This window comes from Colletes latitarsis, chromosome 1 (genome assembly GCF_051014445.1).
Source record: "Colletes latitarsis isolate SP2378_abdomen chromosome 1, iyColLati1, whole genome shotgun sequence".
Taxonomy (NCBI): Eukaryota; Metazoa; Arthropoda; class Insecta; order Hymenoptera; family Colletidae; genus Colletes; species Colletes latitarsis.
The window spans coordinates 30980246-31052334 of record NC_135134.1 but is presented as its reverse complement, the minus strand read 5'-3'; positions in this window follow the sequence as shown (position 1 = coordinate 31052334).

The following is a 72089-nucleotide window of genomic DNA, read 5'->3' as shown; positions in this document are numbered from 1 at the left end:
CCATGGATGGCCGAACACCCTGTATGTAGGGAACCGTGCAGTTGAAAATTATTAAATCGCGCACGAATTTTTGGCCGAACAGCGAATCGTTCGCTGTCCACGAGCTTGCACGAGCGAAGACGGTTACCGCCGAAAAAGCCGTCAACACGCGGCGAGCGTACGGCCGAACAGCTGATGGGTGAATAACCCAGAAAGCGAGAAAAGACAGCACGGAAGAGAGAAAGATTGAAGAAAAGTACGTAGTAGGTGTGACTGTGTTTAACGAAATAAATACGAGTGTGCCGATTAACGAACAAACACGGTTCCTGATAATCCCATACATACATACGTACAGTGTTGTTCCAAGTGGAGTTTGAAAAAGATGCTAATAAAAATGTTGCATAGTCATAACCACCTGGTTCAGTTACTACATTCACCCTGTAAAAACAACACAATAATATTATTTATTATTTTCTTTTCACGTTCTTAACTTTATTTTTATTTTTAGTTTGAGTTTTACATTTCTCCTTCTCTTCGTCTTGCTTTTCTTTCTCCTTTTCCTTTTCATTTTTCTGTTTTTCTTTCTTTTTTCAATAGCTTTTCTTCTTTTAATTTCTCGGCTTGTTTTTTTCTTTTCTAATCGTTCTTCTTTCATTCTTTGTTTTTCTTTTTCCTGGTTATCAATTGCTTCTATTTTTTCAAGCTGAGTCTATTTCCATGTCTTTGATGTAACTTTGATTGCACACACCTTTCTATATTTCTTTTCTTTTCTTTTCTTTTCTTTGTTGTTTTTTCAATTTTTTGATAATGTTGATAATGTTTATCCAGAATAGATTCTGAAGAATCTTTGTCTTTACGAGAAAATAAGTAAAGTAACGTTGTAGAATTAATGTAGTTTGATTTCAGTACCATCGGAAACAAAACAATTCCCATTAGAAAAAAGTAAAAGCATCATTGTCATGAAATATTAAAGTTAATTAATGATCAGTATATCATATATTAGTTTCTTCTAGCGAAACGTTGTTAAATTAGTCTTCTACACTGGTATTGGTTTTACTGTTACTATGAACTGCACTGCGTTGAACATCAGCAGTGCTTTCTCTCTGCGAGTTGTGTCTTGTGTTGTGTCTTAGTTGTGTCCCGATTGTATTTTAATATTTTCTATATAGAAAAGAAAATTGTTCCCCTCTCAGATCATCTGGAATATGCTCTTGAATGCTATGTAAAACTACCTATATTGCTGTCATTGATGTCAGTTTCATCTGGCGACATGAATTCTAATTTATTTTCTTCTTTCTGAAATACGTTTTGTCTAGTAAATTGTATTTGAGTTAAACGGTCATAGGCCACCACAAGCTTTAAAAGCATTTCCTTCTTCATGGAATTTATATATGGTATGATATATTGGTGCGAAATTCACCTTCGTAATGGGTTTAGTCTACCTACGTACTTTGTCTATGTTCCTGCACTACCCTTCGCCATGCAACTTTTAATCGTCTAAATATTCCTACATCGCATGGCTGGAAAATATGAGTTGCATTAGGTAATAATATACAAAAAAGTAAAATGAGTTTACTCAAAACAAAAATTATGTAAATTGAAATTTATGCAGGACCTGCGACCATCTAATAATACCAGTATAGGAAAGGTGACTCCATTCTCGACCATTTATGGTACATACACACAATATATGTATTAGTGTGGGGATTGAAATGAATTCGGTCAAGGTGTAATTTCATTAATATTGATTTAATATATACAGGGTGTTTGGCCACACCTGGGAAAAATTTTAATGGGAGATTCTAGAAGCCAAAATAAGACGAAAATTAAGAATATCAATTTTTCGACTGAGGTTTCGTTAAAAAGTAGTTATTAATAACATTAAATAAAAAAATTTCAAATCGTTCTGAAAAAATTATTGTTGGTCGCGGAGGTCAGTTAGAATCGTACCCCCGAAATCCTACTCAGTTTCGACAAAAAAAATTCAAGTAAAAAAGAATTTCGAATCGTCTTGGAAGAATTAGTTTTCGTTGCAGGGGTCAGTTACAAGCATTTTTTTTTTTTGGTCGACAGCCGGATTGAACGATTTTAATGTTTCAAACAGCAACACAACGCATATTTTAATGGAGAATATGTAGAGATGTTGGAAAAGTTGTTCCTTGACCCCGTAAAGTGAGAAAAATCCCATATAACTGGTCAAATTTTCAAACAGCCCCCGCAACTCCTACTGATATAGTGAATAGTGAATATATTCCAATGAAACGTTTTTTTTCGCGAGTAGAGCTCATGGGTACCTACACAAAGAGTATTATTAAACAACTATTTTACAAACTGAATAAAAATCAGAAAGGAATTTTTAAGAAAAATCGACAGACAGTGCCTAAATTTTTCGACGAAAGAAAAAGAAAATTTCAAATCGTTCTGAAAAAATTACTTTCGGTTTCGGGGGTCAATTACAATTATTTTCGGTGAATAGACATACCACATACGAAATCCTGCGCATTTTCGAGAAAAAAATTCGAAAGTAAGAGCGGAACTTTAAACGTCAATAACTTGTTTAGTATCGTATTACTCCATCAACAAATTGGTATTCTTGATTTTCGTTCTACTTTAACCTCTAGAATCTCCCATTACAATTTCTCCCAGGGGATTCTAGAGACCAAAGTAAGACGAAAATCAAGAATACCAATTTGTTAATGGAGGCTTTATTAAAAAGTTATTAACGTTTAAAGTTCCGCCCGTACTGAATTTCTTTCTCGAAAATGCGCATGATTAGGGGGGTATGACGATTCACCCAAAATGGTTGTAAGTAACCCCCGCAACCGATAACAATTTTTCCAAAACGATTTGAAATTTTTCTTTTCCATCGAAAAAATTTCACACATTCTCGAATTTTTATCTCGAAAGTGGGTAAGATTTCGGAGGTATGTGTATTCACCAAAAATGATTGCAATTGACCCCCGCAACCGATAACAATTTTTCCAGAACGATTTGAAATTTTTGAGTTTAATTGTTAATAACTTTTCAACGTAGCCTCTATCAACAAATTGGTATTCTTGATTTTCGTCTGTATTTTCGTATTTTGGCATCTAGAATCCCCCATTAAAATTTTTCCCAGGGGTGGCCGAACACCCTGTACATATGTGTTCCCCGAGCAGGAAAACGACTTTTCGCTAAAATCATGAAAGTAAAAATTCTGTCCAAATGAGGAGTAGGAGTGATTTTCTAAGTAATTTTTATGTAAAAGTATAGATTGAGAAAGTGGCACGTGAGGAACGTACGTAACCTAGATCGATGCACATGTTTTACTGCACCGGGCACGAACGTACGACGATTTACACACACACAGTCAATATCGCCGGTTTTTACAAAAGGTAAAGTCTTAAGTAAACATTTTGTTTTATAATTTTCTATTAAAGCCTCTGTAAGTTTTATCGCTTTTGCATTCTTGCAACTTAATTTAATTGGTTGTTTTTTGGAAAACAGATAAAACTATAAAAAGAATAAAAAACGGTTTTTACGAGTCCTGTACCTATGTTTAGTTCAGAATTTCGAATTCAGCGGTAAAAGTATGTAAATCTATATTATCCAATACACAGGACATAAAGGTAAGAGGAATGGATATTTTTACCAATATATTCATATTCTTAAATATCTGAATATTCTTCCTACTTGACCGACTTACTTTATAAATATATTTTTTAGGGACACATGTCGTTCGGTTGAAGGAAACAGGATATCTATACAGTGTATAGGTATTCAAAAACCCTTGGGAAAAATTTTAGACTTTGTTGAAAAGTTATGGAACATTATATTCCTAGCAAACGCTAGGCCCGTTCACGGATCGGGGTGAGTTATACATTATTCGATTCGCCTAATTCAGTACATTATTGATATGCATTTCTATGCATCTGTGGAAATTCGTTATTTTTTTATAAACTGTTACTGTTATTGTTAGAAATATGACTTAAAATTCGTTAGTTTCTTTAGTGTTTAGGAGTGTGTGTGTGTGTTTGTGAGAGAAGCACACGTCGAGGAATGTTCTTTTAGTTTTTAAGTTTTCTTTTCACAATGGAAAATAAGTGTGTTTGTTTTGTAACAAGATTCATTATAATAAATAATATAAACAGTATTTTAACATGGTAGCAGAGGTCCGTGGTTTGTTCGTTAACAGTAAAGAAAAGAAATTTAGTTGTGAAAGGAAGATAACCTAAGTTTGAAGCATGGCAAGTGAAAAAAAGGACGATTTCATGTTACAAATATTTTATGGAACTGGAAATTCAGGCTAAATTTATTTTTAGAAATGAAAGACTGTAACGAGGTTATTCTACATGATGAAAGACCGGCTGAAATAAGAGTCGAAGATTGGAATAAAAAAGGAAATTAAAGCAAAAAGTTACATCGTAAACAGTATTTCAAACACTCAGTTAGAATTAATAATATCAGAAACGACTGCGAAAAATATGATTGCAAAGCTTGACGAAATTTATCTAGTTAAAAACAGTGCAGTAAAGCTATTGTGTAAAAGAAGATTGTTAGAATTAAAAATGAAAGAAGGTGAAAATCCAAGTGACTTCTTTAACGAATTTGAAACGCATATAAATAGGCTCAAAAATACTGGTGAGACTGTGAATGAAGAGGATAAATTGAATTATCTGTTATTAACGTTAACTTCTCACGTATTGTTGATATTATTGATGCACTGCCAACGAAGGAGAAAACAGTTGAGTATGTAAAATCTAAATTACTGTTAGAGTATCAAAAGAGAAACGGTAAAAGTTACTACTTTGAGTACAGCAGAAATTACACTCGCACGTTTAGTTCAAATTTAACTAAAAATCCTAGAGGTCATAGGTTTCGACACGTACAACGCAATCAGAACAAGTATCTCAATTCAAAGGATAATCAGCATAGCAGTGCAACGACTACTGAAGCGGTATGTTAAGTCAGTGTAATAAGTCAGGGCACATCCAACGTTACTGCCCAGAAAACTTTAATAATTATTACAAAAGGCAACCTTTTCAAACATATACAAAATAGACACGATAGAAAAGTGGCTGGAAATTCGAGTCTAGATGACAGTAGAAATTACAATTCATTCAAGGTTGAAGTAATGAAAAGTAGCAAAATAGAAGAAGTAGAAATATTAAATGGCTACTAGATAGTGGTTGCTCAGATCACATAATAAACACAGATGAGTACTTTTATGAATCCAAAAATCTACAAAACCCGGTTGATATTAAAGTTGGTGATGGTTTTAAACTAATATCTGGAAAGATTGGTAATGTAATGATTAACATTAAATCGTTGCTATGTTCATTTTAAAAATTATAAATAATTTATCTAATTGGATCTATTCTACATTGTCAAATGGGAATTTGTAGAAGAATTTGTATGATGCATAAAAATCATTTTTTTAGGCATAGAACTTCCACGAGTCGGTCAGGTGGACAGTATTAAAACCAGGTATGTAGACAGTACATGCAGCAACAGTAAAAAATGTCTCCCCGCCGCTGACAGTGTTTACAATATATAGTAAATTACTATTGCACGCAGTACGTTGGCTTAACTTGTTTTTATTATTAAATTTCATTATCATCTAAGTCTGGTATATTTTGATTTTTTACAGAATCAATCATCATCAAATGAAATTTCTGAAATTTCTTTTAAGAACTGATTAAATAAATCATCCTTTCCTTGCTTGGAAGGTTTATAAAACACGTAATGGCTTAAGTACCCAATGAAATTATCTTTTTTGCTGAAAATAGAAAATATAATATTTATTATTTTGTATTATATGTTAGAAAAACATATTAAAAAACGTGTGGAACTGCAAATACTAACCGACAATATTCAGGCAAAAAGTGTTTACTATGCTTCCACGTAGTTTCTGTTTTATTCGTATGAGCGCCTGTTTCTGGATCTTTAAAATGTAAACTATTTACGGTTTACGGTGAGATGTTTATACCCTTAGTTTTTAAAAGCCATTGCATTATATAAAGATATTTGAAAAGCAAAGAACGTGGTTTTCTAAAAACAAACTCAGTTACAGATATTGTTTTAAAATTACCATATATGCTAACGTATAATTATGAGCAATGTCGTGATATATTATATAACTAACATTAAATAAAAATACTGCGCAGCAATTGTGGAAGGGTAGAGTAGATAGAGACTGATGAATCAACATTTTGTTGTAGAAATAATGGCACAGAGGCCATTTGAAAATTAATCACAGCGTCAATTTTCAAGATCTCATTACTGATGCTTACATGAATTAAATTGAAGACACCACTTTTTTCTAACATATAATACTATCAATATTTTATATTTCCAATAAGAGTAACTTCATTGGATACCTGAGCCATTATGTATTTAGTAAATGTATATATAATAGAAAGATGGTGATTTATTCAATGAGATATTTGCAGAAATAGCAGAAATTTCATTCAACAAATGTTATTGTTAACAAATTAGCATTTTACTAGCTGGCATTTTGAACACAGGTAACGACAGTCACTTGTTTCCACCTGTGAACCTATCAGAATATATTTAAAATACTTAGTTACTTTGTAAAAATACCGAATTTCCGCAGATAATGAAATGCATATACTAATGAAATAATATACTGAATTAGACGAATCGAATTACGTATAACTCATCCCGATCGTTGAACGGGTCGTTTGCTAGGAATATACCAAAAAACGTTCTTGACAAGTCTATAAAATACTTCAGTTCACTTTCATTATTAGATGCGTTGACTTTAATTCTATAAATTATAATGATAAGTTCAAGATTTTACAGAAAGAGTTTATTTGTAATATTAAAGATTTCCTATATAAGGACAAGAAGTATACTTTTACCAATATCTATCCATCTATCTTAATATTCTTCCCACTTGGCCCACTTACTTTAACGAGTCTGAGTAAATCATCAGTACTATCTCTATTTTTATTAATAAAATGAATCTGTGATTCCATATCCAAAGATATAGTAAAAGCTACAAAATTCAGATTATTCAAGTTACTTCTATCACTCATCAAATTTTTTATGAAATTCTATGCTAATTCATGCTCTTTAAAATATTTATAATCTACTGGGACTTCATTAACTTTATGTTTTAATAAATCAATAATCAAAGTATCTATAATTAATATTAAAATCAAATAACAGTGTCAAAATAGTATTAATATTATATTTTATTAATACTATCAATATCTGGTATTTAAATTTTATTAAATATTTCAAATCTGTTATCACCTTGTTCAAATAATTTATTACTAGTTTTGATAATATATTTTGGGATGGATTTTTTTAGAATGATAGCAATTCAGTTGTGAATTTTTATGAGGAACAAAGGGTTATTATTATACAATTAACATGTATATAATTCATTAACTTGCCCATTTAGGGGTAACATGTTATGCATAAATAGAGATTTACATACTTGTATAAATACCCACACTAAAATCATGTAAATATCTAAATCATTTTTAAATCTATGATTTGGAAAATTTTAGGGACTTGGAACTTAATTCATCCTTTATCTTACAGTTTTATCGTCAACACGTGGCCAACACGTATGCGAAGAAGGCAAAATCATGAGCCAGATGCTGGTATAACCCAGACCTAACCAAGACCTAACCGGTGTTATCCTCTAAAATATTGATCGAAACCAGGTTTAATTGACTGCTTCAGTGTGTTACCACATTACTACGTGATTCAAACACGGAAAAAACCCAGGATCTGGCCAACAAGTATGCGATGAAGGCAAAATCATGAGCCAGATGCGGGCATAACCCAGACCTAACCCAGACCTAACCGGTGTTATCCTCTAAAATATTGATCGAAACCAGGTTTTATTGACTGCTTCAGTTTGTTACCACATTACTACGTGATTCAAACACGAAAAAAACCCAGGATCTGGCCAACAAGTATGCGAAGAAGGCGAAAGTATAAGCCAGATGCGCGCATATCCCAGACCGAACCCAGACCTAACCGGTGTTATCCTCAAAAATATTGATCGAAACCAGGTTTAATTTACTGCTTCAGTGTGTTACCACATTCCTACGTGATTCAAACACGAAAAAACCCCAGGATCTGGCCAACAAGTATGCGAAGACGGCAAAATCATGAGCCAGATGCGGGCATAACCCAGACCTAACCCAGACCTAACCGGTGTTATCCTCTAAAATATTGATCGAAACCAGGTTTAATTTACTGCTTCAGTTTGTTACCACATTCCTACGTGATTCAAACACGAAAAAAAACCCAGGATCTGGCCAACAAGTATGCGAAGAATGCGAAAGAATAAGCCAGATGCGCGCATTTCCCAGACCTAACCCAGACCTAACCGGTGTTATCCTCTGAAATATTGATCGAAACCAGGTTTAATTGACTGCTTCAGTGTGTTACCACATTACTACGTGATTCAAACACGGAAAATACCTAGGATCTGGCCAACAAGTATGCGAAGAAGGCAAAATCATGAGCCAGATGCGCGCATAACCCAGACCTAACCCAGACCTAACCGGTGTTATCCTCTGAAATATTGATCGAAACCAGGTTTAATTGACTGCTTCAGTGTGTTACCACATTCCTACGTGATTCAAACCCGAAAAAAAACCCAGGATCTGGCCAACAAGTATGCGAAGAAGGCAAAATCATGAGCCAGATGCGGGCATAACCCAGACCTAACCCAGACCTAACCGGTGTTATCCTCTGAAATATTGATCGAAACCAGGTTTAATTGACTGCTTCAGTGAGTTACCACATTACTACGTGTTTCAAACACTGAAAAAACCCAGGATCTGGCCAACAAGTATGCGATGAAGGCAAAATCATGAGCCAGATGCGGGCATAACCCAGACCTAACCCAGACCTAACCGGTGTTATCCTCTAAAATATTGATCGAAACCAGGTTTAATTGACTACTTCAGTGTGTTACCACATTCCTACGTGATTCAAACACGAAAAAAACCCAGGATCTGGCCAACAAGTATGCGAAGAAGGCGAAAGTATAAGCCAGATGCGCGCATTTCCCAGACCTAACCCAGACCTAACCGGTGTTATCCTCTGAAATATTGATCGAAACCAGGTTTAATTGACTGCTTCAGTGTGTTACCACATTACTACGTGATTCAAACACGGAAAAAACCCAGCATCTGGCCAACAAGTTTGCGAAAAAGGCGAAAGTATAAGCCATATGCGCGCATATCCCGGACCTAACCCAGACCTAACCGGTGTTATCCTCCTAAATACTGTCCGAATCCAGGTTTAGTGGACTGTTTCTGTGTGTTACCACATTACTACGTGATTCAAACCCGAAAAAAGCCCAGGATCTGGCCAACAAGTATGCGATGAAGGCAAAATCATGAGCCAGATGCGGGCATAACCCAGACCTAACCCAGACCTAACCGGTGTTATCCTCTGAAATATTGATCGAAACCAGGTTTAATAGACTGCTTCAGTGTGTTACCACATTACTACGTGATTCAAACACGGAAAATACCCAGGATCTGGCCAACAAGTATGCGAGGAAGGCGATAGTATAAGCCAGATGCGCGCATTTCCCAGACCTAACCCAGACCTAACCGGTGTTATCCTCTGAAATATTGATCGAAACCAGGTTTAATAGACTGCTTCAGTGTGTTACCACATTACTACGTGATTCAAACACGGAAAATACCCAGGATCTGGCCAACAAGTATGCGAAGAATGCGAAAGAATAAGCCAGATGCGCGCATTTCCCAGACCTAACCTAGACCTAACCGGTGTTATCCTCTGAAATATTGATCGAAACCAGGTTTAGTTGACTGCTTCAGTGTGTTACCACATTACTACGTGTTTCAAACACGGAAAATACCCAGGATCTGGCCAACAAGTATGCGAAGAATGCGAAAGAATAAGCCAGATGCGCGCATTTCCCAGACCTAACCCAGACCTAACCGGTGTTATCCTCTGAAATATTGATCGAAACCAGGTTTAATTGACTGCTTCAGTGTGTTACCACATTACTACGTGATTCAAACACGGAAAATACCTAGGATCTGGCCAACAAGTATGCGAAGAAGGCAAAATCATGAGCCAGATGCGCGCATTTCCCAGACCTAACCCAGACCTAACCGGTGTTATCCTCTGAAATATTGATCGAAACCAGGTTTAATTGACTGCTTCAGTGTGTTACCACATTCCTACGTGATTCAAACCCGAAAAAAACCCAGGATCTGGCCAACAAGTATGCGAAGAAGGCAAAATCATGAGCCAGATGCGGGCATAACCCAGACCTAACCCAGACCTAACCGGTGTTATCCTCTGAAATATTGATCGAAACCAGGTTTAATTGACTGCTTCAGTGAGTTACCACATTACTACGTGATTCAAACACTGAAAAAACCCAGGATCTGGCCAACAAGTATGCGATGAAGGCAAAATCATGAGCCAGATGCGGGCATAACCCAGACCTAACCCAGACCTAACCGGTGTTATCCTCTAAAATATTGATCGAAACCAGGTTTAATTGACTGCTTCAGTGTGTTACCACATTACTACGTGATTCAAACACGAAAAAAACCCAGGATCTGGCCAACAAGTATGCGAAGAAGGCAAAATCATGAGCCAGATGCGGGCATAACCCAGACCTAACCCAGACCTAACCGGTGTTATCCTCTAAAATATTGATCGAAACCGGGTTTAATTGACTGCTTCAGTGTGTTACCACATTCCTACGTGATTCAAACACGAAAAAAACCCAGGATCTGGCCAACAAGTATGCGAAGAAGGCGAAAGTATAAGCCAGTTGCGCGCATTTCCCAGACCTAACCCAGACCTAACCGGTGTTATCCTCTGAAATATTGATCGAAACCAGGTTTAATTGACTGCTTCAGTGTGTTACCACATTACTACGTGATTCAAACACGGAAAAAACCCAGCATCTGGCCAACAAGTTTGCGAAAAAGGCGAAAGTATAAGCCATATGCGCGCATATCCCGGACCTAACCCAGACCTAACCGGTGTTATCCTCCTAAATACTGACCGAATCCAGGTTTAGTGGACTGTTTCTGTGTGGCACCACATTACTACGTGATTCAAACCCGAAAAAAACCCAGGATCTGGCCAACAAGTATGCGATGAAGGCAAAATCATGAGCCAGATGCGGGCATAACCCAGACCTAACCCAGACCTAACCGGTGTTATCCTCTAAAATATTGATCGAAACCAGGTTTAATTGACTGCTTCAGTGTGTTACCACATTACTACGTGATTCAAACACGAAAAAAACGCAGGATCTGGCCAACAAGTATGCGAAGAAGGCAAAATCATGAGCCAGATGCGGGCATAACCCAGACCTAACCCAGACCTAACCGGTGTTATCCTCTAAAATATTGATCGAAACCAGGTTTAATTGACTGCTTCAGTGTGTTACCACATTCCTACGTGATTCAAACACGAAAAAAACCCAGGATCTGGCCAACAAGTATGCGAAGAATGCGAAAGAATAAGCCAGATGCGCGCATTTCCCAGACCTAACCCAGACCTAACCGGTGTTATCCTCTGAAATATTGATCGAAACCAGGTTTAATTGACTGCTTCAGTGTGTTACCACATTACTACGTCATTCAAACACGGAAAATACCTAGGATCTGGCCAACAAGTATGCGAAGAAGGCAAAATCATGAGCCAGATGCGCGCATTTCCCAGACCTAACCCAGACCTAACCGGTGTTATCCTCTGAAATATTGATCGAAACCAGGTTTAATTGACTGCTTCAGTGTGTTACCACATTCCTACGTGATTCAAACCCGAAAAAAACCCAGGATCTGGCCAACAAGTATGCGAAGAAGGCAAAATCATGAGCCAGATGCGGGCATAACCCAGACCTAACCCAGACCTAACCGGTGTTATCCTCTGAAATATTGATCGAAACCAGGATTAATTGACTGCTTCAGTGAGTTACCACATTACTACGTGATTCAAACACTGAAAAAACCCAGGATCTGGCCAACAAGTATGCGATGAAGGCAAAATCATGAGCCAGATGCGGGCATAACCCAGACCTAACCCAGACCTAACCGGTGTTATCCTCTAAAATATTGATCGAAACCAGGTTTAATTGACTGCTTCAGTGTGTTACCACATTACTACGTGATTCAAACACGAAAAAAACCCAGGATCTGGCCAACAAGTATGCGAAGAAGGCAAAATCATGAGCCAGATGCGGGCATAACCCAGACCTAACCCAGACCTAACCGGTGTTATCCTCTAAAATATTGATCGAAACCAGGTTTAATTGACTGCTTCAGTGTGTTACCACATTCCTACGTGATTCAAACACGAAAAAAACCCAGGATCTGGCCAACAAGTATGCGAAGAAGGCGAAAGTATAAGCCAGTTGCGCGCATTTCCCAGACCTAACCCAGACCTAACCGGTGTTATCCTCTGAAATATTGATCGAAACCAGGTTTAATTGACTGCTTCAGTGTGTTACCACATTACTACGTGATTCAAACACGGAAAAAACCCAGCATCTGGCCAACAAGTTTGCGAAAAAGGCGAAAGTATAAGCCATATGCGCGCATATCCCGGACCTAACCCAGACCTAACCGGTGTTATCCTCCTAAATACTGTCCGAATCCAGGTTTAGTGGACTGTTTCTGTGTGTTACCACATTACTACGTGATTCAAACCCGAAAAAAGCCCAGGATCTGGCCAACAAGTATGCGATGAAGGCAAAATCATGAGCCAGATGCGGGCATAACCCAGACCTAACCCAGACCTAACCGGTGTTATCCTCTAAAATATTGATCGAAACCAGGTTTAATTGACTGCTTCAGTGTGTTACCACATTACTACGTGATTCAAACACGAAAAAAACGCAGGATCTGGCCAACAAGTATGCGAAGAAGGCAAAATCATGAGCCAGATGCGGGCATAACCCAGACCTAACCCAGACCTAACCGGTGTTATCCTCTAAAATATTGATCGAAACCAGGTTTAATTGACTGCTTCAGTGTGTTACCACATTCCTACGTGATTCAAACACGAAAAAAACCCAGGATCTGGCCAACAAGTATGCGAAGAAGGCGAAAGTATAAGCCAGATGCGCGCTTATCCCAGACCAAACCCAGACCTAACCGGTGTTATCCTCTAAAATATTGATCGAAACCAGGTTTAATTGACTGCTTCAGTGTGTTACCACATTCCTACGTGATGCAAACACGAAAAAAACCCAGGATCTGGCCAACAAGTATGCGAAGAAGGCAAAATCATGAGCCAGATGCGGGCATAACCCAGACCTAACCCAGACCTAACCGGTGTTATCCTCTGAAATATTGATCGAAACCAGGTTTAATTGACTGCTTCAGTGTGTTACCACATTCCTACGTGATTCAAACACGAAAAAAACCCAGGATCTGGCCAACAAGTATGCGAAGAAGGCGAAAGTATAAGCCAGATGCGCGCATTTCCCAGACCTAACCCAGACCTAACCGGTGTTATCCTCTGAAATATTGATCGAAACCAGGTTTAATAGACTGCTTCAGTGTGTTACCACATTACTACGTGATTCAAACTCGGAAAAAACCCAGGATCTGGCCAACAAGTATGCGATGAAGGCAAAATCATGAGCCAGATGCGCGCATTTCCCAGACCTAACCCAGACCTAACCGGCGTTATCCTCTAAAATATTGATCGAAACCAGGTTTAATTGACTGCTTCAGTGTGTTACCACATTCCTACGTGATTCAAACACGAAAAAAACCCAGGATCTGGCCAACAAGTATGCGAAGAAGGCGAAAGTATAAGCCAGATGCGCGCGTATCCCAGACCAAACCCAGACCTAACCGGTGTTATCCTCTAAAATATTGATCGAAACCAGGTTTAATTGACTGCTTCAGTGTGTTACCACATTCCTACGTGATTCAAACACGAAAAAAACCCAGGATCTAGCCAACAAGTATGCGAAGAAGGCAAAATCATGAGCCAGATGCGGGCATAACCCAGACCTAACCCAGACCTAACCGGTGTTATCCTCTGAAATATTGATCGAAACCAGGTTTAATTGACTGCTTCAGTGAGTTACCACATTACTACGTGATTCAAACACTGAAAAAACCCAGGATCTGGCCAACAAGTATGCGATGAAGGCAAAATCATGAGCCAGATGCGGGCATAACCCAGACCTAACCCAGACCTAACCGGTGTTATCCTTTAAAATATTGATCGAAACCAGGTTTAATTGACTGCTTCAGTGTGTTACCACATTACTACGTGATTCAAACACGAAAAAAACCCAGGATCTGGCCAACAAGTATGCGAAGAAGGCAAAATCATGAGCCAGATGCGGGCATAACCCAGACCTAACCCAGACCTAACCGGTGTTATCCTCTAAAATATTGATCGAAACCAGGTTTAATTGACTGCTTCAGTGTGTTACCACATTCCTACGTGATTCAAACACGAAAAAAACCCAGGATCTGGCCAACAAGTATGCGAAGAAGGCGAAAGTATAAGCCAGATGCGCGCATTTCCCAGACCTAACCCAGACCTAACCGGTGTTATCCTCTGAAATATTGATCGAAACCAGGTTTAATTGACTGCTTCAGTGTGTTACCACATTACTACGTGATTCAAACACGGAAAAAACCCAGCATCTGGCCAACAAGTTTGCGAAAAAGGCGAAAGTATAAGCCATATGCGCGCATATCCCGGACCTAACCCAGACCTAACCGGTGTTATCCTCCTAAATACTGTCCGAATCCAGGTTTAGTGGACTGTTTCTGTGTGGTACCACATTACTACGTGATTCAAACCCGAAAAAAACCCAGGATCTGGCCAACAAGTATGGGATGAAGGCAAAATCATGAGCCAGATGCGGGCATAACCCAGACCTAACCCAGACCTAACCGGTGTTATCCTCTAAAATATTGATCGAAACCAGGTTTAATTGACTGCTTCAGTGTGTTACCACATTACTACGTGATTCAAACACGAAAAAAACCCAGGATCTGGCCAACACGTATGCGAAGAAGGCAAAATCATGAGCCAGATGCGGGCATAACCCAGACCTAACCCAGACCTAACCGGTGTTATCCTCTAAAATATTGATCGAAACCAGGTTTAATTGACTGCTTCAGTGTGTTACCACATTCCTACGTGATTCAAACACGAAAAAAACCCAGGATCTGGCCAACAAGTATGCGAAGAAGGCGAAAGTATAAGCCAGATGCGCGCTTATCCCAGACCAAACCCAGACCTAACCGGTGTTATCCTCTAAAATATTGATCGAAACCAGGTTTAATTGACTGCTTCAGTGTGTTACCACATTCCTACGTGATTCAAACACGAAAAAAACCCAGGATCTGGCCAACAAGTATGCGAAGAAGGCAAAATCATGAGCCAGATGCGGGCATAACCCAGACCTAACCCAGACCTAACCGGTGTTATCCTCTAAAATATTGATCGAAACCAGGTTTAATTGACTGCTTCAGTGTGTTACCACATTCCTACGTGATTCAAACACGAAAATACCCAGGATCTGGCCAAAAAGTATGCGAAGAATGCGAAAGAATAAGCCAGATGCGCGCATTTCCCAGACCTAACCCAGACCTAACCGGTGTTATCCTCTGAAATATTGATCGAAACCAGGTTTAATTGACTGCTTCAGTGTGTTACCACATTCCTACGTGATTCAAACCCGAAAAAAACCCAGGATCTGGCCAACAAGTATGCGATGAAGGCAAAATCATGAGCCAGATGCGGGCATAACCCAGACCTAACCCAGACCTAACCGGTGTTACCCTCTAAAATATTGATCGAAACCAGGTTTAATTGACTGCTTCAGTGTGTTACCACATTACTACGTGATTCAAACACGAAAAAAACCCAGGATCTGGCCAACAAGTATGCGAAGAAGGCAAAATCATGAGCCAGATGCGGGCATAACCCAGACCTAACCCAGACCTAACCGGTGTTATCCTCTAAAATATTGATCGAAACCAGGTTTAATTGACTGCTTCAGTGTGTTACCACATTCCTACGTGATTCAAACACGAAAAAAACCCAGGATCTGGCCAACAAGTATGCGAAGAAGGCGAAAGTATAAGCCAGATGCGCGCATTTCCCAGACCTAACCCAGACCTAACCGGTGTTATCCTCTGAAATATTGATCGAAACCAGGTTTAATTGACTGCTTCAGTGTGTTACCACATTACTACGTGATTCAAACACGGAAAAAACCCAGCATCTGGCCAACAAGTTTGCGAAAAAGGCGAAAGTATAAGCCATATGCGCGCATATCCCGGACCTAACCCAGACCTAACCGGTGTTATCCTCCTAAATACTGTCCGAATCCAGGTTTAGTGGACTGTTTCTGTGTGGTACCACATTACTACGTGATTCAAACCCGAAAAAAACCCAGGATCTGGCCAACAAGTATGCGATGAAGGCAAAATCATGAGCCAGATGCGGGCATAACCCAGACCTAACCCAGACCTAACCGGTGTTATCCTCTAAAATATTGATCGAAACCAGGTTTAATTGACTGCTTCAGTGTGTTACCACATTACTACGTGATTCAAACCCGAAAAAAACCCAGGATCTGGCCAACAAGTATGCGATGAAGGCAAAAGCATGAGCCAGATGCGGGCATAACCCAGACCTAACCCAGACCTAACCGGTGTTATCCTCTAAAATATTGATCGAAACCAGGTTTAATTGACTGCTTCAGTGTGTTACCACATTCCTACGTGATTCAAACACGAAAAAAACCCAGGATCTGGCCAACAAGTATGCGAAGAAGGCGAAAGTATAAGCCATATGCGCGCATATCCCGGACCTAACCCAGACCTAACCGGTGTTATCCTCCTAAATACTGTCCGAATCCAGGTTTAGTGGACTGTTTCTGTGTGGTACCACATTACTACGTGATTCAAACACGAAAAAAACCCAAGATCTGGCCAACAAGTATGCGAAGAAGGCGAAAGTATAAGCCAGATGCGCGCATTTCCCAGACCTAACCCAGACCTAACCGGTGTTATCCTCTGAAATATTGATCGAAACCAGGTTTAATAGACTGCTTCAGTGTGTTACCACATTACTACGTGATTCAAACACGGAAAAAACCCAGGATCTAGTAAACATAGTAGTATAGAGGGTGTTCGGCCAGCCCTGAGAAACATTTTAATAGGATATTCTAGAGGCCAAACTAAAACGAAAATCAAGAATACCAATTTGTTGATGGAGGCTTCGTTAAAAAGTTATTAACAATTTGATTCAAAAATTTCAAGTCGTTCCAGAAAAATTATTTTCGGCTGGGGAGGTCAATTACAAGCATTTTTAGTGAATAGACATATATTCGAAATCCTACTCAGTTTCGAGAAAAAAATTCGAGTATGTGTTGATATTTTTCGGCGAAAAACAAATTTTTCAAATCGTTCTAAAAAAATTATTTTCGGTTACAGGGGTCAATTACAATCATTTTTGGTCATTACACATACCCCCGAAATCCTACGCACTTTCGAGAAAAAAATTCCTTACCGAAAATCTAATCGGGTGCCTATATTTTTCGATGAAAAAGAAAGATTTCAAATCGTTCTGTGAAAAATTATTTTCAGTTGCGAGGGTCGGTGACAATCATTTTTTATGTATAGACATACCCCCGTAATCTTGCGCATTTTCGAGAAAAAAATTCAGTACGAGCGGAACTTTAAACATTAATAACTTTTTAACAGTGCCTCCATCAACAAATTGGTATTTTTGATTTTCGTCTTATTTTTACCTCTAGAATCCCCCATTAAAATTTTTCCCATGGATGGCCGAACACCCTGTATGTAGGGAACCGTGCAGTTGAAAATTATTAAATCGCGCACGAATTTTTGGCCGTACAGCGAATCGTTCGCTGTCCACGAGCTTGCACGAGCGAAGACGGTTACCGCCGAAAAAGCCGTCAACACGCGGCGAGCGTACGGCCGAACAGCTGATGGGTGAATAACCCAGAAAGCGAGAAAAGACAGCACGGAAGAGAGAAAGATTGAAGAAAAGTACGTAGTAGGTGTGACTGTGTTTAACGAAATAAATACGAGTGTGCCGATTAACGAACAAACACGGTTCCTGATAATCCCATACATACATACGTACAGTGTTGTTCCAAGTGGAGTTTGAAAAAGATGCTAATAAAAATGTTGCATAGTCATAACCACCTGGTTCAGTTACTACATTCACCCTGTAAAAACAACACAATAATATTATTTATTATTTTCTTTTCACGTTCTTAACTTTATTTTTATTTTTAGTTTGAGTTTTACATTTCTCCTTCTCTTCGTCTTGCTTTTCTTTCTCCTTTTCCTTTTCATTTTTCTGTTTTTCTTTCTTTTTTCAATGGCTTTTCTTCTTTTAATTTCTCGGCTTGTTTTTTTCTTTTCTAATCGTTCTTCTTTCATTCTTTGTTTTTCTTTTTCCTGGTTATCAATTGCTTCTATTTTTTCAAGCTGAGCCTATTTTCATGTCTTTGATGTAACTTTGATTGCACACACTCTTTCTATATTTCTTTTCTTTTCTTTTCTTTTCTTTGTTGTTTTTTCAATCTTTTGATAATGTTGATAATGTTTATCCAGAATAGATTCTGAAGAATCTTTGTCTTTACGAGAAAATAAGTAAAGTAACGTTGTAGAATTAATGTAGTTTGATTTCAGTACCATCGGAAACAAAACAATTCCCATTAGAAAAAAGTAAAAGCATCATTGTCATGAAATATTAAAGTTAATTAATGATCAGTATATCATATATTAGTTTCTTCTAGCGAAACGTTGTTAAATTAGTCTTCTACACTGGTATTGGTTTTACTGTTACTATGAACTGCACTGCGTTGAACATCAGCAGTGCTTTCTCTCTGCGAGTTGTGTCTTGTGTTGTGTCTTAGTTGTGTCCCGATTGTATTTTAATATTTTCTATATAGAAAAGAAAATTGTTCCCCTCTCAGATCATCTGGAATATGCTCTTGAATGCTATGTAAAACTACCTATATTGCTGTCATTGATGTCAGTTTCATCTGGCGACATGAATTCTAATTTATTTTCTTCTTTCTGAAATACGTTTTGTCTAGTAAATTGTATTTGAGTTAAACGGTCATAGGCCACCACAAGCTTTAAAAGCATTTCCTTCTTCATGGAATTTATATATGGTATGATATATTGGTGCGAAATTCACCTTCGTAATGGGTTTAGTCTACCTACGTACTTTGTCTATGTTCCTGCACTACCCTTCGCCATGCAACTTTTAATCGTCTAAATATTCCTACATCGCATGGCTGGAAAATATGAGTTGCATTAGGTAATAATATACAAAAAAGTAAAATGAGTTTACTCAAAACAAAAATTATGTAAATTGAAATTTATGCAGGACCTGCGACCATCTAATAATACCAGTATAGGAAAGGTGACTCCATTCTCGACCATTTATGGTACATACACACAATATATGTATTAGTGTGGGGATTGAAATGAATTCGGTCAAGGTGTAATTTCATTAATATTGATTTAATATATACAGGGTGTTTGGCCACACCTGGGAAAAATTTTAATGGGAGATTCTAGAAGCCAAAATAAGACGAAAATTAAGAATATCAATTTTTCGACTGAGGTTTCGTTAAAAAGTAGTTATTAATAACATTAAATAAAAAAATTTCAAATCGTTCTGAAAAAATTATTGTTGGTCGCGGAGGTCAGTTAGAATCGTACCCCCGAAATCCTACTCAGTTTCGACAAAAAAAATTCAAGTAAAAAAGAATTTCGAATCGTCTTGGAAGAATTAGTTTTCGTTGCAGGGGTCAGTAACAAGCATTTTTTTTTTTGGTCGACAGCCGGATCGAACGATTTTAATGTTTCAAACAGCAACACAACGCATATTTTAATGGAGAATATGTAGAGATGTTGGAAAAGTTGTTCCTTGACCCCGTAAAGTGAGAAAAATCCCATATAACTGGTCAAATTTTCAAACAGCCCCCGCAACTCCTACTGATATAGTGAATAGTGAATATATTCCAATGAAACGTTTTTTTTTCGCGAGTAGAGCTCATGGGTACCTACACAAAGAGTATTATTAAACAACTATTTTACAAACTGAATAAAAATCAGAAAGGAATTTTTAAGAAAAATCGACAGGCAGTGCCTAAATTTTTCGACGAAAGAAAAAGAAAATTTCAAATCGTTCTGAAAAAATTACTTTCGGTTTCGGGGGTCAATTACAATTATTTTCGGTGAATAGACATACCACATACGAAATCCTGCGCATTTTCGAGAAAAAAATTCGAAAGTAAGAGCGGAACTTTAAACGTCAATAACTTTGTTTAGTATCGTATTACTCCATCAACAAATTGGTATTCTTGATTTTCGTTCTACTTTAACCTCTAGAATCTCCCATTACAATTTCTCCCAGGGGATTCTAGAGACCAAAGTAAGACGAAAATCAAGAATACCAATTTGTTAATGGAGGCTTTATTAAAAAGTTGTTAACGTTTAAAGTTCCGCCCGTACTGAATTTCTTTCTCGAAAATGCGCATGATTAGGGGGATATGACGATTCACCCAAAATGGTTGTAAGTAACCCCCGCAACCGAAGATAATTTTTCCAAAACGATTTGAAATTTTTCTTTTCCATCGAACAAATTTCACACATTCTCGAATTTTTATCTCGAAAGTGGGTAAGATTTCGGAGGTATGTGTATTCACCAAAAATGATTGTAATTGACCCCCGCAACCGATAACAATTTTTCCAGAACGATTTGAAATTTTTTAGTTTAATTGTTAATAACTTTTTAACGTAGCCTCTATCAACAAATTGGTATTCTTGATTTTCGTCTGTATTTTCGTATTTTGGCATCTAGAATCCCCCATTAAAATTTTTCCCAGGGGTGGCCGAACACCCTGTACATATGTGTTCCCCGAGCAGGAAAACGACTTTTCGCTATAATCATGAAAGTAAAAATTCTGTCCAAATGAGGAGTAGGAGTGATTTTCTAAGAGTTTGCTCATGATGCTACACGTAATAGCTACAAATGCACCTCATCGAAAATTTTTATTTAAAAGTATAGATTGAGAAAGTGGCACGTGAGGAACGTACGTAACTTAGATCGATGCACGTGTTTTACTGCACCGGGCACGAACGTACGACGATTTACACACACACACACACACACACACACACAGTCAATATCGCCGGTTTTTACAAAAGGCAAAGTCTTAAGTAAACATTTAAAGCCTCTGTAAGTTTTATCGCTTTTGCATTCTTGCAACTTAATTTAATTGGTTGTTTTTTGGAAAACAGATAAAACTATAAAAAGAATGAAAAACGGTTTTGACGAGTCCTGTACCTATGTTTAGTTCAGAATTTCGAATTCAGCGGTAAAAGTATGTAAATCTATATTATCCAATACACAGGACATAAAGGTAAGAGGAATGGATATTTTTACCAATACATTCATATTCTTAAATATCTGAATATTCTTCCTACTTGACCGACTTACTTTATAAATATATTTTTTAGGGACACGTGTCGTTCGGTTGAAGGAAACAGGATATCTATACAGTGTATAGGTATTCAAAAACCCTTGGGAAAAATTTTAGACTTTGTTGAAAAGTTATGGAACATTCCTAGCAAACGCTAGGCCCGTTCACGGATCGGGGTGAGTTATACATTATTCGATTCGCCTAATTCAGTACATTATTGATATGCATTTCTATGCATCTGTGGAAATTCGTTATTTTTTTATAAACTGTTACTGTTATTGTTAGAAATATGACTTAAAATTCGTTAGTTTCTTTAGTGTTTAGGAGTGTGTGTGTGTGTTTGTGAGAGAAGCACACGTCGAGGAATGTTCTTTTAGTTTTTAAGTTTTCTTTTCACAATGGAAAATAAGTGTGTTTGTTTTGTAACAAGATTCATTATAATAAATAATATAAACAGTATTTTAACATGGTAGCAGAGGTCCGTGGTTTGTTCGTTAACAGTAAAGAAAAGAAATTTAGTTGTGAAAGGAAGATAACCTAAGTTTGAAGCATGGCAAGTGAAAAAAAGGACGATTTCATGTTACAAATATTTTATGGAACTGGAAATTCAGGCTAAATTTATTTTTAGAAATGAAAGACTGTAACGAGGTTATTCTACATGATGAAAGACCGGCTGAAATAAGAGTCGAAGATTGGAATAAAAAAGGAAATTAAAGCAAAAAGTTACATCGTAAACAGTATTTCAAACACTCAGTTAGAATTAATAATATCAGAAACGACTGCGAAAAATATGATTGCAAAGCTTGACGAAATTTATCTAGTTAAAAACAGTGCAGTAAAGCTATTGTGTAAAAGAAGATTGTTAGAATTAAAAATGAAAGAAGGTGAAAATCCAAGTGACTTCTTTAACGAATTTGAAACGCATATAAATAGGCTCAAAAATACTGGTGAGACTGTGAATGAAGAGGATAAATTGAATTATCTGTTATTAACGTTAACTTCTCACGTATTGTTGATATTATTGATGCACTGCCAACGAAGGAGAAAACAGTTGAGTATGTAAAATCTAAATTACTGTTAGAGTATCAAAAGAGAAACGGTAAAAGTTACTACTTTGAGTACAGCAGAAATTACACTCGCACGTTTAGTTCAAATTTAACTAAAAATCCTAGAGGTCATAGGTTTCGACACGTACAACGCAATCAGAACAAGTATCTCAATTCAAAGGATAATCAGCATAGCAGTGCAACGACTACTGAAGCGGTATGTTAAGTCAGTGTAATAAGTCAGGGCACATCCAACGTTACTGCCCAGAAAACTTTAATAATTATTACAAAAGGCAACCTTTTCAAACATATACAAAATAGACACGATAGAAAAGTGGCTGGAAATTCGAGTCTAGATGACAGTAGAAATTACAATTCATTCAAGGTTGAAGTAATGAAAAGTAGCAAAATAGAAGAAGTAGAAATATTAAATGGCTACTAGATAGTGGTTGCTCAGATCACATAATAAACACAGATGAGTACTTTTATGAATCCAAAAATCTACAAAACCCGGTTGATATTAAAGTTGGTGATGGTTTTAAACTAATATCTGGAAAGATTGGTAATGTAATGATTAACATTAAATCGTTGCTATGTTCATTTTAAAAATTATAAATAATTTATCTAATTGGATCTATTCTACATTGTCAAATGGGAATTTGTAGAAGAATTTGTATGATGCATAAAAATCATTTTTTTAGGCATAGAACTTCCACGAGTCGGTCAGGTGGACAGTATTAAAACCAGGTATGTAGACAGTACATGCAGCAACAGTAAAAAATGTCTCCCCGCCGCTGACAGTGTTTACAATATATAGTAAATTACTATTGCACGCAGTACGTTGGCTTAACTTGTTTTTATTATTAAATTTCATTATCATCTAAGTCTGGTATATTTTGATTTTTTACAGAATCAATCATCATCAAATGAAATTTCTGAAATTTCTTTTAAGAACTGATTAAATAAATCATCCTTTCCTTGCTTGGAAGGTTTATAAAACACGTAATGGCTTAAGTACCCAATGAAATTATCTTTTTTGCTGAAAATAGAAAATATAATATTTATTATTTTGTATTATATGTTAGAAAAACATATTAAAAAACGTGTGGAACTGCAAATACTAACCGACAATATTCAGGCAAAAAGTGTTTACTATGCTTCCACGTAGTTTCTGTTTTATTCGTATGAGCGCCTGTTTCTGGATCTTTAAAATGTAAACTATTTACGGTTTACGGTGAGATGTTTATACCCTTAGTTTTTAAAAGCCATTGCATTATATAAAGATATTTGAAAAGCAAAGAACGTGGTTTTCTAAAAACAAACTCAGTTACAGATATTGTTTTAAAATTACCATATATGCTAACGTATAATTATGAGCAATGTCGTGATATATTATATAACTAACATTAAATAAAAATACTGCGCAGCAATTGTGGAAGGGTAGAGTAGATAGAGACTGATGAATCAACATTTTGTTGTAGAAATAATGGCACAGAGGCCATTTGAAAATTAATCACAGCGTCAATTTTCAAGATCTCATTACTGATGCTTACATGAATTAAATTGAAGACACCACTTTTTTCTAACATATAATACTATCAATATTTTATATTTCCAATAAGAGTAACTTCATTGGATACCTGAGCCATTATGTATTTAGTAAATGTATATATAATAGAAAGATGGTGATTTATTCAATGAGATATTTGCAGAAATAGCAGAAATTTCATTCAACAAATGTTATTGTTAACAAATTAGCATTTTACTAGCTGGCATTTTGAACACAGGTAACGACAGTCACTTGTTTCCACCTGTGAACCTATCAGAATATATTTAAAATACTTAGTTACTTTGTAAAAATACCGAATTTCCGCAGATAATGAAATGCATATACTAATGAAATAATATACTGAATTAGACGAATCGAATTACGTATAACTCATCCCGATCGTTGAACGGGTCGTTTGCTAGGAATATACCAAAAAACGTTCTTGACAAGTCTATAAAATACTTCAGTTCACTTTCATTATTAGATGCGTTGACTTTAATTCTATAAATTATAATGATAAGTTCAAGATTTTACAGAAAGAGTTTATTTGTAATATTAAAGATTTCCTATATAAGGACAAGAAGTATACTTTTACCAATATCTATCCATCTATCTTAATATTCTTCCCACTTGGCCCACTTACTTTAACGAGTCTGAGTAAATCATCAGTACTATCTCTATTTTTATTAATAAAATGAATCTGTGATTCCATATCCAAAGATATAGTAAAAGCTACAAAATTCAGATTATTCAAGTTACTTCTATCACTCATCAAATTTTTTATGAAATTCTATGCTAATTCATGCTCTTTAAAATATTTATAATCTACTGGGACTTCATTAACTTTATGTTTTAATAAATCAATAATCAAAGTATCTATAATTAATATTAAAATCAAATAACAGTGTCAAAATAGTATTAATATTATATTTTATTAATACTATCAATATCTGGTATTTAAATTTTATTAAATATTTCAAATCTGTTATCACCTTGTTCAAATAATTTATTACTAGTTTTGATAATATATTTTGGGATGGATTTTTTTAGAATGATAGCAATTCAGTTGTGAATTTTTATGAGGAACAAAGGGTTATTATTATACAATTAACATGTATATAATTCATTAACTTGCCCATTTAGGGGTAACATGTTATGCATAAATAGAGATTTACATACTTGTATAAATACCCACACTAAAATCATGTAAATATCTAAATCATTTTTAAATCTATGATTTGGAAAATTTTAGGGACTTGGAACTTAATTCATCCTTTATCTTACAGTTTTATCGTCAACACGTGGCCAACACGTATGCGAAGAAGGCAAAATCATGAGCCAGATGCTGGTATAACCCAGACCTAACCAAGACCTAACCGGTGTTATCCTCTAAAATATTGATCGAAACCAGGTTTAATTGACTGCTTCAGTGTGTTACCACATTACTACGTGATTCAAACACGGAAAAAACCCAGGATCTGGCCAACAAGTATGCGATGAAGGCAAAATCATGAGCCAGATGCGGGCATAACCCAGACCTAACCCAGACCTAACCGGTGTTATCCTCTAAAATATTGATCGAAACCAGGTTTTATTGACTGCTTCAGTTTGTTACCACATTACTACGTGATTCAAACACGAAAAAAACCCAGGATCTGGCCAACAAGTATGCGAAGAAGGCGAAAGTATAAGCCAGATGCGCGCATATCCCAGACCAAACCCAGACCTAACCGGTGTTATCCTCTAAAATATTGATCGAAACCAGGTTTAATTTACTGCTTCAGTGTGTTACCACATTCCTACGTGATTCAAACACGAAAAAACCCCAGGATCTGGCCAACAAGTATGCGAAGACGGCAAAATCATGAGCCAGATGCGGGCATAACCCAGACCTAACCCAGACCTAACCGGTGTTATCCTCTAAAATATTGATCGAAACCAGGTTTAATTTACTGCTTCAGTTTGTTACCACATTCCTACGTGATTCAAACACGAAAAAAAACCCAGGATCTGGCCAACAAGTATGCGAAGAATGCGAAAGAATAAGCCAGATGCGCGCATTTCCCAGACCTAACCCAGACCTAACCGGTGTTATCCTCTGAAATATTGATCGAAACCAGGTTTAATTGACTGCTTCAGTGTGTTACCACATTACTACGTGATTCAAACACGGAAAATACCTAGGATCTGGCCAACAAGTATGCGAAGAAGGCAAAATCATGAGCCAGATGCGCGCATAACCCAGACCTAACCCAGACCTAACCGGTGTTATCCTCTGAAATATTGATCGAAACCAGGTTTAATTGACTGCTTCAGTGTGTTACCACATTCCTACGTGATTCAAACCCGAAAAAAACCCAGGATCTGGCCAACAAGTATGCGAAGAAGGCAAAATCATGAGCCAGATGCGGGCATAACCCAGACCTAACCCAGACCTAACCGGTGTTATCCTCTGAAATATTGATCGAAACCAGGTTTAATTGACTGCTTCAGTGAGTTACCACATTACTACGTGTTTCAAACACTGAAAAAACCCAGGATCTGGCCAACAAGTATGCGATGAAGGCAAAATCATGAGCCAGATGCGGGCATAACCCAGACCTAACCCAGACCTAACCGGTGTTATCCTCTAAAATATTGATCGAAACCAGGTTTAATTGACTGCTTCAGTGTGTTACCACATTCCTACGTGATTCAAACACGAAAAAAACCCAGGATCTGGCCAACAAGTATGCGAAGAAGGCGAAAGTATAAGCCAGATGCGCGCATTTCCCAGACCTAACCCAGACCTAACCGGTGTTATCCTCTGAAATATTGATCGAAACCAGGTTTAATTGACTGCTTCAGTGTGTTACCACATTACTACGTGATTCAAACACGGAAAAAACCCAGCATCTGGCCAACAAGTTTGCGAAAAAGGCGAAAGTATAAGCCATATGCGCGCATATCCCGGACCTAACCCAGACCTAACCGGTGTTATCCTCCTAAATACTGTCCGAATCCAGGTTTAGTGGACTGTTTCTGTGTGTTACCACATTACTACGTGATTCAAACCCGAAAAAAGCCCAGGATCTGGCCAACAAGTATGCGATGAAGGCAAAATCATGAGCCAGATGCGGGCATAACCCAGACCTAACCCAGACCTAACCGGTGTTATCCTCTGAAATATTGATCGAAACCAGGTTTAATAGACTGCTTCAGTGTGTTACCACATTACTACGTGATTCAAACACGGAAAATACCCAGGATCTGGCCAACAAGTATGCGAGGAAGGCGATAGTATAAGCCAGATGCGCGCATTTCCCAGACCTAACCCAGACCTAACCGGTGTTATCCTCTGAAATATTGATCGAAACCAGGTTTAATAGACTGCTTCAGTGTGTTACCACATTACTACGTGATTCAAACACGGAAAATACCCAGGATCTGGCCAACAAGTATGCGAAGAATGCGAAAGAATAAGCCAGATGCGCGCATTTCCCAGACCTAACCTAGACCTAACCGGTGTTATCCTCTGAAATATTGATCGAAACCAGGTTTAGTTGACTGCTTCAGTGTGTTACCACATTACTACGTGTTTCAAACACGGAAAATACCCAGGATCTGGCCAACAAGTATGCGAAGAATGCGAAAGAATAAGCCAGATGCGCGCATTTCCCAGACCTAACCCAGACCTAACCGGTGTTATCCTCTGAAATATTGATCGAAACCAGGTTTAATTGACTGCTTCAGTGTGTTACCACATTACTACGTGATTCAAACACGGAAAATACCTAGGATCTGGCCAACAAGTATGCGAAGAAGGCAAAATCATGAGCCAGATGCGCGCATTTCCCAGACCTAACCCAGACCTAACCGGTGTTATCCTCTGAAATATTGATCGAAACCAGGTTTAATTGACTGCTTCAGTGTGTTACCACATTCCTACGTGATTCAAACCCGAAAAAAACCCAGGATCTGGCCAACAAGTATGCGAAGAAGGCAAAATCATGAGCCAGATGCGGGCATAACCCAGACCTAACCCAGACCTAACCGGTGTTATCCTCTGAAATATTGATCGAAACCAGGTTTAATTGACTGCTTCAGTGAGTTACCACATTACTACGTGATTCAAACACTGAAAAAACCCAGGATCTGGCCAACAAGTATGCGATGAAGGCAAAATCATGAGCCAGATGCGGGCATAACCCAGACCTAACCCAGACCTAACCGGTGTTATCCTCTAAAATATTGATCGAAACCAGGTTTAATTGACTGCTTCAGTGTGTTACCACATTACTACGTGATTCAAACACGAAAAAAACCCAGGATCTGGCCAACAAGTATGCGAAGAAGGCAAAATCATGAGCCAGATGCGGGCATAACCCAGACCTAACCCAGACCTAACCGGTGTTATCCTCTAAAATATTGATCGAAACCGGGTTTAATTGACTGCTTCAGTGTGTTACCACATTCCTACGTGATTCAAACACGAAAAAAACCCAGGATCTGGCCAACAAGTATGCGAAGAAGGCGAAAGTATAAGCCAGTTGCGCGCATTTCCCAGACCTAACCCAGACCTAACCGGTGTTATCCTCTGAAATATTGATCGAAACCAGGTTTAATTGACTGCTTCAGTGTGTTACCACATTACTACGTGATTCAAACACGGAAAAAACCCAGCATCTGGCCAACAAGTTTGCGAAAAAGGCGAAAGTATAAGCCATATGCGCGCATATCCCGGACCTAACCCAGACCTAACCGGTGTTATCCTCCTAAATACTGACCGAATCCAGGTTTAGTGGACTGTTTCTGTGTGGCACCACATTACTACGTGATTCAAACCCGAAAAAAACCCAGGATCTGGCCAACAAGTATGCGATGAAGGCAAAATCATGAGCCAGATGCGGGCATAACCCAGACCTAACCCAGACCTAACCGGTGTTATCCTCTAAAATATTGATCGAAACCAGGTTTAATTGACTGCTTCAGTGTGTTACCACATTACTACGTGATTCAAACACGAAAAAAACGCAGGATCTGGCCAACAAGTATGCGAAGAAGGCAAAATCATGAGCCAGATGCGGGCATAACCCAGACCTAACCCAGACCTAACCGGTGTTATCCTCTAAAATATTGATCGAAACCAGGTTTAATTGACTGCTTCAGTGTGTTACCACATTCCTACGTGATTCAAACACGAAAAAAACCCAGGATCTGGCCAACAAGTATGCGAAGAATGCGAAAGAATAAGCCAGATGCGCGCATTTCCCAGACCTAACCCAGACCTAACCGGTGTTATCCTCTGAAATATTGATCGAAACCAGGTTTAATTGACTGCTTCAGTGTGTTACCACATTACTACGTCATTCAAACACGGAAAATACCTAGGATCTGGCCAACAAGTATGCGAAGAAGGCAAAATCATGAGCCAGATGCGCGCATTTCCCAGACCTAACCCAGACCTAACCGGTGTTATCCTCTGAAATATTGATCGAAACCAGGTTTAATTGACTGCTTCAGTGTGTTACCACATTCCTACGTGATTCAAACCCGAAAAAAACCCAGGATCTGGCCAACAAGTATGCGAAGAAGGCAAAATCATGAGCCAGATGCGGGCATAACCCAGACCTAACCCAGACCTAACCGGTGTTATCCTCTGAAATATTGATCGAAACCAGGTTTAATTGACTGCTTCAGTGAGTTACCACATTACTACGTGATTCAAACACTGAAAAAACCCAGGATCTGGCCAACAAGTATGCGATGAAGGCAAAATCATGAGCCAGATGCGGGCATAACCCAGACCTAACCCAGACCTAACCGGTGTTATCCTCTAAAATATTGATCGAAACCAGGTTTAATTGACTGCTTCAGTGTGTTACCACATTACTACGTGATTCAAACACGAAAAAAACCCAGGATCTGGCCAACAAGTATGCGAAGAAGGCAAAATCATGAGCCAGATGCGGGCATAACCCAGACCTAACCCAGACCTAACCGGTGTTATCCTCTAAAATATTGATCGAAACCAGGTTTAATTGACTGCTTCAGTGTGTTACCACATTCCTACGTGATTCAAACACGAAAAAAACCCAGGATCTGGCCAACAAGTATGCGAAGAAGGCGAAAGTATAAGCCAGTTGCGCGCATTTCCCAGACCTAACCCAGACCTAACCGGTGTTATCCTCTGAAATATTGATCGAAACCAGGTTTAATTGACTGCTTCAGTGTGTTACCACATTACTACGTGATTCAAACACGGAAAAAACCCAGCATCTGGCCAACAAGTTTGCGAAAAAGGCGAAAGTATAAGCCATATGCGCGCATATCCCGGACCTAACCCAGACCTAACCGGTGTTATCCTCCTAAATACTGACCGAATCCAGGTTTAGTGGACTGTTTCTGTGTGGTACCACATTACTACGTGATTCAAACCCGAAAAAAACCCAGGATCTGGCCAACAAGTATGCGATGAAGGCAAAATCATGAGCCAGATGCGGGCATAACCCAGACCTAACCCAGACCTAACCGGTGTTATCCTCTAAAATATTGATCGAAACCAGGTTTAATTGACTGCTTCAGTGTGTTACCACATTACTACGTGATTCAAACACGAAAAAAACGCAGGATCTGGCCAACAAGTATGCGAAGAAGGCAAAATCATGAGCCAGATGCGGGCATAACCCAGACCTAACCCAGACCTAACCGGTGTTATCCTCTAAAATATTGATCGAAACCAGGTTTAATTGACTGCTTCAGTGTGTTACCACATTCCTACGTGATTCAAACACGAAAAAAACCCAGGATCTGGCCAACAAGTATGCGAAGAAGGCGAAAGTATAAGCCAGATGCGCGCTTATCCCAGACCAAACCCAGACCTAACCGGTGTTATCCTCTAAAATATTGATCGAAACCAGGTTTAATTGACTGCTTCAGTGTGTTACCACATTCCTACGTGATTCAAACACGAAAAAAACCCAGGATCTGGCCAACAAGTATGCGAAGAAGGCAAAATCATGAGCCAGATGCGGGCATAACCCAGACCTAACCCAGACCTAACCGGTGTTATCCTCTGAAATATTGATCGAAACCAGGTTTAATTGACTGCTTCAGTGAGTTACCACATTCCTACGTGATTCAAACACGAAAAAAACCCAGGATCTGGCCAACAAGTATGCGAAGAAGGCGAAAGTATAAGCCAGATGCGCGCATTTCCCAGACCTAACCCAGACCTAACCGGTGTTATCCTCTGAAATATTGATCGAAACCAGGTTTAATAGACTGCTTCAGTGTGTTACCACATTACTACGTGATTCAAACACGGAAAAAACCCAGGATCTGGCCAACAAGTATGCGATGAAGGGAAAATCATGAGCCAGATGCGCGCATTTCCCAGACCTAACCCAGACCTAACCGGCGTTATCCTCTAAAATATTGATCGAAACCAGGTTTAATTGACTGCTTCAGTGTGTTACCACATTACTACGTGATTCAAACACGGAAAAAACCCAGGATCTGGCCAACAAGTATGCGATGAAGTCAAAATCATGAGCCAGATGCGCGCATTTCCCAGACCTAACCCAGACCTAACCGGTGTTATCCTCTGAAATATTGATCGAAACCAGGTTTAATTGACTGCTTCAGTGTGTTACCACATTACTACGTGATTCAAACACGAAAAAAACCCAGGATCTGGCCAACAAGTATGCGAAGAAGGCAAAATCATGAGCCAGATGCGGGCATAACCCAGACCTAACCCAGACCTAACCGGTGTTATCCTCTAAAATATTGATCGAAACCGGGTTTAATTGACTGCTTCAGTGTGTTACCACATTCCTACGTGATTCAAACACGAAAAAAACCCAGGATCTGGCCAACAAGTATGCGAAGAAGGCGAAAGTATAAGCCAGTTGCGCGCATTTCCCAGACCTAACCCAGACCTAACCGGTGTTATCCTCTGAAATATTGATCGAAACCAGGTTTAATTGACTGCTTCAGTGTGTTACCACATTACTACGTGATTCAAACACGGAAAAAACCCAGCATCTGGCCAACAAGTTTGCGAAAAAGGCGAAAGTATAAGCCATATGCGCGCATATCCCGGACCTAACCCAGACCTAACCGGTGTTATCCTCCTAAATACTGACCGAATCCAGGTTTAGTGGACTGTTTCTGTGTGGCACCACATTACTACGTGATTCAAACCCGAAAAAAACCCAGGATCTGGCCAACAAGTATGCGATGAAGGCAAAATCATGAGCCAGATGCGGGCATAACCCAGACCTAACCCAGACCTAACCGGTGTTATCCTCTAAAATATTGATCGAAACCAGGTTTAATTGACTGCTTCAGTGTGTTACCACATTACTACGTGATTCAAACACGAAAAAAACGCAGGATCTGGCCAACAAGTATGCGAAGAAGGCAAAATCATGAGCCAGATGCGGGCATAACCCAGACCTAACCCAGACCTAACCGGTGTTATCCTCTAAAATATTGATCGAAACCAGGTTTAATTGACTGCTTCAGTGTGTTACCACATTCCTACGTGATTCAAACACGAAAAAAACCCAGGATCTGGCCAACAAGTATGCGAAGAATGCGAAAGAATAAGCCAGATGCGCGCATTTCCCAGACCTAACCCAGACCTAACCGGTGTTATCCTCTGAAATATTGATCGAAACCAGGTTTAATTGACTGCTTCAGTGTGTTACCACATTACTACGTCATTCAAACACGGAAAATACCTAGGATCTGGCCAACAAGTATGCGAAGAAGGCAAAATCATGAGCCAGATGCGCGCATTTCCCAGACCTAACCCAGACCTAACCGGTGTTATCCTCTGAAATATTGATCGAAACCAGGTTTAATTGACTGCTTCAGTGTGTTACCACATTCCTACGTGATTCAAACCCGAAAAAAACCCAATATCTGGCCAACAAGTATGCGAAGAAGGCAAAATCATGAGCCAGATGCGGGCATAACCCAGACCTAACCCAGACCTAACCGGTGTTATCCTCTGAAATATTGATCGAAACCAGGTTTAATTGACTGCTTCAGTGAGTTACCACATTACTACGTGATTCAAACACTGAAAAAACCCAGGATCTGGCCAACAAGTATGCGATGAAGGCAAAATCATGAGCCAGATGCGGGCATAACCCAGACCTAACCCAGACCTAACCGGTGTTATCCTCTAAAATATTGATCGAAACCAGGTTTAATTGACTGCTTCAGTGTGTTACCACATTACTACGTGATTCAAACACGAAAAAAACCCAGGATCTGGCCAACAAGTATGCGAAGAAGGCAAAATCATGAGCCAGATGCGGGCATAACCCAGACCTAACCCAGACCTAACCGGTGTTATCCTCTAAAATATTGATCGAAACCAGGTTTAATTGACTGCTTCAGTGTGTTACCACATTCCTACGTGATTCAAACACGAAAAAAACCCAGGATCTGGCCAACAAGTATGCGAAGAAGGCGAAAGTATAAGCCAGTTGCGCGCATTTCCCAGACCTAACCCAGACCTAACCGGTGTTATCCTCTGAAATATTGATCGAAACCAGGTTTAATTGACTGCTTCAGTGTGTTACCACATTACTACGTGATTCAAACACGGAAAAAACCCAGCATCTGGCCAACAAGTTTGCGAAAAAGGCGAAAGTATAAGCCATATGCGCGCATATCCCGGACCTAACCCAGACCTAACCGGTGTTATCCTCCTAAATACTGACCGAATCCAGGTTTAGTGGACTGTTTCTGTGTGGTACCACATTACTACGTGATTCAAACCCGAAAAAAACCCAGGATCTGGCCAACAAGTATGCGATGAAGGCAAAATCATGAGCCAGATGCGGGCATAACCCAGACCTAACCCAGACCTAACCGGTGTTATCCTCTAAAATATTGATCGAAACCAGGTTTAATTGACTGCTTCAGTGTGTTACCACATTACTACGTGATTCAAACACGAAAAAAACGCAGGATCTGGCCAACAAGTATGCGAAGAAGGCAAAATCATGAGCCAGATGCGGGCATAACCCAGACCTAACCCAGACCTAACCGGTGTTATCCTCTAAAATATTGATCGAAACCAGGTTTAATTGACTGCTTCAGTGTGTTACCACATTCCTACGTGATTCAAACACGAAAAAAACCCAGGATCTGGCCAACAAGTATGCGAAGAAGGCGAAAGTATAAGCCAGATGCGCGCTTATCCCAGACCAAACCCAGACCTAACCGGTGTTATCCTCTAAAATATTGATCGAAACCAGGTTTAATTGACTGCTTCAGTGTGTTACCACATTCCTACGTGATTCAAACACGAAAAAAACCCAGGATCTGGCCAACAAGTATGCGAAGAAGGCAAAATCATGAGCCAGATGCGGGCATAACCCAGACCTAACCCAGACCTAACCGGTGTTATCCTCTGAAATATTGATCGAAACCAGGTTTAATTGACTGCTTCAGTGTGTTACCACATTCCTACGTGATTCAAACACGAAAAAAACCCAGGATCTGGCCAACAAGTATGCGAAGAAGGCGAAAGTATAAGCCAGATGCGCGCATTTCCCAGACCTAACCCAGACCTAACCGGTGTTATCCTCTGAAATATTGATCGAAACCAGGTTTAATAGACTGCTTCAGTGTGTTACCACATTACTACGTGATTCAAACACGGAAAAAACCCAGGATCTGGCCAACAAGTATGCGATGAAGGCAAAATCATGAGCCAGATGCGCGCATTTCCCAGACCTAACCCAGACCTAACCGGCGTTATCCTCTAAAATATTGATCGAAACCAGGTTTAATTGACTGCTTCAGTGTGTTACCACATTACTACGTGATTCAAACACGGAAAAAACCCAGGATCTGGCCAACAAGTATGCGATGAAGTCAAAATCATGAGCCAGATGCGCGCATTTCCCAGACCTAACCCAGACCTAACCGGTGTTATCCTCTGAAATATTGATCGAAACCAGGTTTAATTGACTGCTTCAGTGTGTTACCACATTACTACGTGTTTCAAACACGGAAAATACCCAGGATCTGGCCAACAAGTATGCGAAGAATGCGAAAGAATAAGCCAGATGCGCGCATTTCCCAGACCTAACCCAGACCTAACCGGTGTTATCCTCTGAAATATTGATCGAAACCAGGTTTAGTTGACTGCTTCAGTGTGTTACCACATTACTACGTGTTTCAAACACGGAAAATACCCAGGATCTGGCCAAAAAGTATGCGAAGAATGCGAAAGAATAAGCCAGATGCGCGCATTTCCCAGACCTAACCCAGACCTAACCGGTGTTATCCTCTGAAATATTGATCGAAACCAGGTTTAATTGACTGCTTCAGTGTGTTACCACATTACTACGTGATTCAAACACGGAAAATACCTAGGATCTGGCCAACAAGTATGCGAAGAAGGCAAAATCATGAGCCAGATGCGCGCATTTCCCAGACCTAACCCAGACCTAACCGGTGTTATCCTCTGAAATATTGATCGAAACCAGGTTTAATTGACTGCTTCAGTGTGTTACCACATTCCTACGTGATTCAAACCCGAAAAAAACCCAGGATCTGGCCAACAAGTATGCGATGAAGGCAAAATCATGAGCCAGATGCGGGCATAACCCAGACCTAACCCAGACCTAACCGGTGTTACCCTCTAAAATATTGATCGAAACCAGGTTTAATTGACTGCTTCAGTGTGTTACCACATTACTACGTGATTCAAACACGAAAAAAACCCAGGATCTGGCCAACAAGTATGCGAAGAAGGCAAAATCATGAGCCAGATGCGGGCATAACCCAGACCTAACCCAGACCTAACCGGTGTTATCCTCTAAAATATTGATCGAAACCAGGTTTAATTGACTGCTTCAGTGTGTTACCACATTCCTACGTGATTCAAACACGAAAAAAACCCAGGATCTGGCCAACAAGTATGCGAAGAAGGCGAAAGTATAAGCCAGATGCGCGCATTTCCCAGACCTAACCCAGACCTAACCGGTGTTATCCTCTGAAATATTGATCGAAACCAGGTTTAATTGACTGCTTCAGTGTGTTACCACATTACTACGTGATTCAAACACGGAAAAAACCCAGCATCTGGCCAACAAGTTTGCGAAAAAGGCGAAAGTATAAGCCATATGCGCGCATATCCCGGACCTAACCCAGACCTAACCGGTGTTATCCTCCTAAATACTGTCCGAATCCAGGTTTAGTGGACTGTTTCTGTGTGGTACCACATTACTACGTGATTCAAACCCGAAAAAAACCCAGGATCTGGCCAACAAGTATGCGATGAAGGCAAAATCATGAGCCAGATGCGGGCATAACCCAGACCTAACCCAGACCTAACCGGTGTTATCCTCTAAAATATTGATCGAAACCAGGTTTAATTGACTGCTTCAGTGTGTTACCACATTACTACGTGATTCAAACCCGAAAAAAACCCAGGATCTGGCCAACAAGTATGCGATGAAGGCAAAATCATGAGCCAGATGCGGGCATAACCCAGACCTAACCCAGACCTAACCGGTGTTATCCTCTAAAATATTGATCGAAACCAGGTTTAATTGACTGCTTCAGTGTGTTACCACATTCCTACGTGATTCAAACACGAAAAAAACCCAGGATCTGGCCAACAAGTATGCGAAGAAGGCGAAAGTATAAGCCATATGCGCGCATATCCCGGACCTAACCCAGACCTAACCGGTGTTATCCTCCTAAATACTGTCCGAATCCAGGTTTAGTGGACTGTTTCTGTGTGGTACCACATTACTACGTGATTCAAACACGAAAAAAACCCAAGATCTGGCCAACAAGTATGCGAAGAAGGCGAAAGTATAAGCCAGATGCGCGCATTTCCCAGACCTAACCCAGACCTAACCGGTGTTATCCTCTGAAATATTGATCGAAACCAGGTTTAATAGACTGCTTCAGTGTGTTACCACATTACTACGTGATTCAAACACGGAAAAAACCCAGGATCTAGTAAACATAGTAGTATAGAGGGTGTTCGGCCAGCCCTGAGAAACATTTTAATAGGATATTCTAGAGGCCAAACTAAAACGAAAATCAAGAATACCAATTTGTTGATGGAGGCTTCGTTAAAAAGTTATTAACAATTTGATTCAAAAATTTCAAGTCGTTCCAGAAAAATTATTTTCGGCTGGGGAGGTCAATTACAAGCATTTTTAGTGAATAGACATATATTCGAAATCCTACTCAGTTTCGAGAAAAAAATTCGAGTATGTGTTGATATTTTTCGGCGAAAAACAAATTTTTCAAATCGTTCTAAAAAAATTATTTTCGGTTACAGGGGTCAATTACAATCATTTTTGGTCATTACACATACCCCCGAAATCCTACGCACTTTCGAGAAAAAAATTCCTTACCGAAAATCTAATCGGGTGCCTATATTTTTCGATGAAAAAGAAAGATTTCAAATCGTTCTGTGAAAAATTATTTTCAGTTGCGAGGGTCGGTGACAATCATTTTTTATGTATAGACATACCCCCGTAATCTTGCGCATTTTCGAGAAAAAAATTCAGTACGAGCGGAACTTTAAACATTAATAACTTTTTAACAGTGCCTCCATCAACAAATTGGTATTTTTGATTTTCGTCTTATTTTTACCTCTAGAATCCCCCATTAAAATTTTTCCCATGGATGGCCGAACACCCTGTATGTAGGGAACCGTGCAGTTGAAAATTATTAAATCGCGCACGAATTTTTGGCCGTACAGCGAATCGTTCGCTGTCCACGAGCTTGCACGAGCGAAGACGGTTACCGCCGAAAAAGCCGTCAACACGCGGCGAGCGTACGGCCGAACAGCTGATGGGTGAATAACCCAGAAAGCGAGAAAAGACAGCACGGAAGAGAGAAAGATTGAAGAAAAGTACGTAGTAGGTGTGACTGTGTTTAACGAAATAAATACGAGTGTGCCGATTAACGAACAAACACGGTTCCTGATAATCCCATACATACATACGTACAGTGTTGTTCCAAGTGGAGTTTGAAAAAGATGCTAATAAAAATGTTGCATAGTCATAACCACCTGGTTCAGTTACTACATTCACCCTGTAAAAACAACACAATAATATTATTTATTATTTTCTTTTCACGTTCTTAACTTTATTTTTATTTTTAGTTTGAGTTTTACATTTCTCCTTCTCTTCGTCTTGCTTTTCTTTCTCCTTTTCCTTTTCATTTTTCTGTTTTTCTTTCTTTTTTCAATAGCTTTTCTTCTTTTAATTTCTCGGCTTGTTTTTTTCTTTTCTAATCGTTCTTCTTTCATTCTTTGTTTTTCTTTTTCCTGGTTATCAATTGCTTCTATTTTTTCAAGCTGAGTCTATTTCCATGTCTTTGATGTAACTTTGATTGCACACACCTTTCTATATTTCTTTTCTTTTCTTTTCTTTTCTTTGTTGTTTTTTCAATTTTTTGATAATGTTGATAATGTTTATCCAGAATAGATTCTGAAGAATCTTTGTCTTTACGAGAAAATAAGTAAAGTAACGTTGTAGAATTAATGTAGTTTGATTTCAGTACCATCGGAAACAAAACAATTCCCATTAGAAAAAAGTAAAAGCATCATTGTCATGAAATATTAAAGTTAATTAATGATCAGTATATCATATATTAGTTTCTTCTAGCGAAACGTTGTTAAATTAGTCTTCTACACTGGTATTGGTTTTACTGTTACTATGAACTGCACTGCGTTGAACATCAGCAGTGCTTTCTCTCTGCGAGTTGTGTCTTGTGTTGTGTCTTAGTTGTGTCCCGATTGTATTTTAATATTTTCTATATAGAAAAGAAAATTGTTCCCCTCTCAGATCATCTGGAATATGCTCTTGAATGCTATGTAAAACTACCTATATTGCTGTCATTGATGTCAGTTTCATCTGGCGACATGAATTCTAATTTATTTTCTTCTTTCTGAAATACGTTTTGTCTAGTAAATTGTATTTGAGTTAAACGGTCATAGGCCACCACAAGCTTTAAAAGCATTTCCTTCTTCATGGAATTTATATATGGTATGATATATATATTGGTGCGAAATTCACCTTCGTAATGGGTTTAGTCTACCTACGTACTTTGTCTATGTTCCTGTACTACCTTTCGCCATGCAACTTTTAATCGTCTAAATATTCCTACATCGCATGGCTGGAAAATATGAGTTGCATTAGGTAATATACAAAAAAGTAAAATGAGTTTACTCAAAACAAAAATTATGTAAATTGAAATTTATGCAGGACCTGCGACCATCTAATAATACCAGTATAGGAAAGGTGACTCCATTCTCAACCATTTATGGTACATACACACAATATATGTATTAGTGTGGGGGGATTGAAATGAATTCGGTCAAGGTGTAATTTCATTAATATTGATTTAATATATACAGGGTGTTTGGCCACCCCTGGGAAAAATTTTAATGGGAGATTCTAGAAGCCAAAATAAGACGAAAATTAAGAATATCAATTTTTCGACTGAGGTTTCGTTAAAAAGTAGTTATTAATAACATTAAATAAAAAAATTTCAAATCGTTCTGAAAAAATTATTGTTGGTCGCGGAGGTCAGTTAGAATCGTACCCCCGAAATCCTACTCAGTTTCGACAAAAAAAATTCAAGTAAAAAAGAATTTCGAATCGTCTTGGAAGAATTAGTTTTCGTTGCAGGGGTCAGTTACAAGCATTTTTTTTTTTTGGTCGACAGCCGGATTGAACGATTTTAATGTTTCAAACAGCAACACAACGCATATTTTAATGGAGAATATGTAGAGATGTTGGAAAAGTTGTTCCTTGACCCCGTAAAGTGAGAAAAATCCCATATAACTGGTCAAATTTTCAAACAGCCCCCGCAACTCCTACTGATATAGTGAATAGTGAATATATTCCAATGAAACGTTTTTTTTCGCGAGTAGAGCTCATGGGTACCTACACAAAGAGTATTATTAAACAACTATTTTACAAACTGAATAAAAATCAGAAAGGAATTTTTAAGAAAAATCGACAGACAGTGCCTAAATTTTTCGACGAAAGAAAAAGAAAATTTCAAATCGTTCTGAAAAAATTACTTTCGGTTTCGGGGGTCAATTACAATTATTTTCGGTGAATAGACATACCACATACGAAATCCTGCGCATTTTCGAGAAAAAAATTCGAAAGTAAGAGCGGAACTTTAAACGTCAATAACTTGTTTAGTATCGTATTACTCCATCAACAAATTGGTATTCTTGATTTTCGTTCTACTTTAACCTCTAGAATCTCCCATTACAATTTCTCCCAGGGGATTCTAGAGACCAAAGTAAGACGAAAATCAAGAATACCAATTTGTTAATGGAGGCTTTATTAAAAAGTTATTAACGTTTAAAGTTCCGCCCGTACTGAATTTCTTTCTCGAAAATGCGCATGATTAGGGGGGTATGACGATTCACCCAAAATGGTTGTAAGTAACCCCCGCAACCGATAACAATTTTTCCAAAACGATTTGAAATTTTTCTTTTCCATCGAAAAAATTTCACACATTCTCGAATTTTTATCTCGAAAGTGGGTAAGATTTCGGAGGTATGTGTATTCACCAAAAATGATTGTAATTGACCCCCGCAACCGATAACAATTTTTCCAGAACGATTTGAAATTTTTGAGTTTAATTGTTAATAACTTTTCAACGTAGCCTCTATCAACAAATTGGTATTCTTGATTTTCGTCTGTATTTTCGTATTTTGGCATCTAGAATCCCCCATTAAAATTTTTCCCAGGGGTGGCCGAACACCCTGTACATATGTGTTCCCCGAGCAGGAAAACGACTTTTCGCTAAAATCATGAAAGTAAAAATTCTGTCCAAATGAGGAGTAGGAGTGATTTTCTAAGTAATTTTTATGTAAAAGTATAGATTGAGAAAGTGGCACGTGAGGAACGTACGTAACCTAGATCGATGCACATGTTTTACTGCACCGGGCACGAACGTACGACGATTTACACACACACAGTCAATATCGCCGGTTTTTACAAAAGGTAAAGTCTTAAGTAAACATTTTGTTTTATAATTTTCTATTAAAGCCTCTGTAAGTTTTATCGCTTTTGCATTCTTGCAACTTAATTTAATTGGTTGTTTTTTGGAAAACAGATAAAACTATAAAAAGAATAAAAAACGGTTTTTACGAGTCCTGTACCTATGTTTAGTTCAGAATTTCGAATTCAGCGGTAAAAGTATGTAAATCTATATTATCCAATACACAGGACATAAAGGTAAGAGGAATGGATATTTTTACCAATATATTCATATTCTTAAATATCTGAATATTCTTCCTACTTGACCGACTTACTTTATAAATATATTTTTTAGGGACACATGTCGTTCGGTTGAAGGAAACAGGATATCTATACAGTGTATAGGTATTCAAAAACCCTTGGGAAAAATTTTAGACTTTGTTGAAAAGTTATGGAACATTATATTCCTAGCAAACGCTAGGCCCGTTCACGGATCGGGGTGAGTTATACATTATTCGATTCGCCTAATTCAGTACATTATTGATATGCATTTCTATGCATCTGTGGAAATTCGTTATTTTTTTATAAACTGTTACTGTTATTGTTAGAAATATGACTTAAAATTCGTTAGTTTCTTTAGTGTTTAGGAGTGTGTGTGTGTGTTTGTGAGAGAAGCACACGTCGAGGAATGTTCTTTTAGTTTTTAAGTTTTCTTTTCACAATGGAAAATAAGTGTGTTTGTTTTGTAACAAGATTCATTATAATAAATAATATAAACAGTATTTTAACATGGTAGCAGAGGTCCGTGGTTTGTTCGTTAACAGTAAAGAAAAGAAATTTAGTTGTGAAAGGAAGATAACCTAAGTTTGAAGCATGGCAAGTGAAAAAAAGGACGATTTCATGTTACAAATATTTTATGGAACTGGAAATTCAGGCTAAATTTATTTTTAGAAATGAAAGACTGTAACGAGGTTATTCTACATGATGAAAGACCGGCTGAAATAAGAGTCGAAGATTGGAATAAAAAAGGAAATTAAAGCAAAAAGTTACATCGTAAACAGTATTTCAAACACTCAGTTAGAATTAATAATATCAGAAACGACTGCGAAAAATATGATTGCAAAGCTTGACGAAATTTATCTAGTTAAAAACAGTGCAGTAAAGCTATTGTGTAAAAGAAGATTGTTAGAATTAAAAATGAAAGAAGGTGAAAATCCAAGTGACTTCTTTAACGAATTTGAAACGCATATAAATAGGCTCAAAAATACTGGTGAGACTGTGAATGAAGAGGATAAATTGAATTATCTGTTATTAACGTTAACTTCTCACGTATTGTTGATATTATTGATGCACTGCCAACGAAGGAGAAAACAGTTGAGTATGTAAAATCTAAATTACTGTTAGAGTATCAAAAGAGAAACGGTAAAAGTTACTACTTTGAGTACAGCAGAAATTACACTCGCACGTTTAGTTCAAATTTAACTAAAAATCCTAGAGGTCATAGGTTTCGACACGTACAACGCAATCAGAACAAGTATCTCAATTCAAAGGATAATCAGCATAGCAGTGCAACGACTACTGAAGCGGTATGTTAAGTCAGTGTAATAAGTCAGGGCACATCCAACGTTACTGCCCAGAAAACTTTAATAATTATTACAAAAGGCAACCTTTTCAAACATATACAAAATAGACACGATAGAAAAGTGGCTGGAAATTCGAGTCTAGATGACAGTAGAAATTACAATTCATTCAAGGTTGAAGTAATGAAAAGTAGCAAAATAGAAGAAGTAGAAATATTAAATGGCTACTAGATAGTGGTTGCTCAGATCACATAATAAACACAGATGAGTACTTTTATGAATCCAAAAATCTACAAAACCCGGTTGATATTAAAGTTGGTGATGGTTTTAAACTAATATCTGGAAAGATTGGTAATGTAATGATTAACATTAAATCGTTGCTATGTTCATTTTAAAAATTATAAATAATTTATCTAATTGGATCTATTCTACATTGTCAAATGGGAATTTGTAGAAGAATTTGTATGATGCATAAAAATCATTTTTTTAGGCATAGAACTTCCACGAGTCGGTCAGGTGGACAGTATTAAAACCAGGTATGTAGACAGTACATGCAGCAACAGTAAAAAATGTCTCCCCGCCGCTGACAGTGTTTACAATATATAGTAAATTACTATTGCACGCAGTACGTTGGCTTAACTTGTTTTTATTATTAAATTTCATTATCATCTAAGTCTGGTATATTTTGATTTTTTACAGAATCAATCATCATCAAATGAAATTTCTGAAATTTCTTTTAAGAACTGATTAAATAAATCATCCTTTCCTTGCTTGGAAGGTTTATAAAACACGTAATGGCTTAAGTACCCAATGAAATTATCTTTTTTGCTGAAAATAGAAAATATAATATTTATTATTTTGTATTATATGTTAGAAAAACATATTAAAAAACGTGTGGAACTGCAAATACTAACCGACAATATTCAGGCAAAAAGTGTTTACTATGCTTCCACGTAGTTTCTGTTTTATTCGTATGAGCGCCTGTTTCTGGATCTTTAAAATGTAAACTATTTACGGTTTACGGTGAGATGTTTATACCCTTAGTTTTTAAAAGCCATTGCATTATATAAAGATATTTGAAAAGCAAAGAACGTGGTTTTCTAAAAACAAACTCAGTTACAGATATTGTTTTAAAATTACCATATATGCTAACGTATAATTATGAGCAATGTCGTGATATATTATATAACTAACATTAAATAAAAATACTGCGCAGCAATTGTGGAAGGGTAGAGTAGATAGAGACTGATGAATCAACATTTTGTTGTAGAAATAATGGCACAGAGGCCATTTGAAAATTAATCACAGCGTCAATTTTCAAGATCTCATTACTGATGCTTACATGAATTAAATTGAAGACACCACTTTTTTCTAACATATAATACTATCAATATTTTATATTTCCAATAAGAGTAACTTCATTGGATACCTGAGCCATTATGTATTTAGTAAATGTATATATAATAGAAAGATGGTGATTTATTCAATGAGATATTTGCAGAAATAGCAGAAATTTCATTCAACAAATGTTATTGTTAACAAATTAGCATTTTACTAGCTGGCATTTTGAACACAGGTAACGACAGTCACTTGTTTCCACCTGTGAACCTATCAGAATATATTTAAAATACTTAGTTACTTTGTAAAAATACCGAATTTCCGCAGATAATGAAATGCATATACTAATGAAATAATATACTGAATTAGACGAATCGAATTACGTATAACTCATCCCGATCGTTGAACGGGTCGTTTGCTAGGAATATACCAAAAAACGTTCTTGACAAGTCTATAAAATACTTCAGTTCACTTTCATTATTAGATGCGTTGACTTTAATTCTATAAATTATAATGATAAGTTCAAGATTTTACAGAAAGAGTTTATTTGTAATATTAAAGATTTCCTATATAAGGACAAGAAGTATACTTTTACCAATATCTATCCATCTATCTTAATATTCTTCCCACTTGGCCCACTTACTTTAACGAGTCTGAGTAAATCATCAGTACTATCTCTATTTTTATTAATAAAATGAATCTGTGATTCCATATCCAAAGATATAGTAAAAGCTACAAAATTCAGATTATTCAAGTTACTTCTATCACTCATCAAATTTTTTATGAAATTCTATGCTAATTCATGCTCTTTAAAATATTTATAATCTACTGGGACTTCATTAACTTTATGTTTTAATAAATCAATAATCAAAGTATCTATAATTAATATTAAAATCAAATAACAGTGTCAAAATAGTATTAATATTATATTTTATTAATACTATCAATATCTGGTATTTAAATTTTATTAAATATTTCAAATCTGTTATCACCTTGTTCAAATAATTTATTACTAGTTTTGATAATATATTTTGGGATGGATTTTTTTAGAATGATAGCAATTCAGTTGTGAATTTTTATGAGGAACAAAGGGTTATTATTATACAATTAACATGTATATAATTCATTAACTTGCCCATTTAGGGGTAACATGTTATGCATAAATAGAGATTTACATACTTGTATAAATACCCACACTAAAATCATGTAAATATCTAAATCATTTTTAAATCTATGATTTGGAAAATTTTAGGGACTTGGAACTTAATTCATCCTTTATCTTACAGTTTTATCGTCAACACGTGGCCAACACGTATGCGAAGAAGGCAAAATCATGAGCCAGATGCTGGTATAACCCAGACCTAACCAAGACCTAACCGGTGTTATCCTCTAAAATATTGATCGAAACCAGGTTTAATTGACTGCTTCAGTGTGTTACCACATTACTACGTGATTCAAACACGGAAAAAACCCAGGATCTGGCCAACAAGTATGCGATGAAGGCAAAATCATGAGCCAGATGCGGGCATAACCCAGACCTAACCCAGACCTAACCGGTGTTATCCTCTAAAATATTGATCGAAACCAGGTTTTATTGACTGCTTCAGTTTGTTACCACATTACTACGTGATTCAAACACGAAAAAAACCCAGGATCTGGCCAACAAGTATGCGAAGAAGGCGAAAGTATAAGCCAGATGCGGGCATAACCCAGACCTAACCCAGACCTAACCGGTGTTATCCTCTAAAATATTGATCGAAACCAGGTTTAATTGACTGCTTCAGTGTGGTACCACATTACTACGTGATTCAAACACGAAAAAAACCCAGGATCTGGCCAACAAGTATGCGAAAAAGGCGAAAGTATAAGCCAGATGCGCGCACATCCCAGACCTAACCCAGACCTAACCGGTGTTATCCTCTAAAATATTGATCGAAACCAGGTTTAATTGACTGCTTCAGTGTGTTACCACATTACTACGTGATTCAAACCAGAAGAAACCCAGGATCTGGCCAACAAGTATGCGAAGAAGGCATAATCATGAGCCAGATGCGGGCATAACCCAGACCTAACCAAGACCTAACCGGTGTTATCCTCTAAAATATTGATCGAAACCAGGTTTAATTGACTGCTTCAGTGTGTTACCACATTACTACGTGATTCAAACACGAAAAAAACCCAAGATCTGGCCAACAAGTTTGCGAAAAAGGCAAAATCATGAGCCAGATGCGGGCATAACCAAGTCCTAAGCCAGACCTAACCGGTGTTATCCTCTAAAATATTGATCGAAACCAGGTTTGATTGACTGCTTCAGTGTGTTACCACATTACTACGTGATTCAAACCAGAAGAAACCCAGGATCTGGCCAACAAGTATGCGAAGAAGGCATAATCATGAGCCAGATGCGGGCATAACCCAGACCTAACCCAGACCTAACCGGTGTAATCCTCTAAAATATTGATCGAAACCAGGTTTAATTGACTGCTTCAGTGTGTTACCACATTAGTACGTGATTCAAACACGAAAAAAACCCAGGATCTGGCCAACAAGTATGCGAAGAAGGCAGAATCATGAGCCAGATGCGGGCATAACCCAGACCTAACCCAGACCTAACCGGTGTTATCCTCTAAAATATTGATCGAAACCAGGTTTAATTGACTGCTTCAGTGTGTTACCACATTACTACGTGATTCAAACACGAAAAATACCCAGGATCTGGCCAACAAGTATGCGAAAAAGGCGAAAGTATAAGCCAGATGCGCGCACATCCCAGACCTAACCCAGACCTAACCGGTGTTATCCTCTAAAATACTGACCGAATCCAGGTTTAATTGACTGTTACTGTGTGGTACCACATTACTACGTGATTCAAACCAGAAGAAACCCAGGATCTGGCCAACAAGTATGCGAAGAAGGCATAATCATGAGCCAGATGCGGGCATAACCCAGACCTAACCCAGACCTAACCGGTGTTATCCTCTAAAATATTGACCGAAACCAGGTTTAATTGACTGCTTCAGTGTGTCACCACATTACTACGTGATTCAAACACGGAAAATACCCAGGATCTGGCCAACAAGTATGCGAAGAAGGCAAAATCATGAGCCAGATGCGGGCATAACCCAGACCTAACCCAGACCTAACCGGTGTTATCCTCTAAAATATTGATCGAAACCAGGTTTAATTGACAGCTTCAGTGTGGTACCACATTACTACGTGATTCAAACACGAAAAAAACCCAGGATCTGGCCAACAAGTATGCGAAAAAGGCGAAAGTATAAGCCAGATGCGCGCACATCCCAGACCTAACCCAGACCTAACCGGTGTTATCCTCTAAAATACTGACCGAATCCAGGTTTAATTGACTGTTACTGTGTGGTACCACATTACTACGTGATTCAAACCAGAAGAAACCCAGGATCTGGCCAACAAGTATGCGAAGAAGGCATAATCATGAGCCAGATGCGGGCATAACCCAGACCTAACCCAGACCTAACCGGTGTTATCCTCTAAAATATTGATCGAAACCAGGTTTGATTGACTGCTTCAGTGTGTTACCACATTACTACGTGATTCAAACACGAAAAAAACCCAGGATCTGGCCAACAAGTATGCGAAGAAGGCAAAATCATGAGCCAGATGCGGGCATATCCCAGACCTAACCCAGACCTAACCGGTGTTATCCTCTAAAATACTGGCCGAATCCAGGTTTAATTGACTGTTACTGTGTGGTACCACATTACTACGTGATTCAAACCCGAAAAAAACCCAGGATCTGGCCAACAAGTATGCGAAGAAGGCATAATCATGAGCCAGATGCGGGCATAACCCAGACCTAACCCAGACCTAACCGGTGTTATCCTCTAAAATATTGATCGAAACCAGGTTTAATTGACTGCTTCAGTGTGTTACCACATTAGTACGTGATTCAAACACGAAAAAAACCCAGGATCTGGCCAACAAGTATGCGAAGAAGGCAAAATCATGAGCCAGATGCGGGCATAACCCAGACCTAACCCAGACCTAACCGGTGTTATCCTCTAAAATATTGATCGAAACCAGGTTTAATTGACTGCTTCAGTGTGGTACCACATTACTTCGTGATTCAAACACGAAAAAAACCCAGGATCTGGCCAACAAGTATGCGAAAAAGGCGAAAGTATAAGCCAGATGCGCGCACATCCCAGACCTAACCCAGACCTAACCGGTGTTATCCTCTAAAATACTGACCGAATCCAGGTTTAATTGACTGTTACTGTGTGGTACCACATTACTACGTGATTCAAACCAGAAGAAACCCAGGATCTGGCCAACAAGTATGCGAAGAAGGCATAATCATGAGCCAGATGCGGGCATAACCCAGACCTAACCCAGACCTAACCGGTGTTATCCTCTAAAATATTGATTGAAACCAGGTTTAATTGACTGCTTCAGTGTGTTACCACATTACTACGTGATTCAAACACGAAAAAAACCCAGGATCTGGCCAACAAGTATGCGAAGAAGGCAAAATCATGAGCCAGATGCGGGCATATCCCAGACCTAACCCAGACCTAACCGGTGTTATCCTCTAAAATACTGGCCGAATCCAGGTTTAATTGACTGTTACTGTGTGGTACCACATTACTACGTGATTCAAACCCGAAAAAAACCCAGGATCTGGCCAACAAGTATGCGAAGAAGGCATAATCATGAGCCAGATGCGGGCATAACCCAGACCTGACCCAGACCTAACCGGTGTTATCCTCTAAAATATTGATCGAAATCAGGTTTAATTGACTGCTTCTTTGTGGGCCCACATTACTGCGTGATTCAAACCGGAACAAACCAACATAGTAGTATACAGGGTGTTCGGCCAGCCCTGAGAAACATTTTAATAGGAGATTCTAGAGGCCAAACTAAGACGAAAATCAAGAATACCAATTTGTTGATGGAGGCTTCGTTAAAAAGTTATTAACAATTAAATTCAAAAATTTCAAATCGTTCCGGAAAAATTATTTTCGGCTGCGGAGGTCAATTACAAGCATTTTCAGTGAATAGACATATATTCGAAATCCTACTCAGTTTCGAGAAAAAAATTCGAGTATGTGTTGATATTTTTCGGCGAAAAAGAAATTTTTCAAAAATTTTTCTAAAAAAATTATTTTCGGTTGCAGGGGTCAATTACAATCATTTTTGGTCATTACACATACCCCCGAAATCCTACGCACTTTCGAGGAAAAAATTCCTTACCGAAAATCTAATCGGGTGCCTATATTTTTCGATGAAAAAAAAAGATTTCAAATCGTTCTGTGAAAAATTGTTTTCAGTTGCGAGGGTCGGTGACAATCATTTTTTATGTATAGACATACCCCCGAAATCTTGCGCATTTTCGAGAAAAAAATTCAGTACGAGCGGAACTTTAAACATTAATAACTTTTTAACAGTGCCTCCATCAACTAATTGGTATTCTTGATTTTCGTCTTATTTTTACCTCTAGAATCCCCCATTAAAATTTTTCCCATGGATGGCCGAACACCCTGTATGTAGGGAACCGTGCAGTTGAAAATTATTAAATCGCGCACGAATTTTTGGCCGAACAGCGAATCGTTCGCTGTCCACGAGCTTGCACGAGCGAAGACGGTTACCGCCGAAAAAGCCGTCAACACGCGGCGAGCGTACGGCCGAACAGCTGATGGGTGAATAACCCAGAAAGCGAGAAAAGACAGCACGGAAGGGAGAAAGATTGAAGAAAAGTACGTAGTAGGTGTGACTGTGTTTAACGAAATAAATACGAGTGTGCCGATTAACGAACAAACACGGTTCCTGATAATCCCATACATACATACGTACAGTGTTGTTCCAAGTGGAGTTTGAAAAAGATGCTAATAAAAATGTTGCATAGTCATAACCACCTGGTTCAGTTACTACATTCACCCTGTAAAAACAACACAATAATATTATTTATTATTTTCTTTTCACGTTCTTAACTTTATTTTTATTTTTAGTTTGAGTTTTACATTTCTCCTTCTCTTCGTCTTGCTTTTCTTTCTCCTTTTCCTTTTCATTTTTCTGTTTTTCTTTCTTTTTTCAATAGCTTTTCTTCTTTTAATTTCTCGGCTTGTTTTTTTCTTTTCTAATCGTTCTTCTTTCATTCTTTGTTTTTCTTTTTCCTGGTTATCAATTGCTTCTATTTTTTCAAGCTGAGTCTATTTCCATGTCTTTGATGTAACTTTGATTGCACACACCTTTCTATATTTCTTTTCTTTTCTTTTCTTTTCTTTGTTGTTTTTTCAATTTTTTGATAATGTTGATAATGTTTATCCAGAATAGATTCTGAAGAATCTTTGTCTTTACGAGAAAATAAGTAAAGTAACGTTGTAGAATTAATGTAGTTTGATTTCAGTACCATCGGAAACAAAACAATTCCCATTAGAAAAAAGTAAAAGCATCATTGTCATGAAATATTAAAGTTAATTAATGATCAGTATATCATATATTAGTTTCTTCTAGCGAAACGTTGTTAAATTAGTCTTCTACACTGGTATTGGTTTTACTGTTACTATGAACTGCACTGCGTTGAACATCAGCAGTGCTTTCTCTCTGCGAGTTGTGTCTTGTGTTGTGTCTTAGTTGTGTCCCGATTGTATTTTAATATTTTCTATATAGAAAAGAAAATTGTTCCCCTCTCAGATCATCTGGAATATGCTCTTGAATGCTATGTAAAACTACCTATATTGCTGTCATTGATGTCAGTTTCATCTGGAGACATGAATTCTAATTTATTTTCTTCTTTCTGAAATACGTTTTGTCTAGTAAATTGTATTTGAGTTAAACGGTCATAGGCCACCACAAGCTTTAAAAGCATTTCCTTCTTCATGGAATTTATATATGGTATGATATATTGGTGCGAAATTCACCTTCGTAATGGGTTTAGTCTACCTACGTACTTTGTCTATGTTCCTGCACTACCCTTCGCCATGCAACTTTTAATCGTCTAAATATTCCTACATCGCATGGCTGGAAAATATGAGTTGCATTAGGTAATAATATACAAAAAAGTAAAATGAGTTTACTCAAAACAAAAATTATGTAAATTGAAATTTATGCAGGACCTGCGACCATCTAATAATACCAGTATAGGAAAGGTGACTCCATTCTCGACCATTTATGGTACATACACACAATATATGTATTAGTGTGGGGATTGAAATGAATTCGGTCAAGGTGTAATTTCATTAATATTGATTTAATATATACAGGGTGTTTGGCCACACCTGGGAAAAATTTTAATGGGAGATTCTAGAAGCCAAAATAAGACGAAAATTAAGAATATCAATTTTTCGACTGAGGTTTCGTTAAAAAGTAGTTATTAATAACATTAAATAAAAAAATTTCAAATCGTTCTGAAAAAATTATTGTTGGTCGCGGAGGTCAGTTAGAATCGTACCCCCGAAATCCTACTCAGTTTCGACAAAAAAAATTCAAGTAAAAAAGAATTTCGAATCGTCTTGGAAGAATTAGTTTTCGTTGCAGGGGTCAGTAACAAGCATTTTTTTTTTTTGGTCGACAGCCGGATCGAACGATTTTAATGTTTCAAACAGCAACACAACGCATATTTTAATGGAGAATATGTAGAGATGTTGGAAAAGTTGTTCCTTGACCCCGTAAAGTGAGAAAAATCCCATATAACTGGTCAAATTTTCAAACAGCCCCCGCAACTCCTACTGATATAGTGAATAGTGAATATATTCCAATGAAACGTTTTTTTTTCGCGAGTAGAGCTCATGGGTACCTACACAAAGAGTATTATTAAACAACTATTTTACAAACTGAATAAAAATCAGAAAGGAATTTTTAAGAAAAATCGACAGGCAGTGCCTAAATTTTTCGACGAAAGAAAAAGAAAATTTCAAATCGTTCTGAAAAAATTACTTTCGGTTTCGGGGGTCAATTACAATTATTTTCGGTGAATAGACATACCACATACGAAATCCTGCGCATTTTCGAGAAAAAAATTCGAAAGTAAGAGCGGAACTTTAAACGTCAATAACTTTGTTTAGTATCGTATTACTCCATCAACAAATTGGTATTCTTGATTTTCGTTCTACTTTAACCTCTAGAATCTCCCATTACAATTTCTCCCAGGGGATTCTAGAGACCAAAGTAAGACGAAAATCAAGAATACCAATTTGTTAATGGAGGCTTTATTAAAAAGTTGTTAACGTTTAAAGTTCCGCCCGTACTGAATTTCTTTCTTGAAAATGCGCATGATTAGGGGGATATGACGATTCACCCAAAATGGTTGTAAGTAACCCCCGCAACCGAAGATAATTTTTCCAAAACGATTTGAAATTTTTCTTTTCCATCGAACAAATTTCACACATTCTCGAATTTTTATCTCGAAAGTGGGTAAGATTTCGGAGGTATGTGTATTCACCAAAAATGATTGTAATTGACCCCCGCAACCGATAACAATTTTTCCAGAACGATTTGAAATTTTTTAGTTTAATTGTTAATAACTTTTTAACGTAGCCTCTATCAACAAATTGGTATTCTTGATTTTCGTCTGTATTTTCGTATTTTGGCATCTAGAATCCCCCATTAAAATTTTTCCCAGGGGTGGCCGAACACCCTGTACATATGTGTTCCCCGAGCAGGAAAACGACTTTTCGCTATAATCATGAAAGTAAAAATTCTGTCCAAATGAGGAGTAGGAGTGATTTTCTAAGAGTTTGCTCATGATGCTACACGTAATAGCTACAAATGCACCTCATCGAAAATTTTTATTTAAAAGTATAGATTGAGAAAGTGGCACGTGAGGAACGTACGTAACTTAGATCGATGCACGTGTTTTACTGCACCGGGCACGAACGTACGACGATTTACACACACACACACACACACACACACACACAGTCAATATCGCCGGTTTTTACAAAAGGCAAAGTCTTAAGTAAACATTTAAAGCCTCTGTAAGTTTTATCGCTTTTGCATTCTTGCAACTTAATTTAATTGGTTGTTTTTTGGAAAACAGATAAAACTATAAAAAGAATGAAAAACGGTTTTGACGAGTCCTGTACCTATGTTTAGTTCAGAATTTCGAATTCAGCGGTAAAAGTATGTAAATCTATATTATCCAATACACAGGACATAAAGGTAAGAGGAATGGATATTTTTACCAATACATTCATATTCTTAAATATCTGAATATTCTTCCTACTTGACCGACTTACTTTATAAATATATTTTTTAGGGACACGTGTCGTTCGGTTGAAGGAAACAGGATATCTATACAGTGTATAGGTATTCAAAAACCCTTGGGAAAAATTTTAGACTTTGTTGAAAAGTTATGGAACATTCCTAGCAAACGCTAGGCCCGTTCACGGATCGGGGTGAGTTATACATTATTCGATTCGCCTAATTCAGTACATTATTGATATGCATTTCTATGCATCTGTGGAAATTCGTTATTTTTTTATAAACTGTTACTGTTATTGTTAGAAATATGACTTAAAATTCGTTAGTTTCTTTAGTGTTTAGGAGTGTGTGTGTGTGTTTGTGAGAGAAGCACACGTCGAGGAATGTTCTTTTATTTTTTAAGTTTTCTTTTCACAATGGAAAATAAGTGTGTTTGTTTTGTAACAAGATTCATTATAATAAATAATATAAACAGTATTTTAACATGGTAGCAGAGGTCCGTGGTTTGTTCGTTAACAGTAAAGAAAAGAAATTTAGTTGTGAAAGGAAGATAACCTAAGTTTGAAGCATGGCAAGTGAAAAAAAGGACGATTTCATGTTACAAATATTTTATGGAACTGGAAATTCAGGCTAAATTTATTTTTAGAAATGAAAGACTGTAACGAGGTTATTCTACATGATGAAAGACCGGCTGAAATAAGAGTCGAAGATTGGAATAAAAAAGGAAATTAAAGCAAAAAGTTACATCGTAAACAGTATTTCAAACACTCAGTTAGAATTAATAATATCAGAAACGACTGCGAAAAATATGATTGCAAAGCTTGACGAAATTTATCTAGTTAAAAACAGTGCAGTAAAGCTATTGTGTAAAAGAAGATTGTTAGAATTAAAAATGAAAGAAGGTGAAAATCCAAGTGACTTCTTTAACGAATTTGAAACGCATATAAATAGGCTCAAAAATACTGGTGAGACTGTGAATGAAGAGGATAAATTGAATTATCTGTTATTAACGTTAACTTCTCACGTATTGTTGATATTATTGATGCACTGCCAACGAAGGAGAAAACAGTTGAGTATGTAAAATCTAAATTACTGTTAGAGTATCAAAAGAGAAACGGTAAAAGTTACTACTTTGAGTACAGCAGAAATTACACTCGCACGTTTAGTTCAAATTTAACTAAAAATCCTAGAGGTCATAGGTTTCGACACGTACAACGCAATCAGAACAAGTATCTCAATTCAAAGGATAATCAGCATAGCAGTGCAACGACTACTGAAGCGGTATGTTAAGTCAGTGTAATAAGTCAGGGCACATCCAACGTTACTGCCCAGAAAACTTTAATAATTATTACAAAAGGCAACCTTTTCAAACATATACAAAATAGACACGATAGAAAAGTGGCTGGAAATTCGAGTCTAGATGACAGTAGAAATTACAATTCATTCAAGGTTGAAGTAATGAAAAGTAGCAAAATAGAAGAAGTAGAAATATTAAATGGCTACTAGATAGTGGTTGCTCAGATCACATAATAAACACAGATGAGTACTTTTATGAATCCAAAAATCTACAAAACCCGGTTGATATTAAAGTTGGTGATGGTTTTAAACTAATATCTGGAAAGATTGGTAATGTAATGATTAACATTAAATCGTTGCTATGTTCATTTTAAAAATTATAAATAATTTATCTAATTGGATCTATTCTACATTGTCAAATGGGAATTTGTAGAAGAATTTGTATGATGCATAAAAATCATTTTTTTAGGCATAGAACTTCCACGAGTCGGTCAGGTGGACAGTATTAAAACCAGGTATGTAGACAGTACATGCAGCAACAGTAAAAAATGTCTCCCCGCCGCTGACAGTGTTTACAATATATAGTAAATTACTATTGCACGCAGTACGTTGGCTTAACTTGTTTTTATTATTAAATTTCATTATCATCTAAGTCTGGTATATTTTGATTTTTTACAGAATCAATCATCATCAAATGAAATTTCTGAAATTTCTTTTAAGAACTGATTAAATAAATCATCCTTTCCTTGCTTGGAAGGTTTATAAAACACGTAATGGCTTAAGTACCCAATGAAATTATCTTTTTTGCTGAAAATAGAAAATATAATATTTATTATTTTGTATTATATGTTAGAAAAACATATTAAAAAACGTGTGGAACTGCAAATACTAACCGACAATATTCAGGCAAAAAGTGTTTACTATGCTTCCACGTAGTTTCTGTTTTATTCGTATGAGCGCCTGTTTCTGGATCTTTAAAATGTAAACTATTTACGGTTTACGGTGAGATGTTTATACCCTTAGTTTTTAAAAGCCATTGCATTATATAAAGATATTTGAAAAGCAAAGAACGTGGTTTTCTAAAAACAAACTCAGTTACAGATATTGTTTTAAAATTACCATATATGCTAACGTATAATTATGAGCAATGTCGTGATATATTATATAACTAACATTAAATAAAAATACTGCGCAGCAATTGTGGAAGGGTAGAGTAGATAGAGACTGATGAATCAACATTTTGTTGTAGAAATAATGGCACAGAGGCCATTTGAAAATTAATCACAGCGTCAATTTTCAAGATCTCATTACTGATGCTTACATGAATTAAATTGAAGACACCACTTTTTTCTAACATATAATACTATCAATATTTTATATTTCCAATAAGAGTAACTTCATTGGATACCTGAGCCATTATGTATTTAGTAAATGTATATATAATAGAAAGATGGTGATTTATTCAATGAGATATTTGCAGAAATAGCAGAAATTTCATTCAACAAATGTTATTGTTAACAAATTAGCATTTTACTAGCTGGCATTTTGAACACAGGTAACGACAGTCACTTGTTTCCACCTGTGAACCTATCAGAATATATTTAAAATACTTAGTTACTTTGTAAAAATACCGAATTTCCGCAGATAATGAAATGCATATACTAATGAAATAATATACTGAATTAGACGAATCGAATTACGTATAACTCATCCCGATCGTTGAACGGGTCGTTTGCTAGGAATATACCAAAAAACGTTCTTGACAAGTCTATAAAATACTTCAGTTCACTTTCATTATTAGATGCGTTGACTTTAATTCTATAAATTATAATGATAAGTTCAAGATTTTACAGAAAGAGTTTATTTGTAATATTAAAGATTTCCTATATAAGGACAAGAAGTATACTTTTACCAATATCTATCCATCTATCTTAATATTCTTCCCACTTGGCCCACTTACTTTAACGAGTCTGAGTAAATCATCAGTACTATCTCTATTTTTATTAATAAAATGAATCTGTGATTCCATATCCAAAGATATAGTAAAAGCTACAAAATTCAGATTATTCAAGTTACTTCTATCACTCATCAAATTTTTTATGAAATTCTATGCTAATTCATGCTCTTTAAAATATTTATAATCTACTGGGACTTCATTAACTTTATGTTTTAATAAATCAATAATCAAAGTATCTATAATTAATATTAAAATCAAATAACAGTGTCAAAATAGTATTAATATTATATTTTATTAATACTATCAATATCTGGTATTTAAATTTTATTAAATATTTCAAATCTGTTATCACCTTGTTCAAATAATTTATTACTAGTTTTGATAATATATTTTGGGATGGATTTTTTTAGAATGATAGCAATTCAGTTGTGAATTTTTATGAGGAACAAAGGGTTATTATTATACAATTAACATGTATATAATTCATTAACTTGCCCATTTAGGGGTAACATGTTATGCATAAATAGAGATTTACATACTTGTATAAATACCCACACTAAAATCATGTAAATATCTAAATCATTTTTAAATCTATGATTTGGAAAATTTTAGGGACTTGGAACTTAATTCATCCTTTATCTTACAGTTTTATCGTCAACACGTGGCCAACACGTATGCGAAGAAGGCAAAATCATGAGCCAGATGCTGGTATAACCCAGACCTAACCAAGACCTAACCGGTGTTATCCTCTAAAATATTGATCGAAACCAGGTTTAATTGACTGCTTCAGTGTGTTACCACATTACTACGTGATTCAAACCAGAAGAAACCCAGGATCTGGCCAACAAGTATGCGAAGAAGGCATAATCATGAGCCAGATGCGGGCATAACCCAGACCTAACCCAGACCTAAACGGTGTTATCCTCTAAAATATTGATCGAAACCAGGTTTAATTGACTGCTTCAGTGTGTTACCACATTACTACGTGATCCAAACCAGAAGAAACCCAGGATCTGGCCAACAAGTATGCGAAGAAGGCATAATCATGAGCCAGATGCGGGCATAACCCAGACCTAACCCAGACCTAACCGGTGTTATCCTCTAAAATATTGATCGAAACCAGGTTTAATTGACTGCTTCAGTGTGGTACCACATTAGTACGTGATTCAAACACGAAAAAAACCCAGGATCTGGCCAACAAGTATGCGGAGAAGGCAAAATCATGAGCCAGATGCGGGCATAACCCAGACCTAACCCAGACCTAACCGGTGTTATCCTCTAAAATATTGATCGAAACCAGGTTTAATTGACTGCTTCAGTGTGTCACCACATTACTACGTGATTCAAACACGGAAAAAACCCAGGATCTGGCCAACAAGTTTGCGAAAAAGGCGAAAGTATAAGCCATATGCGCGCATATCCCGGACCTAACCCAGACCTAACCGGTGTTATCCTCTGAAATATTGATCGAAACCAGGTTTAATTGACTGCCTCAGTGTGTTACCACATTACTACGTGATTCAAACACGGAAAAAACCCAGGATCTGGCCAACAAGTATGCGAAGAAGGCGAAAGTATAAGCCAGATGCGCGCATATCCCAGACCAAACCCAGACCTAACCGGTGTTATCCTCTAAAATATTGATCGAAACCAGGTTTAATTGACTGCTTCAGTGTGTTACCACATTCCTACGTGATTCAAACACGAAAAAAACACAGGATCTGGCCAACAAGTATGCGAAGAAGGCAAAATCATGAGCCAGATGCGGGCATAACCCAGACCTAACCCAGACATAACCGGTGTTATCCTCTGAAATATTGATCGAAACCAGGTTTAATTGACTGCTTCAGTGTGTTACCACATTCCTACGTGATTCAAACACGAAAAAAACCCAGGATCTGGCCAACAAGTATGCGAAGAAGGCAAAATCATGAGCCAGATGCGGGCATAACCCAGACCTAACCCAGACCTAACCGGTGTTATCCTCTGAAATATTGATCGAAACCAGGTTTAATTGACTGCTTCAGTGTGTTACCACATTCCTACGTGATTCAAAAACGAAAAAAACCCAGGATCTGGCCAACAAGTATGCGAAGAATGCGAAAGAATAAGCCAGATGCGCGCATTTCCCAGACCTAACCAAGACCTAACCGGTGTTATCCTCTGAAATATTGATCGAAACCAGGTTTAGTTGACTGCTTCAGTGTGTTACCACATTACTACGTGTTTCAAACACGGAAAATACCCAGGATCTGGCCAACAAGTATGCGAAGAATGCGAAAGAATAAGCCAGATGCGCGCATTTCCCAGACCTAACCCAGACCTAACCGGTGTTATCCTCTGAAATATTGATCGAAACCAGGTTTAATTGACTGCTTCAGTGTGTTACCACATTACTACGTGATTCAAACACGGAAAATACCTAGGATCTGGCCAACAAGTATGCGAAGAAGGCAAAATCATGAGCCAGATGCGCGCATTTCCCAGACCTAACCCAGACCTAACCGGTGTTATCCTCTGAAATATTGATCGAAACCAGGTTTAATTGACTGCTTCAGTGTGTTACCACATTACTACGTGATTCAAACACGGAAAATACCTAGGATCTGGCCAACAAGTATGCGAAGAAGGCAAAATCATGAGCCAGATGCGGGCATAACCCAGACCTAACCCAGACCTAACCGGTGTTATCCTCTGAAATATTGATCGAAACCAGGTTTAATTGACTGCTTCAGTGTGTTACCACATTCCTACGTGATTCAAACACGAAAAAAACCCAGGATCTGGCCAACAAGTATGCGAAGAAGGCGAAAGTATAAGCCAAATGCGCGCACATCCCAGACCTAACCCAGACCTAACCGGTGTTATCCTCTAAAATACTGACCGAATCCAGGTTTAATTGACTGCTTCAGTGTGTTACCACATTACTACGTGTTTCAAACACGGAAAATACCCAGGATCTGGCCAACAAGTATGCGAAGAATGCGAAAGAATAAGCCAGATGCGCGCATTTCCCAGACCTAACCCAGACCTAACCGGTGTTATCCTCTGAAATATTGATCGAAACCAGGTTTAATTGACTGCTTCAGTGTGTGACCACATTACTACGTGATTCAAACACGGAAAAAACCCAGGATCTGGCCAACAAGTATGCGATGAAGGCAAAATCATGAGCCAGATGCGGGCATAACCCAGACCTAACCCAGACCTAACCGGTGTTATCCTCTAAAATATTGATCGAAACCAGGTTTAATTGACTGCTTCAGTGTGTTACCACATTACTACGTGATTCAAACACGAAAAAAACCCAAGATCTGGCCAACAAGTATGCGAAGAAGGCAAAATCATGAGCCAGATGCGGGCATAACCCAGACCTAACCCAGACCTAACCGGTGTTATCCTCTGAAATATTGATCGAAACCAGGTTTAATTGACTGCTTCAGTGAGTTACCACATCACTACGTGATTCAAACACTGAAAAAACCCAGGATCTGGCCAACAAGTATGCGAAGAAGGCGAAAGTATAAGCCAGATGCGCGCATTTCCCAGACCTAACCCAGACGTAACCGGTGTTATCCTCTGAAATATTGATCGAAACCAGGTTTAATTGACTGCTTCAGTGTGTTACCACATTCCTACGTGATTCAAACACGAAAAAAACCCAGGATCTGGCCAACAAGTATGCGAAGAAGGCGAAAGTATAAGCCAGATGCGCGCATTTCCCAGACCTAACCCAGACCTAACCGGTGTTATCCTCTGAAATATTGATCGAAACCAGGTTTAATTGACTGCTTCAGTGTGTTACCACATTCCTACGTGATTCAAACACGGAAAAAACCCAGCATCTGGCCAACAAGTTTGCGAAAAAGGCGAAAGTATAAGCCATATGCGTGCATATCCCGGACCTAACCCAGACCTAACCGGTGTTATCCTCCTAAATACTGTCCGAATCCAGGTTTAGGGGACTGTTTCTGTGTGGTACCACATTACTACGTGATTCAAACCCGAAAAAAACCCAGGATCTGGCCAACAAGTATGCGATGAAGGCAAAATCATGAGCCAGGTGCGGGCATAACCCAGACCTAACCCAGACCTAACCGGTGTTATCCTCTAAAATATTGATCGAAACCAGGTTTAATTGACTGCTTCAGTGTGTCACCACATTACTACGTGATTCAAACACGAAAAAACTCCAGGATCTGGCCAACAAGTATGCGAAGACGGCAAAATCATGAGCCAGATGCGGGCTTAACCCAGACCTAACCCAGACCTAACCGGCGTTATCCTCTAAAATATTGATCGAAACCAGGTTTAATTGACTGCTTCAGTGTGTCACCACATTACTACGTGATTCAAACACGAAAAAACCCCAGGATCTGGCCAACAAGTATGCGAAGACGGCAAAATCATGAGCCAGATGCGGGCATAACCCAGACCTAACCCAGACCTAACCGGTGTTATCCTCTGAAATATTGATCGAAACCAGGTTTAATAGACTGCTTCAGTGTGTTACCACATTACTACGTGATTCAAACACGGAAAAAACCCAGGATCTAGTAAACATAGTAGTATAGAGGGTGTTCGGCCAGCCCTGAGAAACATTTTAATAGGATATTCTAGAGGCCAAACTAAAACGAAAATCAAGAATACCAATTTGTTGATGGAGGCTTCGTTAAAAAGTTATTAACAATTTGATTCAAAAATTTCAAGTCGTTCCAGAAAAATTATTTTCGGCTGGGGAGGTCAATTACAAGCATTTTCAGTGAATAGACATATATTCGAAATCCTACTCAGTTTCGAGAAAAAAATTCGAGTATGTGTTGATATTTTTCGGCGAAAAAGAAATTTTTCAAAAATTTTTCTAAAAAAATTATTTTCGGTTGCAGGGGTCAATTACAATCATTTTTGGTCATTACACATACCCCCGAAATCCTACGCACTTTCGAGGAAAAAATTCCTTACCGAAAATCTAATCGGCTGCCTATATTTTTCGATGAAAAAAAAAGATTTCAAATTGTTCTGTGAAAAATTGTTTTCAGTTGCGAGGGTCGGTGACAATCATTTTTTATGTATAGACATACCCCCGAAATCTTGCGCATTTTCGAGAAAAAAATTCAGTACGAGCGGAACTTTAAACATTAATAACTTTTTAACAGTGCCTCCATCAACAAATTGGTATTCTTGATTTTCGTCTTATTTTGACCTCTAGAATCCCCCATTAAAATTTTTCCCATGGATGGCCGAACACCCTGTATGTAGGGAACCGTGCAGTTGAAAATTATTAAATCGCGCACGAATTTTTGGCCGAACAGCGAATCGTTCGCTGTCCACGAGCTTGCACGAGCGAAGACGGTTACCGCCGAAAAAGCCGTCAACACGCGGCGAGCGTACGGCCGAACAGCTGATGGGTGAATAACCCAGAAAGCGAGAAAAGACAGCACGGAAGAGAGAAAGATTGAAGAAAAGTACGTAGTAGGTGTGACTGTGTTTAACGAAATAAATACGAGTGTGCCGATTAACGAACAAACACGGTTCCTGATAATCCCATACATACATACGTACAGTGTTGTTCCAAGTGGAGTTTGAAAAAGATGCTAATAAAAATGTTGCATAGTCATAACCACCTGGTTCAGTTACTACATTCACCCTGTAAAAACAACACAATAATATTATTTATTATTTTCTTTTCACGTTCTTAACTTTATTTTTATTTTTAGTTTGAGTTTTACATTTCTCCTTCTCTTCGTCTTGCTTTTCTTTCTCCTTTTCCTTTTCATTTTTCTGTTTTTCTTTCTTTTTTCAATAGCTTTTCTTCTTTTAATTTCTCGGCTTGTTTTTTTCTTTTCTAATCGTTCTTCTTTCATTCTTTGTTTTTCTTTTTCCTGGTTATCAATTGCTTCTATTTTTTCAAGCTGAGTCTATTTCCATGTCTTTGATGTAACTTTGATTGCACACACCTTTCTATATTTCTTTTCTTTTCTTTTCTTTTCTTTGTTGTTTTTTCAATTTTTTGATAATGTTGATAATGTTTATCCAGAATAGATTCTGAAGAATCTTTGTCTTTACGAGAAAATAAGTAAAGTAACGTTGTAGAATTAATGTAGTTTGATTTCAGTACCATCGGAAACAAAACAATTCCCATTAGAAAAAAGTAAAAGCATCATTGTCATGAAATATTAAAGTTAATTAATGATCAGTATATCATATATTAGTTTCTTCTAGCGAAACGTTGTTAAATTAGTCTTCTACACTGGTATTGGTTTTACTGTTACTATGAACTGCACTGCGTTGAACATCAGCAGTGCTTTCTCTCTGCGAGTTGTGTCTTGTGTTGTGTCTTAGTTGTGTCCCGATTGTATTTTAATATTTTCTATATAGAAAAGAAAATTGTTCCCCTCTCAGATCATCTGGAATATGCTCTTGAATGCTATGTAAAACTACCTATATTGCTGTCATTGATGTCAGTTTCATCTGGAGACATGAATTCTAATTTATTTTCTTCTTTCTGAAATACGTTTTGTCTAGTAAATTGTATTTGAGTTAAACGGTCATAGGCCACCACAAGCTTTAAAAGCATTTCCTTCTTCATGGAATTTATATATGGTATGATATATATATTGGTGCGAAATTCACCTTCGTAATGGGTTTAGTCTACCTACGTACTTTGTCTATGTTCCTGTACTACCTTTCGCCATGCAACTTTTAATCGTCTAAATATTCCTACATCGCATGGCTGGAAAATATGAGTTGCATTAGGTAATATACAAAAAAGTAAAATGAGTTTACTCAAAACAAAAATTATGTAAATTGAAATTTATGCAGGACCTGCGACCATCTAATAATACCAGTATAGGAAAGGTGACTCCATTCTCAACCATTTATGGTACATACACACAATATATGTATTAGTGTGGGGGGATTGAAATGAATTCGGTCAAGGTGTAATTTCATTAATATTGATTTAATATATACAGGGTGTTTGGCCACCCCTGGGAAAAATTTTAATGGGAGATTCTAGAAGCCAAAATAAGACGAAAATTAAGAATATCAATTTTTCGACTGAGGTTTCGTTAAAAAGTAGTTATTAATAACATTAAATAAAAAAATTTCAAATCGTTCTGAAAAAATTATTGTTGGTCGCGGAGGTCAGTTAGAATCGTACCCCCGAAATCCTACTCAGTTTCGACAAAAAAAATTCAAGTAAAAAAGAATTTCGAATCGTCTTGGAAGAATTAGTTTTCGTTGCAGGGGTCAGTTACAAGCATTTTTTTTTTTTGGTCGACAGCCGGATTGAACGATTTTAATGTTTCAAACAGCAACACAACGCATATTTTAATGGAGAATATGTAGAGATGTTGGAAAAGTTGTTCCTTGACCCCGTAAAGTGAGAAAAATCCCATATAACTGGTCAAATTTTCAAACAGCCCCCGCAACTCCTACTGATATAGTGAATAGTGAATATATTCCAATGAAACGTTTTTTTTCGCGAGTAGAGCTCATGGGTACCTACACAAAGAGTATTATTAAACAACTATTTTACAAACTGAATAAAAATCAGAAAGGAATTTTTAAGAAAAATCGACAGACAGTGCCTAAATTTTTCGACGAAAGAAAAAGAAAATTTCAAATCGTTCTGAAAAAATTACTTTCGGTTTCGGGGGTCAATTACAATTATTTTCGGTGAATAGACATACCACATACGAAATCCTGCGCATTTTCGTGAAAAAAATTCGAAAGTAAGAGCGGAACTTTAAACGTCAATAACTTGTTTAGTATCGTATTACTCCATCAACAAATTGGTATTCTTGATTTTCATCCTACTTTAACCTCTAGAATCTCCCATTACAATTTCTCCCAGGGGATTCTAGAGACCAAAGTAAGACGAAAATCAAGAATACCAATTTGTTAATGGAGGCTTTATTAAAAAGTTATTAACGTTTAAAGTTCCGCCCGTACTGAATTTCTTTCTCGAAAATGCGCATGATTAGGGGGGTATGACGATTCACCCAAAATGGTTGTAAGTAACCCCCGCAACCGATAACAATTTTTCCAAAACGATTTGAAATTTTTCTTTTCCATCGAAAAAATTTCACACATTCTCGAATTTTTATCTCGAAAGTGGGTAAGATTTCGGAGGTATGTGTATTCACCAAAAATGATTGTAATTGACCCCCGCAACCGATAACAATTTTTCCAGAACGATTTGAAATTTTTGAGTTTAATTGTTAATAACTTTTCAACGTAGCCTCTATCAACAAATTGGTATTCTTGATTTTCGTCTGTATTTTCGTATTTTGGCATCTAGAATCCCCCATTAAAATTTTTCCCAGGGGTGGCCGAACACCCTGTACATATGTGTTCCCCGAGCAGGAAAACGACTTTTCGCTAAAATCATGAAAGTAAAAATTCTGTCCAAATGAGGAGTAGGAGTGATTTTCTAAGTAATTTTTATGTAAAAGTATAGATTGAGAAAGTGGCACGTGAGGAACGTACGTAACCTAGATCGATGCACATGTTTTACTGCACCGGGCACGAACGTACGACGATTTACACACACACAGTCAATATCGCCGGTTTTTACAAAAGGTAAAGTCTTAAGTAAACATTTTGTTTTATAATTTTCTATTAAAGCCTCTGTAAGTTTTATCGCTTTTGCATTCTTGCAACTTAATTTAATTGGTTGTTTTTTGGAAAACAGATAAAACTATAAAAAGAATAAAAAACGGTTTTTACGAGTCCTGTACCTATGTTTAGTTCAGAATTTCGAATTCAGCGGTAAAAGTATGTAAATCTATATTATCCAATACACAGGACATAAAGGTAAGAGGAATGGATATTTTTACCAATATATTCATATTCTTAAATATCTGAATATTCTTCCTACTTGACCGACTTACTTTATAAATATATTTTTTAGGGACACATGTCGTTCGGTTGAAGGAAACAGGATATCTATACAGTGTATAGGTATTCAAAAACCCTTGGGAAAAATTTTAGACTTTGTTGAAAAGTTATGGAACATTATATTCCTAGCAAACGCTAGGCCCGTTCACGGATCGGGGTGAGTTATACATTATTCGATTCGCCTAATTCAGTACATTATTGATATGCATTTCTATGCATCTGTGGAAATTCGTTATTTTTTTATAAACTGTTACTGTTATTGTTAGAAATATGACTTAAAATTCGTTAGTTTCTTTAGTGTTTAGGAGTGTGTGTGTGTTTGTGAGAGAAGCACACGTCGAGGAATGTTCTTTTAGTTTTTAAGTTTTCTTTTCACAATGGAAAATAAGTGTGTTTGTTTTGTAACAAGATTCATTATAATAAATAATATAAACAGTATTTTAACATGGTAGCAGAGGTCCGTGGTTTGTTCGTTAACAGTAAAGAAAAGAAATTTAGTTGTGAAAGGAAGATAACCTAAGTTTGAAGCATGGCAAGTGAAAAAAAGGACGATTTCATGTTACAAATATTTTATGGAACTGGAAATTCAGGCTAAATTTATTTTTAGAAATGAAAGACTGTAACGAGGTTATTCTACATGATGAAAGACCGGCTGAAATAAGAGTCGAAGATTGGAATAAAAAAGGAAATTAAAGCAAAAAGTTACATCGTAAACAGTATTTCAAACACTCAGTTAGAATTAATAATATCAGAAACGACTGCGAAAAATATGATTGCAAAGCTTGACGAAATTTATCTAGTTAAAAACAGTGCAGTAAAGCTATTGTGTAAAAGAAGATTGTTAGAATTAAAAATGAAAGAAGGTGAAAATCCAAGTGACTTCTTTAACGAATTTGAAACGCATATAAATAGGCTCAAAAATACTGGTGAGACTGTGAATGAAGAGGATAAATTGAATTATCTGTTATTAACGTTAACTTCTCACGTATTGTTGATATTATTGATGCACTGCCAACGAAGGAGAAAACAGTTGAGTATGTAAAATCTAAATTACTGTTAGAGTATCAAAAGAGAAACGGTAAAAGTTACTACTTTGAGTACAGCAGAAATTACACTCGCACGTTTAGTTCAAATTTAACTAAAAATCCTAGAGGTCATAGGTTTCGACACGTACAACGCAATCAGAACAAGTATCTCAATTCAAAGGATAATCAGCATAGCAGTGCAACGACTACTGAAGCGGTATGTTAAGTCAGTGTAATAAGTCAGGGCACATCCAACGTTACTGCCCAGAAAACTTTAATAATTATTACAAAAGGCAACCTTTTCAAACATATACAAAATAGACACGATAGAAAAGTGGCTGGAAATTCGAGTCTAGATGACAGTAGAAATTACAATTCATTCAAGGTTGAAGTAATGAAAAGTAGCAAAATAGAAGAAGTAGAAATATTAAATGGCTACTAGATAGTGGTTGCTCAGATCACATAATAAACACAGATGAGTACTTTTATGAATCCAAAAATCTACAAAACCCGGTTGATATTAAAGTTGGTGATGGTTTTAAACTAATATCTGGAAAGATTGGTAATGTAATGATTAACATTAAATCGTTGCTATGTTCATTTTAAAAATTATAAATAATTTATCTAATTGGATCTATTCTACATTGTCAAATGGGAATTTGTAGAAGAATTTGTATGATGCATAAAAATCATTTTTTTAGGCATAGAACTTCCACGAGTCGGTCAGGTGGACAGTATTAAAACCAGGTATGTAGACAGTACATGCAGCAACAGTAAAAAATGTCTCCCCGCCGCTGACAGTGTTTACAATATATAGTAAATTACTATTGCACGCAGTACGTTGGCTTAACTTGTTTTTATTATTAAATTTCATTATCATCTAAGTCTGGTATATTTTGATTTTTTACAGAATCAATCATCATCAAATGAAATTTCTGAAATTTCTTTTAAGAACTGATTAAATAAATCATCCTTTCCTTGCTTGGAAGGTTTATAAAACACGTAATGGCTTAAGTACCCAATGAAATTATCTTTTTTGCTGAAAATAGAAAATATAATATTTATTATTTTGTATTATATGTTAGAAAAACATATTAAAAAACGTGTGGAACTGCAAATACTAACCGACAATATTCAGGCAAAAAGTGTTTACTATGCTTCCACGTAGTTTCTGTTTTATTCGTATGAGCGCCTGTTTCTGGATCTTTAAAATGTAAACTATTTACGGTTTACGGTGAGATGTTTATACCCTTAGTTTTTAAAAGCCATTGCATTATATAAAGATATTTGAAAAGCAAAGAACGTGGTTTTCTAAAAACAAACTCAGTTACAGATATTGTTTTAAAATTACCATATATGCTAACGTATAATTATGAGCAATGTCGTGATATATTATATAACTAACATTAAATAAAAATACTGCGCAGCAATTGTGGAAGGGTAGAGTAGATAGAGACTGATGAATCAACATTTTGTTGTAGAAATAATGGCACAGAGGCCATTTGAAAATTAATCACAGCGTCAATTTTCAAGATCTCATTACTGATGCTTACATGAATTAAATTGAAGACACCACTTTTTTCTAACATATAATACTATCAATATTTTATATTTCCAATAAGAGTAACTTCATTGGATACCTGAGCCATTATGTATTTAGTAAATGTATATATAATAGAAAGATGGTGATTTATTCAATGAGATATTTGCAGAAATAGCAGAAATTTCATTCAACAAATGTTATTGTTAACAAATTAGCATTTTACTAGCTGGCATTTTGAACACAGGTAACGACAGTCACTTGTTTCCACCTGTGAACCTATCAGAATATATTTAAAATACTTAGTTACTTTGTAAAAATACCGAATTTCCGCAGATAATGAAATGCATATACTAATGAAATAATATACTGAATTAGACGAATCGAATTACGTATAACTCATCCCGATCGTTGAACGGGTCGTTTGCTAGGAATATACCAAAAAACGTTCTTGACAAGTCTATAAAATACTTCAGTTCACTTTCATTATTAGATGCGTTGACTTTAATTCTATAAATTATAATGATAAGTTCAAGATTTTACAGAAAGAGTTTATTTGTAATATTAAAGATTTCCTATATAAGGACAAGAAGTATACTTTTACCAATATCTATCCATCTATCTTAATATTCTTCCCACTTGGCCCACTTACTTTAACGAGTCTGAGTAAATCATCAGTACTATCTCTATTTTTATTAATAAAATGAATCTGTGATTCCATATCCAAAGATATAGTAAAAGCTACAAAATTCAGATTATTCAAGTTACTTCTATCACTCATCAAATTTTTTATGAAATTCTATGCTAATTCATGCTCTTTAAAATATTTATAATCTACTGGGACTTCATTAACTTTATGTTTTAATAAATCAATAATCAAAGTATCTATAATTAATATTAAAATCAAATAACAGTGTCAAAATAGTATTAATATTATATTTTATTAATACTATCAATATCTGGTATTTAAATTTTATTAAATATTTCAAATCTGTTATCACCTTGTTCAAATAATTTATTACTAGTTTTGATAATATATTTTGGGATGGATTTTTTTAGAATGATAGCAATTCAGTTGTGAATTTTTATGAGGAACAAAGGGTTATTATTATACAATTAACATGTATATAATTCATTAACTTGCCCATTTAGGGGTAACATGTTATGCATAAATAGAGATTTACATATTTGTATAAATACCCACACTAAAATCATGTAAATATCTAAATCATTTTTAAATCTATGATTTGGAAAATTTTAGGGACTTGGAACTTAATTCATCCTTTATCTTACAGTTTTATCGTCAACACGTGGCCAACACGTATGCGAAGAAGGCAAAATCATGAGCCAGATGCTGGTATAACCCAGACCTAACCCAGACCTAACCGGTGTTATCCTCCTAAATACTGTCCGAATCCAGGTTTAGTGGACTGTTTCTGTGTGGTACCACATTACTACGTGATTCAAACCCGAAAAAAGCCCAGGATCTGGCCAACAAGTATGCGATGAAGGCAAAATCATGAGCCAGATGCGGGCATAACCCAGACCTAACCCAGACCTAACCGGTGTTATCCTCTAAAATATTGATCGAAACCAGGTTTAATTGACTGCTTCAGTGTGTTACCACATTACTACGTGATTCAAACACGAAAAAAACCCAGGATCTGGCCAACAAGTATGCGAAGAAGGCGAAAGTATAAGCCAGATGCGCGCATATCCCAGACCAAACCCAGACCTAACCGGTGTTATCCTCTAAAATATTGATCGAAACCAGGTTTAATTTACTGCTTCAGTGTGTTACCACATTCCTACGTGATTCAAACACGAAAAAAACCCAGGATCTGGCCAACAAGTATGCGAAGAAGGCAAAATCATGAGCCAGATGCGGGCATAACCCAGACCTAACCCAGACCTAACCGGTGTTATCCTCTGAAATATTGATCGAAACCAGGTTTAATTGACTGCTTCAGTGTGTTACCACATTCCTACGTGATTCAAACACGAAAAAAACCCAGGATCTGGCCAACAAGTATGCGAAGAAGGCAAAATCATGAGCCAGATGCGGGCATAACCCAGACCTAACCCAGACCTAACCGGTGTTATCCTCTGAAATATTGATCGAAACCAGGTTTAATTGACTGCTTCAGTGTGTTACCACATTCCTACGTGATTCAAACACGAAAAAAACCCAGGATCTGGCCAACAAGTATGCGAAGAATGCGAAAGAATAAGCCAGATGCGCGCATTTCCCAGACCTAACCCAGACCTAACCGGTGTTATCCTCCTAAATACTGTCCGAATCCAGGTTTAGTGGACTGTTTCTGTGTGTTACCACATTACTACGTGATTCAAACCCGAAAAAAGCCCAGGATCTGGCCAACAAGTATGCGATGAAGGCAAAATCATGAGCCAGATGCGGGCATAACCCAGACCTAACCCAGACCTAACCGGTGTTATCCTCTAAAATATTGATCGAAACCAGGTTTAATTGACTGCTTCAGTGTGTTACCACATTACTACGTGATTCAAACACGGAAAAAACCCAGGATCTGGCCAACAAGTATGCGATGAAGGCAAAATCATGAGCCAGATGCGGGCATAACCCAGACCTAACCCAGACCTAACCGGTGTTATCCTCTAAAATATTGATCGAAACCAGGTTTTATTGACTGCTTCAGTTTGTTACCACATTACTACGTGATTCAAACACGAAAAAAACCCAGGATCTGGCCAACAAGTATGCGAAGAAGGCGAAAGTATAAGCCAGATGCGCGCATATCCCAGACCAAACCCAGACCTAACCGGTGTTATCCTCTAAAATATTGATCGAAACCAGGTTTAATTTACTGCTTCAGTGTGTTACCACATTCCTACGTGATTCAAACACGAAAAAAACCCAGGATCTGGCCAACAAGTATGCGAAGAAGGCAAAATCATGAGCCAGATGCGGGCATAACCCAGACCTAACCCAGACCTAACCGGTGTTATCCTCTGAAATATTGATCGAAACCAGGTTTAATAGACTGCTTCAGTGTGTTACCACATTACTACGTGATTCAAACACGGAAAATACCCAGGATCTGGCCAACAAGTATGCGAAGAATGCGAAAGAATAAGCCAGATGCGCGCATTTCCCAGACCTAACCTAGACCTAACCGTAGTTATCCTCTGAAATATTGATCGAAACCAGGTTTAGTTGACTGCTTCAGTGTGTTACCACATTACTACGTGTTTCAAACACGGAAAATACCCAGGATCTGGCCAACAAGTATGCGAAGAATGCGAAAGAATAAGCCAGATGCGCGCATTTCCCAGACCTAACCTAGACCTAACCGGTGTTATCCTCTGAAATATTGATCGAAACCAGGTTTAATTGACTGCTTCAGTGTGTTACCACATTCCTACGTGATTCAAACACGAAAAAAACCCAGGATCTGGCCAACAAGTATGCGAAGAAGGCGAAAGTATAAGCCAGATGCGCGCATTTCCCAGACCTAACCCAGACCTAACCGGTGTTATCCTCTGAAATATTGATCGAAACCAGGTTTAATTGACTGCTTCAGTGTGTTACCACATTACTACGTGATTCAAACACGGAAAAAACCCAGCATCTGGCCAACAAGTTTGCGAAAAAGGCGAAAGTATAAGCCATATGCGCGCATATCCCGGACCTAACCCAGACCTAACCGGTGTTATCCTCCTAAATACTGTCCGAATCCAGGTTTAGTGGACTGTTTCTGTGTGTTACCACATTACTACGTGATTCAAACCCGAAAAAAGCCCAGGATCTGGCCAACAAGTATGCGATGAAGGCAAAATCATGAGCCAGATGCGGGCATAACCCAGACCTAACCCAGACCTAACCGGTGTTATCCTCTAAAATATTGATCGAAACCAGGTTTAATTGACTGCTTCAGTGTGTTACCACATTACTACGTGATTCAAACACGGAAAAAACCCAGGATCTGGCCAACAAGTATGCGATGAAGGCAAAATCATGAGCCAGATGCGCGCATTTCCCAGACCTAACCCAGACCTAACCGGTGTTATCCTCTGAAATATTGATCGAAACCAGGTTTAATTGACTGCTTCAGTGTGTTACCACATTCCTACGTGATTCAAACACGAAAAAAACCCAGGATCTGGCCAACAAGTATGCGAAGAAGGCGATAGTATAAGCCAGATGCGCGCATTTCCCAGACCTA